We start from the raw sequence: 70,168 nt of genomic DNA, 5'->3' as shown, positions 1-70,168 counted from the left end.
ACAAGTGGCCAACAGTTCATCTGCCCAGTCGGTCAATCCACAGGTGCTGCGCACCAGGCACCATGTGAGGCATGGGATACCTAGGGAGCAAGACAAAGAGTCCCTGCCCCAGGAGTTGGAGTTTTGTTTGGGAGAGGGATTTGTGTTGGGGGAAATAAGTACATTAAATGAACTGTTATGCAAATAACGACTTAATTGTTCACTGAGAGGAACAGAGCCCTAATTAATCAAGAGGAACTTTTTTTTTTTTTTAAAGGCCTGGCTCAGTGGCACATACCCCTCCGGAGGCTGAGGCAGGAGGACCCCAAGTTTGAGGCCAGCCTCAGCAACCTTGTCTCAAAATTAGAGAAAAAAATAAACAAACAAAGGGTTAGCCTAATGGTAGAGCATCCTTGTGTTCAATCCCCACTACCAAATCATGCCAAAACTCAGTGGCTTCAAACACAATCATTTAATCACGTCTCTTGTTTCTTTTGTGGGTCAGGAACTCGGGGGCTGGCAGTTCTGGTTGGGGGTCTCTTGTGAGGTTGGATCTAAGATGTGAGCTGGGCTGTGGTCACGGAAGGGTCCACGGGGCTGGGAGTTCCACTCTGGTTGGCTGCCCTACTCGCCATTGGAGCTGGCGGTTTTCTGAGCTGGGCACTGCTGCAGTCTCCTCATGTCATTGAGACTGATTCTCCCAAAGCTTTTTAGGATTGGTCTCAGAAGCCGGCTACGTCCTCCTGGCCACCCGGTGCCAGTCCTAACCTGGTATGGGAGGAGATGACACCAGGGCAAGAGCCCTGAGAGACCCGGCCAACGGGGGGGCATTTTGAGGATGACCCTCTCTGGACAGCTGGTTCCTGTCCCCCATCCTGGAACCACTGATTCTGCAGGGATCGCAGATCAAAATCCCTTCCCCCTCCCTAAAATGGCCAGGTCACTGGACTATGCTCCTCAGTGCTCCTCTTTGCTGCAGTCACCTCCCGGCCCCAGGATCTGATTCCTCTTTCCTGAAGACCCTAGTTCCAGGCTCACCATTCTCCCTAGTACCACCCCTCCCTTCTTTTTTTAAACTAAAATGATTCTTTTCCCACTTTTTTTTTTTATTGGCGCACTATAGTTGCACATGATGACGGGACTCGTCGCTGTATATTTGCACAAGCGACAATATGACAATATGATTTTCTACCTGACTCCTGATCCTTTCAGCACTCGCAAAATCGCCCCTCCCAGCTCTGGGGCTGAAGAATGGGTAAGTCACTCCCCGCACGGGCACACTGTTTTGCACTGGTTCTGTTTTGCCTCCGTCCCCAAATAATTAACCCATAATAAGGGAAACCTCCAAGAACAACAGCGCTCCTGGCCTCCTGGTCAGTAATCTCTCTGAGGTTTACAGGAACCAGGATTGCCTGGAGTGCCTGGTGACCTAGGGACAGCACTGAAGCCACGTCAAGAGAGCTGATTACTGTAAGAATTCATGACCATTCTGGTGCCTGCCTGGCGGGACTAAAATTAGATTCCCAGAAACCCTCAGTGAGCCTGCCACCTGCAACCCCCACCCCCACTCCTGGCAAAGACCCCTGGCAAGAGGGAACATGGGCCACTGCCCTCTGGAGTCCAGCTTGCTGTCTTGTTGACAGTGAAGCTCTGTCTTATCCCATCACTTGGTCGCTGGAGTTAATGGCTTGGTCCGGTGGCAGCAAAACCAGACTTTCTACTATTCTGGTTCCTCTGAAGATCCTGACCTCTTCCCGCCTTCCAGGCTCATTCCTCCTGTGATACCCTTGACCTTGCCATTATTAAGAACTTCATCTCCTTCAAAATATCAGTCTGTGTCAGGCACGGTGGTGGTGCACGCCTATAATCCCAGCAGTTTGGGAGGCTGAGACTGGAGGATCATGAGTTTAAAGCCAGCTTCAGCAATGGTGAGGCGCTAAGCAAATCAGTGAGACACTGTCTCCAAATAAAATACAAAAGATATAGGGTTGGGGATGTGACTCAGTGGCTGAGTGCCCCTGAGTTCAATCCCTGGTATCCCCCCCTCCAAAAAAATAATCAGTTTAAAGCATCCCATGGGGTTCTAGAATAGGATTCTAGAACTTCATTTCCAATCATTCTTTGACCTGGGCTTTCAACCCCTTGTCTCTTTTACCTTTTGTTTTTCTCATATTTCCCTTTTTAGTTCAAATCTATTTGTATACCCCGGTATCAGTGTCCTGCTGCTGCTGTAACAAATATCCACAAACTAATGGCTTAAAACAACACAAATTACTTTTCTTACAGTTCTGGAGGTCAGAGGTTCAAAGTGTGTCTCATGGGGCTTGCCTAAAGCTGCTAGCAGGGATGGGTTTCTCCTTGGAGGAGCTCAGGAAGAATCTGTTTCCATGCCTTCTGCAGTTTCCAGGGGTCCCCTTGGTTCTTGGCTCATGGTCTCCTCCCCACAGAGCGGAGTCTTTCTCATGCTGCCATTTTCCTGGTCTCTTTTCTCTGCCTCCTTCCTCTTCCATTGAGAAGGCCCCTATGATGAAATGTGGCCCACTCAGACAAGCAGGGTGGTTCCTCCCCCATCTCCTGGTCAACTCACTACCTCTCTCTGCCACCTCGATTCTAAATCTTTTTACTGTGTAACCTAGCATCCTCAGAGATTCCAGGGAATGGGAATCCATGGACACCTTAGAGGGGCAATTATTCTACGTTCCACGAGCCCTTTGAATGCTTGCTTCACTCCTCTCTGTTTATTTTACCAGCCTGAGCAAAATCCCAAATCTCCCAGAATCCTTCCGTGCACCTATTCCAAGTGTGCACTTGAGCTGCTGGACATGGTGGAGGGAGAGAGAAACCACCTCTTGCTTTCAATTCTTGATGGCTCATCTGAGGGGCTGGGGGTGGGGGCTGCCAGGAACTATACTATTGCACGGGTCCATTCATTCACGCGCCCTCCCTCCAGGATGCGACTGTACACCGCCTCCTCCATCCTCAAACCCCCACACTTCCTTTCCTGTCCTCATTCTCAGCTGTGGCTCGTGCTTCCTACTTCCCCAAGGAAAGTGGAGCAATCGGAAGAGCACTTCCCCTGCTCGGCTCCACGGCGCCCACCTGCATCTGTGCTTAGGTGCCTCCCGTCTGCCAGGCGCCCGCCTGGCACAGCCCTCCCCGGGCTCAGGAAGCCCTTCCCCATTCACTGCCTGCAGAGAGCACCTGCACTGGCTTCTCCCTCATCTATTTCCCTCTCTCCTCCCTTTTGGATCACTTTTCCCCATCGGCATGCAAACCTGCTATAATTTCTTTCATCCTACAAATGAGAACGACGCAAATCCCTCTCTCATTATATTATATCCCCTTACCAGCCAATGCCCTATTTCTCTGCTTTACTTTGCAGTAAAACTTGAAAAAATGCTCTCTGCTCGTTGGACCTAGTTCCTTCTCCCTCTCTCTCTTGGATCTGCTCATGTGTGGCTTTGGCTTCCATCTGAGCGACTGTTTCTCGAGGTTACCAACAGTCACCATGCTGCTAAATCCAGTGGTCAGTTCTCGTCCTATTGACCCCTTGGAGGCCTGGGGTACAGATAGATGACCACTCCTTCCTCCTGAGCACACTTCTCTATCTCCTCTCCCAGTCCCCTGTCTCCCAGTGGCTGCTCCATCTCAGGATCCTTAATTGGTTGCTTCTCTCCTTGACCTCCGTGTTGGAGAGTCCGCACTCCCTTGGTGAGCTCACCAGGCGTTAGCTTGAAATACAGCCTTATAAGGTAAGAACCCCCAAAGCGTATAGTCACCTCACTTCTTGCTGTCTGCTCTGAGGCCAGGCACCTTCCCACCTAAGGGTCTTCAAGCTGACTGGTCCCTTGGCCAGGAATGTTCTTCAGACACCTCCAGGTCTCCCTTCCGCCCTCCTTCACACCTTTGCTCAAATGCCACCTTCTCTGAGCAGCCTGCTGGCCATCCCATTTAAATTGCCCCCCCCCCCCCGTGCCAGCTCCCTCTGCCCTAGGCTCAGCCATGGCTCTCCACACCCTTCTCTTATCTGTTTCCTGTTGTCCCTGTAACAAAGTGTCTTAACACAACGCAATGTATCATCTTAAAGTGTTGGCAATCAGAAGTCTAAAATAAGACTTGGGGTGTAGCTCAGTGGTGGAGCGCTTGCCTAGCCTGTGTATGTCCCGGGATTCACGTGACCCTTTCCCCTACCCCCCAAAATGTCTGAAATAGAACCAAGAGTGTGCTTCTCCTGGGGCAGTGTCTGTTTCCTTGTCTTTCCCAGCATCTAGAGGCTGCCCACATCCCTGATCTGTCTGTACTCCAGGCTCTGTCCTATCCTCCACCTGGAGTTTGAATAAACTCAAAACCAAACTGCAGTGATAGTAAACTGAGCCCTCTGTCACCAGGCCAAGAATGTCCCTCTTCAAAGCCCGCAGTGGGACATCCCCTCTCTCTGACCTCATTCGTCCTTCTCATTGAAGACCTTTGTGGTTGGTCATGCCAAGCCTATCTGGAGAATCCAGGATGGCATCCTTGTCTAGATCCCTCCCATAACCACATCTGCAAATCACTTTTGCCACTCAAGATAAAGTATTCACATCATCCACAGGGATCAGGCTGTGGGCATTTTTGCAGGGGGGAGGGAGGACAGCCATTATTATCTGGCCTATCACAACCATCCATAAACCCTATTTTGCTTCGTTTTTTAAAAAATGTATTTTTAGCTGTAGATGGACACAATATCTTTATTTTATGTATTTATTTATTTGGTGCTGAGGAGGAAAAACTAGGGCCTCACACATGTGAGGCAAGTGCTCTACCACTGAGCTCCAACCTCAGCCCCTTATTTTACTTTTTTTCCCCCCTTTGGTCTTGGGGATTGAACTCGGGGGCACTTACCACATCTCAGCCCTATTTTGCATTTTGTTTAGTTGCTAAGCGTCTCACCATTGCTGAGACTGGCTTTGAAGTGGTGATCCTCCTATTTCAGCCTCCCGTGACTCTGGGCTTGTGCCAGCCTCTATTTTAATTCTAAGGACAGGATGCAGACTCCCTCAGGGAGGATTTTGTCTCTGTCTCTGGCTAATAGTAGTAGATGCTCAATACATATTTGTTTGAATGAGCAGCTGGTGTTCTGGCTGTGTCTGTGTTGGCCTGCTCTTGATACAGGTGCCCCCAGCACCTGGACTTGAAAAGCACCTGCCCCCTATATGCTGGGCAGTGTTGCCAGTGCCTGATGAGCTGCAAGAGGGCCACTGCGCCACCCTCAACCCCTGCAGGCTGACTGGGGCTGCGTTCCCCTCCTGCAGCCATTTTTTCATAAGCTGCTTCAGAACAATTGGATTGAATTCTGTGATGTTTCTTTAGTCCCAGGGTGGAAGGCTTGGTCCCGCCCCTCCACTCCAGGAGATGTCTAGAAAGAGCATGGACGCCTTTGGATATCAACCAGAGAGTCATCTTTATTGGAAGGGGCGGCAGGGGGGGGGGGAACAAAACCTAAACCAGTATTTTGTTACCATGGTAACTACCCCCCCCAAAGATGACTGTCACTGGGATTCCCGTGCTCATGGCAACCGCCATTCTGCATAGTTTTGAGAGAAAATCTGTCTTGCCTTCTTCCTGCCTTTGAGGGGGTGGGTGGGTGCGGTGGCTTTGGCGAGGTTGGCAACACCAGGTTTCCCTTAGAATTGATGGCCCCGAGGTTTTGGCCATGGTGGGGTTAGAGGCTGGAGCGCTCTGCCAGTGTGAAAGCAGCCCTCTGCTACAAGGTGGCAGCCCATGCCTTTGCCCCCTGGCAGGGCACGAGGTAGGTCTTCTGTTCCTCTCTTGGATACTGCCCAAACCCCTGGACACTTGCTTGGGTTCTGCCAGGGATACGCACAGGAACAGGGAGGGAGACCCACCACGACCTGTGTGCTGAGGTTCTGACAGGTGTCCCACGTGTCTACTCTCTTCCTGGGCTCACTGATCATCCGCTCATTCCCCGCAGTGAACAGACACCTAGTGCTCTGCCCAGCACCGTGCTGGGCCGTAGGAGCTAACGGGACAGGCAGGATGCAAGCCTCCCCCTCCGCCCTGGGCCTCAGGGAGGAGGTAAACAGACACGGAAATTGCATTGAAAGCAAGGGGCGCCCTGCTAAGGCTCCGGAAGGAAGAGCTACTAACTCTGGTGAAAAGTAGGTGGGGGTGGAAACCAAAGAGTCCAGTCTTGTTTTGGACGCTTTTATGGAAAAGATTGGCCAAAGTATATTCCTCCCAGGAAGACTTGAGAAAAGGGCTCCATCAAGTTTCTCGAAGGCATCTTCTACTCCACGGCCTCAACTGAAGAGGTACATTCTTGGGGGATGCAGGGTAATCTCAGCGCCTCCAGAGGCTGAGGCAGGAGGATCGCAAATTCAAAGCCAGCTCAGGCAACTCAGGGAGGTGCTAAGCAATTTAGCAAGACCCTGTCTCAAAATAAAAAAATTAAAAGGGTTGGGGATGCTGTTCAGTGGTTAAGCACTCCTGGATTCAATCCCTGGTACCAAAAAAAAAAAAAAAAAAGTGTGTTCTCCCTGATTTTCTGAAATCAGGACATCTTATCACCAGTGTATATACTTAACAAAGTGTCTCTTTCTCTGTCCCTAATTAAATTGATGGTGTGTCTGTCTTATAATCAGCAATAACTTAGAATCAAAGATACATGGGATTTACCCATATTTATTCTCCATATTCATTTGTAACTAACCCTGGGACCACATAGGCTCTTTTTTGGGCTCCTGCTCACATTTCCTTCCTGAAGAAGTATAGCCTTTCCAGTCAAAAGACAGGAATTGGTTCCAGTTAGAAGGATTTTGAGGATTTCTCTGCATTTGGTAGAGTTTCAATGTGTGTTTAATAAGAGTTGCATATTCTGGAGACAACTGCCTGATTTAGCATCCCGGAGCCATCTGGTCCTCTCTGAGCCTCTGCATCCTCATCAGTAAGATCATAATATCCCCTGCCTTCAATTCATCCATTCAACAAATATGTACTAAGCATCTACTTTGTGTCAGGCACTATTAAAGAACTGAGGATGTGGCATGAGGCCAAAATTCACAAAACCCCTGCCCTCACGGGCTTACCTTACTGGAGAAGACTAGTAATAAAAATGTGGGTTTATTTATTTATTTATTTTTGGTATGGAGGATTGAACTTAGGGGCACTTGACCACTCAGCCACATCCCCAGCCCTATTTTGTATTTTATTTAGATACAGCATCTCACTGAATTGCTAAGCACCTCGCTTTGGAGGAGGCTGGCTTTGAACTCTCGATCCTCCTGCCTCAGCCTCCCAAGCCACTGGGATTACAGGCACGTGCCACTGCGCCCGGCTCGGATTTTTCAAATACAGTAGTATTTAGATAGTAGTAAGTGCTCTGGAGAAAAATAAGGAAGCAAAGTGGACAAATAAGGACAGCTAGTGCAGAGGAGTTGGGATTAGTAGTTGAGATGAAGTTCATTTGGGAACAACAGTGGCAAAATAATAATAATAATAATAATAATAATTTCACTGTAATAAATGTGGGAGGTCAAAGGTGGCTTCACAGCCTCTGGGGAAGCAGGTTTCTTTTCTCCTGTTGCTCTGCCATCCTTAACACCTAGCAACTACCTCCTGGTCCAAGCTGGCTGTTGAAGCTCCAGTTGTCTTGACTACATTCTAGGCAGCAGGAAGAAAGAAAGAAATGAAGGAAGTTGTGACTCTCCCTCTAAAACATTCCCTGGTTCACTTTCATACTTTCCTCTCCTTCTCTTTGGCCAGAATTTAGTCACATGGTTAAATCTTCGTAGGGAGGGGAAATATAGTTTTTATGTGCCCACACCAAAATTGGAGATTTTATTATTAGGAAAAAAGGCATAGAACAAATACTGGGGTACAAGTACCTGTCTCTGCCACAGATTATCACAAAGATATGCTGCATAGGGAAGGATTTGGCACAGAAGCACTCAACAGTTATTAGCTATATTTGACACAAAGTTTTCTCAATGCGGATGTTTTTGCGAGTTATTTGTACCTGGTAAACATTGAGCAAATGGGAAAACAGAGACTCAAAGGTAGCTAATTGGTGGCCACAGACTGGGAGGAGCAGATCCTCACCTTTGGGCCTTAGGTGGGTCTGCCTGGAAAAGAGCAGGGGGTGAGGATGGGGGTGAGGGGTGTGAGATGACAGAGGAGCCCTTGAGGTCTTGGGTTCCATGGCCCAAGTGATGCCATCGTGGGTGGCAATGGAGCGTGCGCTCAGCATCCTCTCCAGTAGGTGGGCTCCTTGTCTCTTTTCCAGGATCACCCGCGGTGTAGTGGCTTCTCAGAGCAGTTTCTCTTACTCTGACACATCTCCACTCAAGAAATCCTTGCAGCATACAGAACAGAAGCCAATTTCCACATTTCCTGGCGTTTGATGCAAATTTGTTAAAATAATGAATTAGCAGACCCCCACGGGGTTGGGGGGGGGGGCTGGAGATGTGGCCTAGTGGTAAAGGCTCTTGCCTAGCATGTGTGAGGCCCTGAATTCAATCCCCAGCACCCCCCGAAAGGGAAAAAAAAGACCTCGATAGCTGGTCACAGTGGTTCATGCCTATAATCCCAGTGGCTTGGGGGCAGGGGCGGATTGAGGCAGGAGGATTGAAAGTTCAAAGCCAGCGTCAGCAACTTAGTGAGGCCTTAAGCAACTTAGTAAGACCCTGTCTCTAAATAAAATATAAAAAGGGCTGGGCATGTGGCCAGTAGTTAAGTGCCCCTGGGTTCAATCCTTAGTACAAAAACAAAACAAAAATAAATAAATAAATACCTTCATGATCTGGCTCTAATTTATCTTTTTAGTCTCTGCCTGCCCCTGGGTAGAATCTAATCTTCTGACACTAGTTTCCTTTTAAAGAAACCTCAGGTTCTCAAACTGTTACTTAAGAACAATTGTTTCCACATCCATTGCACACACGAGACTTTGGTGCTAATTCTGTCTTAAAATTCAAGAAGGAGAGGGTGGGGTTGTGGCTCAGTGGTAGAGCGCTTGCCTAGCATGTGTGAGGCACTGGGTTCAATTCTTGGCACCACATATAAATAAATGAATAAAATAAAGATCCATCAACATCTTAAAATAATAATAATAAAAAAATCCAAGAAGGAAAAAGAGGTCTCTACAAGGAATAATGAAGCACTATAGGGATTACCCAGTAGTGTCTTTTTTTGTGTGTACAGGGATGCTCTACCACTCAGCTACACCCCCAGCCCTTTTTTATTTTGAGACAGGGTCTCACTAAGTTACTTAGGACCTTGCTAAGTTGCTCAAGCTGGCTTTGAACTTGTGATCTTCCTGCCTCAGCCTCCCCAGTCGCTGGGATTACAGGCCTGTGCCACCAACGCTGGCTCAAGTAAAAAATCTTAACAAAGATTTAGGTAGAATCTTCCATCAATTTGAATCTAAAGGGTCAGACTGTGGCACTGTAAACCAGTGGAGCCCGGACTGGAGGTGCATCTGGAAAAAGGGCCCTGGAGGTGGCAGGACGTCTTGTAGTGATGCTCAGAACCAGCACAGAGATCTACCTGTATTGTTAGGCACAGCAAGGACCTTCCATGGCCCAAGGAATCAAGTTTCAGTAGGGGTATGGTTTTTGTTCTCCCCTAGTGCTGGGGAGGAACCCAGAACCCAGGGCTCTGCCACTGAGCTACACCCCCAGCAAAGGGTTTTAGGTAAACTTGATCTTGTAGGCATTCCTGCAGTTGGTTTTGAAGAAGACAAAGAAAATTAAATTTGCCCCCAATAAATGCATTATTATTTTGAATATGACAGCAGCTAATCCCCTATGATCCCAAAGCTGTGACCGAACTGAGACACATTTTTTTTAAATCGAAATAAAACTGTCCTAACAGCCATATTAAAAATAGCTTCAATAGAAAAATAAGAGAGGGCTAGTTTTAGACTTAAGATACAAAGAGGCTTTTTGATCTGACCCTCAGTCCCCTCTTCTGGTCTTAGTCTCCAGCCCCTGGGCCACAGACAGAGGTTGAGGACCCGGCAAGCTTATTAGCCCACCTCTTGGCCACGGTGATTGGTCCAGACTTGAGCATGTGACCCAGGAAAGCCAATGGATGCCTTTCCCCCAGTCCCCGCCCACCTCCAGTTCTGCTTGCAACATGAAAAGCTTAACCTGGTGCCGTTGGCAACTGTGATCTGATTGGTAAAGAGAGAGGCACTTAACGATGTAGGAAGGCCAGAGCAACAGGCAGGAAAAAGAGGAGAGAGAGGGAGGAGAAAGGAAGAAGAAAAGGAAGAAAAAACACTCCTTTGAGTCCTGGGTCCTCGTGCATTGGAGGCGGGCTTCGATGCTGCCTCTTCTGGGTGGACTGTTGAGCCACGGAGGATGGCACCTCCTTAAATTTTGTGCCCTGGGCTCTTCACTATCCTCCCTTTAGCCTTGACCCTAAATCGAGTTTCAGTGACTTTTAACACGTGCATTCTTGGATAATATTTGCATTTTTTAAAAAAATATTTTATCTTAGTTGTGGTTGAACACCATACCTTTATTTTTACGTGGTGCTGAGGATCGAACCCAGGGCTCCCACGTGTTAGAGGAACGCTCCACCGCTGAGCCACAACTCCAGCCCCCAGCTCTATTTGCATTTTGTAATTGCAGGTTTAAAACTGTATTAGTTGATCTAAGTGGGCGTGTGCGCCTGTAATCCCAGCAGCTCGGGAGGCCAAGGCAGGAGGATCCCCAGTTGAAAGCCAGCCTCAGCAACTCAGCAAGGTCCTAAGTAACTTAATAAGAGGATATCTCAAAATAAAAATATACAAAGGGGCCAGGTGCGGTGGCCCACGCCTGCAATCCCAGTAGCTCTGGAGGCTGAGGCTGGCGGATCGCGAGTTCAAAGCCAGCCTCAGCAAATTAGTGAAGTCCTAAGCAACTCGGTGAGACTCTGTCTCTAAATAAAATATAAAAAAGGGCTGGGGGAGGGGGGTTGTGGTTTAGTGGTGAAGTGCCCCTGGATTCAATCCCAGGTACCCAGTAATAATAATAATAATAATAATAATAATAATAATAATAATATAAATAAATAAAAAGGGTTGGAGATGTAGTTCAGTGATTAAGTACTCCTGCCTTGGATCCCTGGTACAAAAAAACCGAAACAAAACAAAAAACTACATTAGTTGATCCACACCAGCAAATGAATCTAAATGTTAGGAGCCTTTCCTTGAAGAACACAGACAACTGGATCAGATCTGTGGGTTTCTAGGCTAAGAAAGGAAACAGGCCCAGTTCACACGCCAACATCTGTTGTGGCTACAACACAAGCTCTTCTTTAGAAAGTGTGGTTTGTGTTGGTTGTCACTGAGTCACACATATGTCATTGTAGCCTTCTCCGGGCTCCAGTTGCTGCCTCATCTTAGGGTTGGTGGGATGAATGCCAAGAACTCCATTCTCCTTGATACCAGCACCTAGAACAGTACTGGTCCCATAGAAGGCACTTGATAAATGTATATTGAATTGAACCAAACAACACCCCTGATTTCTGACCTTTGTCTGAAGCATATTTAAGAGTGCTGGTGTTACCTATTCTTGGCTAGTTGGCGTTTTCCCTCTCCTGGTCTCAGGGATGGTTATGTGGCCTGTAGCTGTCCATGAGACTCAACTCCCAGGACATTAGGAAGTCCCAAAATATCAGGAAAAAGAAATTCTCTTACATTGGGGTTGCATGGTCAAGGCCCCAGCTCCACTTCTTTCTGGTTCTCTTGGCTTTGCCCTCCTCTGTGTACTGGTCTTGGTGACAGCAAGATGGCTTCAATAGTTGTCACATATTCAGAATTCAGACACACTGGCCTGAGGCAGGAAAGGGACTCTCTCTTCTAGCCTATATGTCTTAGGACTTCCCTGAAGCTCCTCGACTGACTTCCCCTCCCATTGGACACTCTGAGCCACATGCCCCTTGCTAAACCATCCCTGGCAATGGGGCCTGACCATCCCATCTGCTGGGGCCCGGTCCAGGTTCTGGCTCATTGTACTATGGGGTCCTGCAGAGCACCCTAAATTTATCCCTTTCTCTCCAGGACCTGTGGTCTGCTTTCTCTTCAGGTTCCATTCCATACCACAAGACGGCTTCCCCCCATCTTGAGGAATAGCTCTTAGCTTGACCTGGCCCTTTGCAGCCACCATACTATTTCCTTACTTCCTCTGTCAGAGTTAGGTGGGTGCTTGGTTGGCAGTACGCAAAGGAAGGTACCTGAGGTGTGCAGACGGGCTCTTTGTCCAGTCTTCCTCAGGATGGACCGAGGCTCTGAATGGCAGGACCCAGACGAAGGAGCTGAAGTGTCAGAGATCCAAGATGGTTGAGCACAGATTCCTCCTGAGGTAGTGAGTTCTTCGCCAAGGGCAGTGTTCCAGCAGAGGCAGCGGTACTCTCTCTGAGTCAGTGTAGAAGGACTTCATCTGCTGGGGGTGAGTTTTAATTAAGTTCTCATCATTTATTCAACAGATACTTATTGAGCACCTACTATAGAGGTTCCTAGTGAAACACTGACAATTAACAACAGATACAAGGGCTGGGTGCAGGAGTGGGCACCTGCAGTCCAGCTCCCAGGAGACAGGAGGGTGGCTTAAACCCAGGAGTCTGAGGTCAACCTGGACAACATAGCAAGGCCCTGTCTCTAAATAAGTAGAAATTTAAAACAACCCAAATAGATACAGTCCCTGGGCCCATTCAGCTTAGAGTTTAACAGAAGAGATGAATCCTAAATGAAGAATAATATATATATATATATCATATTTTATATACTTATATATAATATAAATATTTACATATATAATATAAATAAAACTAAGGATTGAACCAGAGGCGCTTTACCACTGAGCTACATTCCCAACACTTTTTTTTTTTTTTTTTTGGTTCCGGGGATTGAACTCGGGGGCACTTGACCACTGAGCCACATCCCCAGCCCTATTTTGTATTTTATTTAAAGATAGGGTCTCACTGGGTTCCTTAGGATCTAGGTAAGTCATTGAGGCCGGCCTTAAACTTGCGATCCTCCTTATCTCAGCCTCCTGTGCTGCTGGAATTATAGGTGTGTGCAGCCACACCCGGCAGTATAGTGGTTTATACATAATTACAATGTATAGCAGGACCCCAAAGTCCTTTCTAATCAAAGGCTGATAATTCTGTATGTGAGAAGCTTGCCAGTGACTGGCACATAGTAGGTGTTCAGCAAATATTCCTGCTGTTGTCATTGCCTAACCAGAGCAGCCTGTGGTGACATTTCCCCCTCTGACATTTATCTTATTGTCCTTGCGTCACTCATTTGCCATTTAGCCATGTAGCTTTATTTTATTATTAAACTTTTGATTGGTTCCTAACTACAGTAATTTTTTTTCCTGAGAAATTCTACAATCGTAAACAAACGATGTCGAACAGATTCATCTGGTTGAAAAAACAAGAGTCACTCAAATCCATCAACTTCTCTGCCTCCATTTCAGAGACCAAGGATACAAATGAGAAGCAGAAGCAGAATCCCTGGGCTGCAGGCAGCACTTCGCCAACGTCAGCTTCTCTGGGCTCGCCCCGTCCTAGCTGAGGAAGCGAAGGCTCGCGGGGTTGAAGAGGTCTGTCTGGCGCACAGATGGGAGAAGGTGGTTCTCCAGTTCTCCAGGCAGCTGGGCTAGAACTGGACTGGACTCCTGGCTGAAAGTAGGGGGACATCACCTACTGCCTGAGAATCAGGCAGGCGTGACCTGGCTATGACCTGGTGAGTGAGCAGTAGTCCTAATCTCGGACTCAGGGCACCGATCCCATCCTGTCCTAATTCACCTGCGCTCTTCCCACGAGAGGCTGGAGGTGAACGTAGTAGGAGGTATGGTCCCAGTGCCTGCTGGCAAGTAGCAAGCTGAGGCTTGATGGGCCCTTAAATCTCTGGGCCTTCCTTGCCCTCCCTTCTGCATCTTCCCCAGGCCCCGGGACCTTCCTCTCTTGCTTTGCCTTCTGCATCTTGTGCTCTTGACGCCTCCCTGTGGCTAAAAATGTCAATTGCAGCAATGATCCAACAATGTTCTCAGAAATCCTCGGGGTAGTGGAATGCAGACATAAAGCACCCTTAGAGATTATTTTACAAGGAATTTATGTTTTTCCCAGGGGTGGACTGATCTGTGAGCCTAGGTTAGAATCCAGGAATCCTAGCTTCCAGATCATTTCCCCAAATGGACTGTCATTGACCAAATATTTGAATAATAGTGAGGGGTGTGATTCATGGAAGGAAACACCAAGTTTGTTTTTCTGGGTATTGGGGATTGAACTCTGGAGCGCTTAATCACTGAGCAACATCCCCAGCCTTTTTTATTTTTTATTTTTGAGACAGGGTCTTGCTAAGTTATTTAGGGCCTGCTAAATTCCTAAGGCTGGCCTCAGACTTGTGATCCTCCTGCATGAGCCTCCTGAGCTGCTGGGATTACAGGTGTGCACAACCATGACTGGTGCCAAAATAAAGCTAAATAACTAAAACTAAATGAAAGTCAGTTCTGGAGAAAGAAGGAGTCAGTTAAATCCTGCTACTCCACCTGGCTGAGTCTCAGTTTCTGCATCTATAAAATGGGGTTGGGAATAGTCCAGAACTCGTTTTCAGGAATGAAGTGGAAAAGTCATGAAATGTCACACAGTGCCGGGCCCTCTGAATGCAAAAATTAACTGAATGATGCATCATAGACCTGTAAGGTCAGGCAAGGCGGCAACCAAGAGATTGATTTAAAAAAATTTAAAAAGGCCGCTGAATGAGGCTTTATTGAGACTCACTCCCAGATGGAACTCGATCAGACCAACAGAGTGGACAGGAGGAGGTCTGAGGAGAAACCCTGTGGGGGCTCGACCCGACTGGGATTTTGGGGGCTTAGGCAGGAAGGGAAGGGCTTGGGACAGGAAAAGTGTCTTTAGAGTCCCTTGTCCCGCTGGAGTTGGTCAGGGGAACTGGCTGAAATCCAGGATTGATCAGGAGATCCCGCTGATTGACAGGCGCTTGATTGATCTTCTTTCATGCCTGTGGGGCTGCTTGGTGCTTTGTTCCTAAGTCACCGCCATGGACATGACAAGACCTAAATGTCAAACCTGAACCTAAAATTTTTAGAAGAAAACATAGGAGAAAATCTTGGTGACTTTAATTTAGGCGAAGATTTCTTTGGTGCCAAATCAAAAGCATGTTTTCTTCCATAGAAGAAAACAATGGATGAGTTGGACTTCATAAAAACTAATAACTTATGTTCCTTTTTTGGTGAGGGGGGGGGTGCAGTATCAGGGATAGAACTCAGGGGCACTCAACCACTGAGCCACATCCCCAGCCCCATTTTGTATTTTATTTACAGACAGGATCTCACTGAGTTGCTTAGGGCCTCGCTGTTGCTGAGGCTGGCTTTGAACTTGTGATCCTCCTATCTCAGCCTCCCAAGCTGCTGGGATGACAGGCCTGTGCCATCGGGCCTAGCAAGAACTTATGTTCTTGAAAAGACAATCTAGATAATGGAAAGTCAAGCCACAGACTTGAAGAAAATATTGGCGGATCATATATTTGTTAAAGGACTTGTATCCAAAATTCATAAAGAACGGCCAATAAATGGCCTGGGCTTGTGGCTCAGTGGTAGAGTGCTCACCCAGCACATGCGAGACCCTGGGTTTCATCCTCAGCACCACTTATAAATAAATAAAATAAACATATCATGTCCAACTACAACTAAAAATAAATATTAAAAAAAATAACTGTCAGTAATCAGAAAACAAACCAATAAAAAATGGGCAAAAAAAAAAAAAGCTGGGCATGGTGGTGTGCACCTGTAGTCCTGGCTACGTGGGAGGCTGAGGCAGGAGGATTGCTTGAGCCCAGGAGCAGCATCACAAGACTCCCATCTCGGGAAGGAAAAAACGGGTGAATCTGAGCACATACTTAATCCACAAAGTTATCTGGGTGGCACATAGCACATAGAAGGTGCTCAGCATCATGAGTCTTCAGAAAAATGCAAATTAAAACCGGGAGAAATGCCACTACACAGCTGTAACATGTTTAAAATCAAAAGGCTGATCATGCCAAACGTTAAGATGTGGAATTTTGGTAGGTAAACTCTCATATATTGTCGGAAATGTAAAATGGCACAGTCCTTTTGGGAACTGTTTGGCAGTTTCTTAAAAATTAAACCTGTGATCCCAGCAGCTTGGGAGGCTGAGGCAGGAGGATCACAAGTTCAAAGCCAGCCTCAGCAACTTAGACCCTAAACAACTTGGGGAGACCCATCTCAAAAAATAAAAAAGGGCTGGAGGTGTGGCTCGGGTGTGGGCTCAATGTCTGGTACAAAACAACAACGACAACAAAACAAACAAAGAAAAATACCTTAAGCCTATCTATATATACCATATGATCTAGCCACTCCAGTCCTAGGAATTGATTCAAGAAAACTAAAAGCACATGATCAGCCAGAGACTGGTGCATGGTTGCATGAATGTTCATAGCAACTTTATTTGTAGCAGTTAAAATCTATAAAACAAATTGGATATACAATGAAATACTATTTGGCAATGAAGAGGGGATGGACTGTTACTGATACATGCGACAACAAGACAAATCTCAAAGTAATTATCCTGAGTGAAATTGTTCTATTCCAAGCTAGAGAAGAGAGCGTAAGCTGTCTGGTTCCGTGTATGTCAACTTTTAGAAAATGCAAACTCATCCAAAGAGACAGAAAGCAGGTTGGTGGTTGCCTGGGGATGGGCCGGGGTGGGGGAGTGGGGGGTGATGGGTATGTTCGCTGTCTTGATTGTGGTGATGGTTTCACAGGCGCAGACCTGCATCTTGTGTTCTTGGCGCTTCCCTGTGGCCAAAAGTGACAACTGCAGCAATTGAGGAATTCTATGGTAAAGCAGGGACCCTTCTCCTGTAGTCTGTGGAGCTGGTGAGGCCACCCCATCACTCAGGGACCAGGTTTTCCTTTTTGGTGGTGTTAGGGGTTGAACCCAGGCAAGCGCCCCACCACCGACCTACATCCCCAGACCAGGGGCCAATTTTCTTTTTACAACATCTTCTTCCATCATTTTTGCTGGAACCTTTGGCCAGTCTATGGCAAATAGACCCTAACTGGGTCCAAAGGAGATGGAGAAGGCAAACCCACTGGGAGTGACACCCCCGCCCCCCATGCTTCAAAGCCTACATTCTTCTAGAGCTTCTGACAGCAGCATTTTCACAGATGGATGGCAGATCAACTGACCAACAGGTAACTTGATTCCCTCCTCTTTTGGCTTTTCACAAACTGCCTTGAAAACAATCTTTTGTGTGTTTGCCCCACCTTTTTAAATTGTACCCCAATACATTTCCTTTTTGACATGGCTGTTAGGTAGCTCATGGTCAAGGCTGGGATCCAATTGCATGACGAAGTCATCTAGATGCCTATCTACTTGGTAATTTCCTGCTTCTTTTAGCTGTTTTTTTTTTTTTTGCTTTTTTTCTTTATAGCTGTGTTTTAAAAATAAAATTTAAAAATATATCTGTTTTATGGCATGTTCCATTTTATGAAGTTTTGTTAGATTTTTTTTTTTTTTAATTTTCACAAACAGGTAAGGTTTAAGTAGTTACAAAAAGAAAAAAAGTCAGCCTGGCGTAGTGGTATACGCCCGTAATCCCAGCAGTTTGGGAGGCTGAGGCAGGAGGAGCGCAAGTTCAAAGCCAACCTCAGCAACTTAGCAAGGCCCTGAACAACTCAATGAAACCCTGTTTCTAAATATAATACAAAAAAAGACCAGGGATGTGTCTCAGTAGTTAAGTGCCCCTAGGTTCAATCCCTGGTATCAGGGGAGAAAAAGAAAGAAAGTAAGAAAGTCGGTGCATGGTTCCCTCTGCAAGGTCAGAGAGCATATCCTGCACATTGTCCCTATGTCCCACTGTGTATCTGGGAGAGAACATTGCATGGGATAAATGCTCATTTAAAAGGACCACAATTGTAGCTCAGGGGTAGAGCACTTGCCTGGCATGTGTGAGGCCCTGAGTTAGATCCTCAGCACCACATAAAAATAAATGCATAAAAAAATATGTTCAGTCTGGGCCAGTAGCTCAGTGGTATAATTACCTGGCATTTGCAAGGCCCTGAGTTCAATCCCAAGAACTACAGAAAAATATTTTGGCTATATTAGATAATTCTTGATGATTATATAGGTGCTATCCCAAGGGAAAGTTCTGTATGGAAACTGGATGCTATTTTTGACAACTTTTCTACTTCCTGTTTCTGGTGGCACCTGTCTGGCAATGTCTGGGTAGGTAGAAGATTCCTGCCTTCATATCTGTTTGGTCCCTCGACCCTGGTGAATGCCTAAGAGGTCTATGCTCCATGACTTGCAGGGAATTTTTGTTGCTCCAAGGGGAAATGTGAGTTTAGGTCTGAGGTGACATGCTTCTGGTGGTGGTATTGTCCTTACTGGCCTCTTTCCTAGCTCAGCTCCCCACTGCTCAAAGCTCTGACTGGTGGCTTAGGAACTTACCTCACTTTCTCCAGACAAGCTCATCTTTAACTTGTGACTCAGTGAGAACCGCCATTCAAAGCTGGGAGTGGTTCCCTGGGGACATCTGGCTACAGCTGAAATTGCCCATCTCTCACTGTTCCTAACAAGGCCCACAGGTTATAAATTTCAAACTGTCCCAGTAGGATGTGCTCAGCATGGCTAATGAAGGATTTCAGCCTTTGGCCAAAAATGGCAGAGTTACTTGAAATCAAAGTGTCTCATTTAAGAGTAATGATTCTTTTAACAAGGAGCCTGGAGAATAAAACTAGATGGCCTAAGATAAAACAAGAATCCTTGATCTATTTGCAGTGGAGACACTTTCCCAGTTTTCAATGTTATGACCTCTTTTTTGTTTTTCCCTTGCTGTGATCCAAGGATGCAGGAATTTTGATTATTTAAAAAAAAAAAAGCGATTAGATCATGCTCTTGCTCATCCTTAAGATTTATTGGATTGCATCCCCAAAATGATGAAATTTAAAGTTTTGGTTGGCATTGAGGGACCTGTAGGATCTGGCTTCAACCCTCCTTTTCAATTACATGCTCCTGGCCCCCACCAATATTATGGGTCAGGCTATATGGGCAATGAGCAAACAGACTCCGTTTGGCCCCAAGACTCCATGACATGTAAGAAATGCTTCTCCCCTGGGAAAGCTTCTCCTGCCTCTGCACCCATCAACAGTTGCTTAGCATAGCATGTTTCGCAATTCAAAATGACAATTCTTATACAATGTAAAATCATTCTCTTTTTGGTGCCCATTTTATTGGGCAATGTACCCTATCAGAGAATATTGTCTAGATATTAGAACCATTCTTTAACTTGTACTCAACTAGGGTCGTTTTGACCCACTTTCCCTTCTGCTTCTGATTTTAGATCGCATGATGTTTGTTTATGGTCTTGAATCATAGCAACAGCCACTTATGATTAATGTGCTGACATGCTTTACTTATGCTATAAAAAATGTACTCAAACCCCTGGAGGGGGTTGAAGGGTGTAGACTTGTGGCCTCCCCCTTGGCCCGCCAGCTGGTGGATCCAGATGGCCAGCTGGTGAATAAAGTTTCTGTCTCCTGTTTTATGATTTATTACAATCTTGCCATAACACCTACCCTGGCCACCTTGGCAGCTTTGCACTTTTGCTACTCTTTTCCTCTGCCTGAAAGTCTTTCCTATACCCTCCCTGGCCTGCCACACCACCTTCATTATGTTTATAGAATTCAAATCCCTTCCCTGTTGAGAATAGATAACAACACCCCTACTGCATACACCACTGGTGGCACTTTGCTCGCCTTAATTCCACTGGGCCTGGGTCAAAACGTATCTGCCTCTGATCCTATCTGCCTCTCCACCAGGCCCTAAACAGCTAGAGAAGGACCTGGATGAATAAGGCCCAGAGCCTTGCCTGCAGGAGGTCCTCTGAAATGATTGGTTGTGGAGTGACTGACTTGTGTTAAGTTTTATTAATTCAAAATAGACCATATATTTGTACTCTAAAGGTACAGAAACACAAAGGCTGGGGTTGTGGCTCAGTGGTAGCGTGCTTGCCTAGCATGCATGAGGCACTAGGTTTGATTCTCAGCACCACATAACATACAAATAAAATAAAGATCCATCAATAAAGAATATTTTTAAAAGATACAAAAACAATACCTCTGTTCTCTAACCACCCAGTTTCCTCCTATGAACAGAATACCAGTTTCTTGTGAATCCTTCCTTAGACATGCAAATATCAATGTTCTTTTTCAAACATTTATTTAACCACTTTACTGATGACATTTAGATTGTTTTCATTCTTTTGTTATTAAAAACAATGTTGAGATGTAATCTTGATTTGGACCAACAGGTACATCCCCATATCTTCCATAATTTAAAGCATAAGCTTTTAGGAAATAGCTCAATGAATACGTTATTTACAGATTGATGTTTTGGATAAGATTTTGGGCATCTCTGATTGTTTTAGAAAGGAGATGCCTTAGAGATCAGAAAAGTCTCAAGTCTCTGAATGCGGGGCTGGGCACAGGGGTGAGGGTGGGGGTGGTGCACGCCTGTAAGATTTGGGAGGTTTAGGCAGGAGAACCAGGAGTTCAAAGCCAGCCTCAGCAACTTAGTGAGCCTGTCTCAAAATATACAAAAGGGCTGGGGATGTAGCTCAGTGGTTGAGCGCCCCTGGGTTCAATCCCCAACACCAATAATAATTATAATAAATCCCTTAATAACCACCTGGATTTGAAGCCCATTTGTCAGCCACATGACTGAGGAAGTCGTTTCACCTGAGTCTCATCTGTAATCTGCATTGCAGCCGTGTTGTGGGGATTAAATTTTGTCGCAGTTCCAGACACATAATAGGCACCCAATAAACGGAGCTGTAATTATTTATTGTTTAATAATTTAATCACTATTTAATTTAACATGCTCTTATGCGGTGAGAGCGGATCACGGGGCTATTTGATCTGCCGTCTTGAAGCGGAGGAAAGGAGAATTCCTCGTTAGCTCGCGTTAGCAGTACGGCTTTGGGCACTTCCGCTAACAGCTCTGGCCTGTTTTCCCGTCTAAGGACAGAATGCAATCCAGCTCGCAAGGTGTTTGTCCCAAAGCTTAAACGCAAACACTCCCAAGTGCTTAACGCACGATTCTCTTCCTTCTTCCCAATCTAATGGCGGAAACATCGAACAACCCATCAACCCACCCAGTCACCCCTGAAAACCAGAGCGATCGAGGCCTCTGGCGGGCGCGCCAGTCGTGGCCGTGCTCTGCGCGTCGCAGGGAAACGGCCTCTGAGCGGCAAAAGTCTCTTGACCTCGCAAAGCCTCTCCAGGCGCCGGGGTGCGGAGGTCGGTTTCCCACGATGCCTCCGCAGCTCAGCGGTCGCCCTGGCAAACCCGCCTTCCGGCCCCCTTTGCCCCGCCTCCACTTCCGGCTCTGATGTACGTCATCGCCGTGCGACCGACTGGAGTTTCCGGAAAAGGCCGTCCGGAAAGTACCGTGTGGGGGTGCGGTCCCGAGTGCGGGAGGTGGGGCGCGGGGTTCACGGTCTGTTCTCGGTGTCGCCGGCTGCGCCCCGACTCAGCGCCGCCATGGAGAGCGGAGGGCGGCCCTCGCTGGGCCAGTTCATCCTCCTGGGCACGAGCTCCGTCGTCACCGCCGTCCTGTACTCTGTGTACCGGCAGAAGGCCCGGGTCGCCCAAGAGCTCAAGGTCAGTGCTCGGGCCGGCCTGGCCTCAGCCGGGCGTGTCTGCCCGCGGCCGTGGGGACCCACAACTCACCTTGGCCACCCCACAGTGGGAAGCTTGCAGAAGAGGAAGCCGGCGCCGGGACGGTGTTCCCCAGCCCAGCCGGCGGAGCAGGGGTGCGAAGTCGGGTCTGAGACAACGGCCGCTCCGCCCCTTAGCCTTAAGCCCCTCTCGTTACTCAGGACGACTCTTCTTTAACTGTGTTCTGAAACTGTTTCTCGAACCGTGCGCCAGGCAGTGAGTAGCAAAGACTAGTCTCTGTCCTCGTGAAGATTCCATGCTGGTACAGCGGGACAGACGGTAAACAGGTGGTGTAGCCCGGGAGACGTGTTGTGGACTAAGGCAGGAAAGGGGGCTTGCTATTTTAGACAAGGTGACATTTGAGCAGAATACAAGGAGGAGATAGGGACAGCAGTTCAGACCCGGGAACTGCAAGTACCGAGACCCATTTATTTAACAAACTCCTTGCTTCAACAAATTTTCCCTTTTTATATTATACTTATTTTTTTCAACTCATTTTTTGAACAGCATTTTACAGTTTACACAGCATTGTTTTCATTTTTTCTGCATAGTAGTTTTCTGAGGTAGATGAAATGACAACCCCCCCCCCACCGCCCCGCCATTGTAAATTGGGAAATTGAGATTCAGAGGATAGGTCACATAGCTATTTACCTTGGAACTTAGGTCTTTTGAGTCCTAGGGTAGGATTATTTTTTTCCCCCGATTGACCACATTATTTTAATGGAACTGTCAGGGTGGTCCACAGAGGTGTACCTCTAGGTCAGAGACAGGGTTTTTCCTTCTAGGTTCTGTTTGAGAATGGTAGTTGCTCAATAAATGTTAGTGGATTTGTTTTGTTTGAAATTTCACGATTCAACTACTAAAGATTTAATTTGTATGAAGGGCAGATTTCCAAATATAAGTTCTTTTTTTTTTTTTTTTTTTAAAGAGTGAGAGAGAGAGAGTGAGAGAGAGAGAGAGAGAGAGAGAATTTTTTTTTAATATTTATTTTTTAGTTCTCGGCAGACACAACATCTTTGTTTGTATGTGGTGCTGAGGATCGAACCCGGGCCGCACGCATGCCAGGCGAGCGTGCTACCGCTTGAGCCACATCCCCAGCCCATAAGTTCTTTATCACCAGATTGTTTTCATTAAGAGTTTAGAAACAAATGTGGGAAATCCCTGCAGGTAAAAAGTTTAGGAATCTAGAATGAACCAGTTTGTGAGGTAATTGGATTTGCTGTGCAAATGACATCCTGGTGAGGTTCCAGCTGCCCTGTTGTTCATCTAATTAAATAAACAAGTTACTGCTAAGTCTGTTGGCTCTAAGTGTAGCTGATACTTCACTTTCTGATTTCAAAACCAATTTGGCTTCAAGTTGGCTGGGGGTGAGGATCTTGAATGAACTCTCCAGGTGATCTTAAAAGCTTTGCTAATTAGTTTCTTTATAAGGATGAAATAGCCCCTCCTGGAAAAAGAATTGAGACTCCTGATATGTTAGATTCTCTTTTCTGGGTTGGATTAAGAAACTTCCAGAGTAGGGTTTGTTGTACCCTTGGTGTTTCTCATAGTGATAGGAGTGCATAATTATTGTATACGCCCATCTGCCCACCCCTGGGCTGGATTCTTCCACTCCTTGAAATTCACCTAATCCACATAAAAAAATGCTATGAGATTATGTTTCCCTCATCTTTAACAGTTTTGGAAACTGAGATTCAGATCAGTTGAGTTCCCCAGAGTTACTGGGGATGAGGTTGATCAACACAATGTCTTTCTGAACTTATTCACCACCCTTCTGTCCTTTAAAAATTCTTTTTTTCTCTCTCTCTCTTCTTTTTTTTTGTACCAGGGATTGAACCCAGAGTCACTTGGCCACTGAGCCACATCCCCAGCCCTTTTTTATGTTTTATTTTGAGACAGGGTCTCTTTGAGTTGCTTACAATCTCACTAAGTTGCTGAGGCTGGCTTTGAACTCTCAATCCTCCTGCCTTAGCCTTCCAAGATGCTGGGATTACAGGTGTGCACCATCACCATGCTGGGCTCTGCCCTTTAAAATTCTAATTGTCCATTGTGATGGATTTTTTTTTTCTTTCTCTCTCTCTCTCTCTCTCTCTTTAACTAACTGTAAAGTAGACGGGTCGCTACAACTTCCTTTTTCCAAAAGTTTGATAATTATCTTGGCTGGGCTGGGGGTGTGGCTCAGTGTAGAGTACTTGCCTAGCACCTTGGTTTCCTTTCTGAAATTGCAGGTAATAATGCCTACTCTATGGGGACAACACCAGCATTAATAGGTTTATGCATTTGAAGTGCTTAGCATAGTGCCTAGTACAATGGTGTATCTAAATACTTTAATCATTGATTTATTTGTCAAATATATATCAGGTACTTGCTGTGTGTCAGGCGCTATTCTCAGCAGCAGGAGAGACTCCATTCTAGTACAGCTTGACCAACAAAAGCGCATGATCAGATGATATGACACAGTGACAAAGAAATGTTTTAGAGTAAGGCAGGAGAAGGGAGCACCAGGGATGGGAGAACTGGGGGTTGTTGGCGGAAGACAGCAACAGAAGTAACAGCAGGCTTGTTTGTGAGAGGGAAGAAAGACAAATTAAAAAGTAGCAGACCACTGTTGGGCACCAGTTAACAGAGACTTGCCTGAAGAAAGCAAAGGCACTTCTTTATTATAACAGAGTGCAGGGCATCCATTCACAGAGGCACGGTGGTAATTAACACCTACCATTTTTTGAGCCTCTACTATGTGCTTTATACAACAGCACTGTGTTGTCAAGAAGAGATTAAATGTGTTCAAATTAAAAGGGGCATTGGTTTTGGTTAAATAGAAAAAAATGTATGTGGCACCCTCAGTCTGCAGTGACTAAAGAGCAGAAGCCCTGCTCCTAGCCTGTTTTACATGTTGAAACTCTGGGACAGTTTTTGGAGTCGAATTATCTGTAGTATTCTTTCTGCTCAGCTTTTTTTACTCTCAACATGAAAAAAACAAAAGATCTTTTTTTGCCCTTAAGTTTGGTTGACTATGTTAGTATTCAATGGCCAATTTAATTTTTGTGTGTGTGTATGTGTGTTTAGGGAGCTAAGAAAATCCACTTGGGTGAAGATTTAAAGAGTATTCTTTCAGAAGCTCCAGGAAAATGTGTGCCTTATGCTGTTATTGAAGGTATGTTTGTTTAATGGTAAATGGAAAACAACTTCCTTCTTCCAAAAGTTTGATAATTATCTTGGCTGGGCTGGGGGTGTGGCTCAGTGTAGAGTACTTGCCTAGCACCCACAAGGCCCTGGATTCAATCCCTACTACTGCAAAAACAAAAAGATTGTCTTGGCTGACATTAAGTGCCTTTTATGGTGTTGGGGTTCATTGTCTGAATGTACTTTGGGGTTAGAAAGATCTGAGTGATTGCCCTGTGACCTTGAGAAAAATTTTCAAACCTTTTTTGATCTCATTATAGTAGAGATTATTTATCTGTAAACTAATTCCTACTTTGTAGAGTTGTTGTGAGACTTAAATGATGTGACCCAGATAAGGTGCTCAGCATAGTGCTCCTAAGATGTACCTTAGGGTGGTACAATACAAATGTATTCACTTTGGTTAATTAAGAGACCGAAACCACATTCTGAATCACCTGAAAGAGAGGGCAGAACAGTTCTTCAGAAATGAAATGATTTGTTTCTGTTTAGGAGCTGTGCGATCTGTTAAAGAAACGCTGAACAGTCAGTCTGTTGAGAACTGCAAGGGGGTAATCCAGCGACTGACACTTCAGGAGCACAAGATGGTGTGGAATCGAACAACCCACCTTTGGTATGTGTCCTTTCTACACCAATTGAAAACCGTAGCTGGTCTGTCCATAGGCTGGGGTTCTGGTACCCCCATCTTTAACAGTTTTGATCTGAGATTGCTGTCTTCAGCATCTCCTGAGTAGGTTGAAAACCAGCCTGTGATGCTGGCGATACCACTGTGTGTTCCATGGACCTCTGTCAGAGCCCATAGGCAGCTTATTACAATGCAGATTCTTGGGCCCACATCCTGGCCTACCAAACCAGAATTTTCAGGTTAGAAGGGACCTGGAATCTGTTGATTCTTAAGCACTCTAAAGTTTGAGGACCACTGATTTATAGATTAATGACTTCAGTGTTAAAATAATTTTGTGCCCTAACATGGAGTACCAATTCTCCATCTGATTCTAGCAACTTTTGTCTCAGATGTCTATCTGACAGTGGCAAAGGGACCTCTGCTGGTACTTTCTGCCCACTGACCCCACCTGAGGACCTAGGCACTGCAGCCTCACATCATGAGGTCAGAGAGTAGTGATTGCTGTTGCAGTCCTAGTTAGAGTGAATTCTGTCCTGCTGCCACTTAGGTGATCTCCCACTGCCTAGATATCTGGCTCTTGGTTTCATCTTTAGTCCTCTTATTCTTTTAGGAATGACTGTTCAAAGATCATTCACCAGAGGACCAACACTGTGCCCTTTGATCTGGTGCCTCATGAGGATGGCGTGGCCATGGCTGTACGAGTGCTGAAGCCCCTGGACTCTGTGGACCTGGGCCTGGAGACTGTGTACGAGAAGTTCCACCCCTCCGTCCAGTCCTTCACCGATGTCATTGGCCACTACATCAGTGGAGAACGGCCCAAAGGCATCCAAGAGACTGAAGAGATGCTGAAGGTGGGGGCCACCCTGACAGGGGTTGGTGAACTCGTCCTAGACAACAACTCCGTGCGCCTGCAGCCCCCCAAGCAAGGCATGCAGTACTACCTAAGCAGCCAGGACTTTGACAGCCTGCTGCAAAGGCAAGAGTCAAGCGTCAGACTCTGGAAGGTTCTGGCCCTGGTGTTTGGCTTCACCACGTGTGTCACCCTCTTCTTTATTCTCCGGAAACAGTATCTGCAGAGGCAGGAGCGCCTGCGCGTAGAGCAGCTGCAGGAGGAATTCCGGGAACACGAGGCCCAGCTGCTGAGTCAAGCTTCGCCCGAGGACCGAGAGAGTCTGAAGAGTGCCTGTGTCGTGTGTCTGAGCAGCTTCAAGTCCTGCGTCTTCCTGGAGTGTGGGCATGTCTGTTCCTGTCGTGAGTGCTACCGTGCCTTGCCAGAGCCCAAGAGGTGCCCCATCTGTCGGCGGGAGATCACCCGGGTGATTCCCCTGTACAACAGCTAGCGGTTCTGCAGCGCCTGGCTGCACTTGGAAGCCGCCCTCCCCGAGTGGGGATTCATTCTTGAGGCCTTTCGAAGAGCAGCCATAGGGGTAGCTCTGCCTCCGGGTGTGACTGAGTGGAGTCTCTCCAGACCCACACCTCCACCAGCAGAGAGCCTTTCTGACCTCCCCAGAGCATCTAGAGGGGCCCCACCCTTGGTGGGTGCCAAGGCCTGGTATTTTTTCCTAGGAACCTGCTGGGGGTGTGTATGTGTATGATAAAGCATCCTGTCACCTCAGCACCAAAGCCACTGATCTTTTCTGGTGACTCTTGGTTGCTGCAGACCTCGGAGAGGAAAGGCTGAGCCCCGGGCCTTCCAGAGCCATACCTGCAGAGACTGCCCTCGCTTTCTTCCTTTTGCTTCCACTGGGGATAAGGTCTTTCTTCAAATTGTCAGGCTGGGCAGGTCACTTGTGTCTTTCCCCTCACCTGCTTGCCTCCCAAATGTGTGCACACATGTGGACAGGGCAGGAGGGGGTGAGGTCAGCACATCTGCTTCTGCCTACACAGTGGGACACGGATCAGCAGACGCCAAGAGGTGTCTCTCCTTTGCTCTGACAGCCCTGTTGGTATCTTCACTGACCAAGGGCGGGACACAGAGCGCAGACCTCTAGCCCTGATGTGGAGCTGCTGCAGCTGGGCAGGCCTGGGTAGCTCTGGATTGCCTGACAAAGGGTGAGCCCAAAAGGCCTCTGCTGAAGGAAGCAGCGAGGGCATAGCCCTCCTGGCCCCCAGCTCTTGCAGCTTCTTTGTGGCAGCTTCTTTGCTTGCTTTTGTCTAGGAAAAGTAGCCAGCCGGCACCCTGAGCTCTGGGCCTCTGAAGCCCGCCCCTCGACCCCTCGCCTGGGGCCGGGGCACAATCCCAGCACCGTGTTCCCTGTTACCCTCCACTCCTCACGCCCCTGTGCTGAGCCTGTGAGTGCAGGAGAAGTTGGGGAGTGTCCTTCCTGCCTCTGAGTGGCCAAGAATCGTGCACACAGCTCTTATTTCCCTTCTGTGTCCTTGAACATTCATCCCCTGCTCCTCCTCTGTGTGGGGGGAGGGGTGCTCTCAGGGGGCTGACACTAGTGATAAGCAGTATCCCATGTGAACAGCACAAATTAAACATTGCGGCCTTGTGTTTGCCTGTTATTTGTTAATGAGTTAAATGGCTAAGCCGAGGCCTCCCAGGATGGAGCTGATCCCTGCTGGGACAGAATGAAAACTGGGGACTTCAAGGCTTCTTTGGCTGTGAGGTGGTCTAGGTTCCGCCAGCTGAGGTGCAGCTCAGCAGTGGAGAAACCCTGATGCTTGCCACCACGGGAGGAGTCTGGTGAGCCCAAAGGACCCTCCTGGACAGCCAGCCCATGGTCAGGCATCCCTGGCCTGGCTAACAGCCATCTTTGAAGTCTGTCTGGATGTCCTGAACATCAGAGCACTGAGGATTCTCCTGGGAGCATTGGCCGGGGTGGGGCCTCGGGGGACAGAAGGGCAAACAGTGGGCACAGCTATGTGCCTGGTGTTACACCATGCACCACTTCAAACTTCAGTTGCAAAGTGAGTTCCCCGTCAGGCAGCTCTCAGGCTGAGTCCTCGGCTTCCCTGTATAGATGAGAAATTGGCCCCGAGGGGGGAAGTTCATGGGGGTGAGGACATAAGAGCTGTCATGTGATGGATCCCAATCTGAACTATTGTTTGCTGCCCACCAGCAGCAGGCCCAACAGATTCCTCTGTCAACGGGACACTATGAGATACTGGCTCCCAGAGTTGGTAGAGCAGGGTGCCCATACTGGAGGAAGACTGGGCATTGGAGGTCCCTGCTTCATCCTGGCTTGTCTGGGACTGAAATGGGCACACTCCCTGCTGTGGCCTTCTGTGGCAGTTTCTATCTTGCTTTAGGAGCCTCATCTCCAGAAGGGTCCAGTGGCCTTAGATCTGTGTGGGACAGGGAATGATGGGAGGAAGGAAGTAGAAAGTTAGTATTAAGTGGGATCTTTGTGAGTGATGTCTTCCTGTCTGCCGTGTGCTCAGTCACTTTGCTCCTGGGCAGCAGTGGTGGGCAGGAATCATCTTAAGTGATTACTGCTGGTGCTCAGAACGTCTGGGAGCTGCTTTATGCATTAATGCTTGCTGTCCTACACAGTGGATGTTGTCACTTCTGTTTCATAAATGAGGACAGGCTTGGTGGAGTTACATCTTGCCTGTGGCCACATAATCACAAACCAGGCAATGTTAGGCTCTTTAAGGGTATTGTTTCTAATACAGCAAACCAGCAAGGGAGGTCAAGGCTACCACTGCCTGAAGACAAAGCCCCCAACTTTTGATTACATTAGGTTGGGACTGCATCAGGTTTTCCATGAGGCAGCTGGGTGGGATCCTCCTCACCCATAGGGGATTATTTCCAGGACCTCTGCAGATGCCATAATCCATAGGTGCTCAAATTCCTCATAAAATGGCCTAAAATTATAACTTGTATAGTTCCTCCCTACACTTTGTTTTTGTGTGTTTTTGAGGTGCTGGGGATGGAACCCAGGCCTCCCATATGCTAGGCAAGTGCTCTACCACTGAGCTACACCTGCCCCTCAACACTTCAAATTGTCTCTAGATCACTACTACGAGGTAAATGCTGTGTTGGTATACTATTGTGTATAATATTGATGAGGGGTAAATGTCTACATGTTGTATAGATGCAGTTCCCCACACCCCAAAATACTTTGGATTTCAGCTGATTACAAGTGCAAAACCCACAGATTTGGAGAACCAACTGCATTTATTATCATAAGCAGCATTTTACATACTAGTCAGCACCTTGAGCATTCCAGCAGATCCTAGTAGAGAGGGTTGGCAGGCAGTCTTCAGAAGCCTAATTCTTCCAGAATTCTAATGAAAATTCAAGAAGCAAACACCTTGACAAATCAGGCCATCCTTGGATGCCCTTTAGTCTGGTCCCAGGATTTGAAGAGGCCAGTTGGGTGATAGAGCTGAGGCTGGTGAACCTGCAGGGCTTCTGGAATGCCGAGGGTGTCACTCATGGATATTTATTCATCTAACATTTGTATTTTGTGTCTGGGGATGTAAAATGCATAAGGCCCAGTCCTTGACTGCATAGGGCTCAGATTTGTGCTTCAGAGCATCTTAATTACTTGCAAGTCTTCTAGGGATAAGGGCTCAGTTCTTTGGAATGCTTGTGGTTCACAGAATATTATAGCTGGAAATTTTCTCTCAGCTGCTTTTGGTTACTGTAAGAGAAAAATCTGAGACTGAGTCATTTACAATAAACAGATTTCTCTCTTGAGGTTCTGGAGCCTGGGAAGTCCAAGAGCAAACACCAGCATCTGGCAAGGGCTTTCTTGCTGCATCACAACATGGCAGAGGGCGTCACATGGTGAGGAAGCCCAAGAGAGACCAAAAAAAAAAAAAAAATAGAACTCATCCTTTTAATAGGATTCCACTCCCAAGACAACTAACCCACTCTTTCCATAATGGCCTTAATCCACTCTGTGGCCTAACCACCTCTTTATGGTCCAAGGGCAATTAAATTTTAATGAGTTTGGAAGGGGTCAGTCAATCCATAGAGGGTCTTTGAGATTGGCCAGGTTGCAGCAGATCTCTGACCCTTAGAAATAAACCAATGAAGGGCAGTGTGTCATTGCAGGAGAGCCCACGAGAGGAAAAGCATGCCCCTCCAAATCCAGGGTGATTTATTTAAGCCACCAACCTGACCATGTCCCTCATAACAAGAACCTGAGCTCCTTGCCACCTACAGAATCAAGGTGTGGCTCTGTCACGCAAAGCTCTGCATGACCCAGCTCTGGCCAGTGCTCCAAGCCTGTCCACATCCCTCTTGGTCTCACACTTGTGACTTCAGCAACACTGATCCTTGAGTTCCCAGCACTTGCCATGCTCTTCCTGCCTTTGCTCATGCTGATCCTGCTCTGTAGTTAAGGCCTTCCTTCACCATCTGAGTCGATCTACCCTTTAAACTGGCTTGAGGTTTCGCCTCCAGAAAAGCTTCCCTGACCCTTCCCCTCTGGACTGGTTGGATGTCCCTCTTTTGAGATTCCAATTTTTTTTTTTTTTTTTTTTGCAGTACTTGGGATTGAACCAGGGGCCCTCTACCACTGAGCTGCATCACCAGTTCTTTACATTTATGTATTTATTATTATTATTGGTACTGGAGGTTGAACCCAGGGATGCTTAACTATGGAGCCACATCGCCAGCCCCTTTTTTGTATTTTATTTAGAGACAGGGTCTTGCTAAGTTGCTTAGCATCTCACTAAGTTGCTAAAGCTGGTTTTGAACTTGAAATCCCCCTGCCTCAGCCTCCCTAGCTGCTGGTATTACAGGCATGCGCCACTGCATCCGGCTGTTGTCTTTTTTTAAAAATTTTTTTAATATTTATTTTTTAGTTTTCGGCGGACACAACATCTTTGTTTGTATGTGGTGCTGAGGATCGAACCCGGGCCGCACGCATGCCAGGCGAGAGCGCTCTACCGCTTGAGCCACATCCCTAGCCCTTTTTTTTTTTTTTTGGTAAATAATGTTTTTAGGACACTATTTATTTATTTTTATGTGGTTCTGAAGATTAAATCTGGTTCCTCACATGTGCCGAGGCAGGCACTCACTGAGCTACAGCCCTAACCCCGGCTTTTTTTTTTTTTTTTCTTTCTTTTTATTACTTTGAGACAGCCTCTTGCTAAGTTGCCCAGGCGGAACTGAGCTTGTTTGGGATCCTCCTGCTTCAGCTTCCTCAGTGGCTGGGATACCGGGTGTGCCCCAGCATGCCAGGCCCAAAATACATTCTTGTTTCTCTCTCTCTCTCTCTTTTTTAATGTTTATTTTTTAGTTGTGCTTGGACACAATACCCTTATTTCACTTATTTTTATGTGGTGCTGAGGATTGAACCCAGGGTCTCGCAGTGCGAGGCGAGTGCTCTACCACTGAGCCCCAGCCCAGCCCCACATTCTTGTTTCTCTGTTCCTGCTCTTAACCATATTGTACAGATCTCAGGCAGGGGCTGTATTTTTTCATTTCCTTCTCCAGCTTTGGTTGTCAGTATGCACTACTTAGGGTGGACATCAGGGCTGGCTCCTTGCTAGGGACTGGATGAGTGCTGTGTGTGATTGCATTCTCACGTGTGTGTGTGTGTTTGTATTATCCATATTTTAAATAAAAGGAAGTTGAGGCCCAGAGAGATTGAGCATGCTAGGGATAGGATTGAAACTCAGGCAGCCCAACCCTGGAGTCTGACCTCTTAACCCTGAATGTCCATGGGATGGAGGAGTAAACCAGAGTGAGACAGTAGGTGTGAAGGAAACAATCCTGGAAGGCTGCCTGGAGGAGTTAGCTCTCAGACTGAAGATGACAGCCGTGACTTGGTTGTAATGAGTAAGGGGAGGGTCTCTTTTAAGGCCTGGGTGCCAAGAGGGATGAATTGTGTAGGGAGAACATTATGTCCAGTGACCTGTCTAGAGCTTTAGGACTCCATACAGGAGAGTTAGGACAACGTCATTGGATGGTGATAAATCGTCGGAACTGGGAACCCAAAGATTGGCTTTTTTTTTCCCCCCAGGGATTGAACTCAGGGGCATTAACCACTGAACCATCTCCCCAGCCCCTTTATTATATTTTATTTAGAGACAGGGTCTTGCTGAGTTCCTAAGGCCTCGATAAGTTGCTGAGGCTGGCTTTGAACTCATGATCCTCTTGTGTCAGCCTCCCAAGCTGCTGAGATTATAGGCATGGGCTACCGCTTCCGGCTTGCTGTGTGATCTTGATGCAGTGATTTGACTCTCTGGGCCTTTGTTCTGTCTCTAAAAGGAGCAAGTTGGATTAGAAGCTCTCCAAGGTTCCAGACGGCTCAGATATTTTGCATGTCCACAAGATGGAAAGCAAATGAGGGACCTGGAAGGGCGTTTTGAAGCCCTCCTGTGGGGCTGTGGGGCTGAGAGATGAGACGTGACTCCCTCCTGGCTAGCTGTGCCACGGCCTGTGTTCTCAGAAAGCTGAGCTGGGGCGCACAGCACATTTTCTCTCTAATTAGAGAGTGTGAAGTTATCCATTTTGAATGAGATAAGTTTCCATGCATGATGTCCCCAACTGCTCCCTGAAGTGCTCATTAGTCACTTCCCTGCAGCTGCCTTATTGTTTTCCAGATGCCACCGAGGGACTTGGCATTTCCCTTCCCTGAGATGGGGCAGGCGCTGCTCAGAGGGGCTGAGGAGGCCCCAGGTCCTTTGCTCTTCATCCCTGTCCCTGCCTGAGTCATCACCTAACATTGGGGGCCTCAAAGCCGAAGGTGTCTGCTTTGGGAAATGGCTTTGGAGGGCCACCGCTGAACTGGACAAACACTGATTGAAAACTTAACTGTGCCAGGCACTTTGCATCTGGAATCTGAATGCTCCCTAGACCTGGGGGTACAAATGAGGTCATCCTAGTGTTAATGTCCAAATTACCATAATCGCAGCCTGGCCCCCTCAGAGCCTCCGCTCAGTATTTAAGGTGCCCAGTAGGGTAGTGCTTCCTACTGGCAATAGCTTGCTCCTGGGCTGCCTTTCTTCCTATCTTCCCCAGCCCCAGGGTGTGCAGTGGGACCCCTCCTATATGGCAGTCTCTTCCACGACCGCCAGGTGGCACTGTGACCCTGCAGTTGAGGCAGCCGGACAACTTGGAGGAGAAACAGGTTGTGCAAAGGGAGGCCTGTGGACCAGGCCTGAGAAGTCTAGGGAGGATGCTGGGCCGCTGGTCCCAGGACCAGTGTGACTCAGCCTGGGAAGGCTGAAGCAGAAATCCTCTCTCCACTCTCCCCCTTCCTCTGCCCAGCTCATCAAGGAACTGATTGCAGCTGTGAAAGTTTTGACACACCCAGAAAATTCCAAGGGGGGAAATTTCCCATATTTCTTTCTCTATAATTTTCCAGGCATTCAGGTCTTCAAATACATTAACCATGATTTCTTTAAACAAAAAACGAGATATGCATAATGCATTGCACGTTCTTAAAATACGCAAATGACTTCACACTGGGAAAGGAGGAGGTTTGGAAAAAACTGTATGACAGAGATTTTAGATTTATTTTCTTCTGTGAGAAATTCTGCTTCTCCCTGACGGGTTCTTTCCTGGCTCATCTCCCTCGGTCCTGTCCTGGCCTGTTGCTGTTTCTCTCCTGCTTCGAGCGTCCCCCTCTGGTCTCACTTCCTCTTCCCTGGCCCTCTGTGTCCCATCCCTCCGTGGGTTGGTAGTTCTGCTCCTTTTCTGCTGTCTCTTGCCTCTGAGCACGTGGACAGGTTTCTTCTTCTGTGTGGCTGTCTTCCTCTTGGAGGTTCCTCAGCTCTGATTCTGTGAGAGTGTCTCAAGCCACAGCTACTTTGACTGTGCTCCACCTTCCTCTCAGCCCAGATGGCCCCCTGCTGCCATCCCCTGCTCAGTCTAGGTTTGGGCCCAGTGGGGCCTCTGTGCCTGTGTGGAGAGTATCCCTAGGCCTCTGCTCTCCCTATTCCACAGGAAGTTCTCTTTCTAGGAAGAAGAGACCCTCTGTCCACCCCTGCAGGCCCTATGGGCTACCTGGAGGGACTCCCCGCATGAAACTCTTCCCTGCCCTTACTCTAATGACTCTGTCTGCATATCTTCTGAGATACACCCTAATTTTATAGCTCAAAAAGAGCAGTGACTACCTCAAGGTCACTTAGGTGATGCAGATAGTGGGGCATGGAGCTGGGATTGGACTCAGGTCTCCTAGTTGACCTTCACTTGACTTGTGCTTCTCCAGATACAGGAGCAGGGAACTGTGTTGATTGTTGAGAGAGTTGGCTGTGGTGCTGGTGGCTCTGTCCCCAGATGGGCAGCTCATCTTCCTCTTCTGGGACTCACCTTTCCCACCACACAAAAGAGATATCCTTGCTTTGCCTTGCCACCCTGTGGGGTTATCATGGGCATCAATTTCACATCCATGGGATGGGAAAGTGCTTAATGAATAAATAAATTTAAATAAAGTGTTTGAAAAATAAATTGAAAGGTCTGGAGCTGAGCATGACCAGCCTCCTTGGTGGGATCTGGGCTCAGCAGGTTGTGGCCACATCTCTGATCAGACCCTAGTGGGTCTGAGCCCAGATTTCTGGCGTCTCCTTGGTTGGTCCTGCTGCCTCTGGGCTTGAGGTATAAAAAGCTGTTCTCTTCGCCGGGCACAGAGGCACGATCCTGTAATCTGAGCAGTTTGGGAGGCTGAGGCAGGAGGATCATGAGGCCACAGCGAGGGGCCAAGTAACTCAATGAGACCCTGTCAATAAATAAAATACAAAATAGGGCTGGGGATGGGGCTCAGTGGTTGAGTGGCCCTGGGTTCAATCCCTGGTACCCCTGCCCCAAAAGCTTTTGGGTTGTCACAGGACAGGATCCAGCCTTATCCAGATTGGGAGGACCTTGGGTTTCCTGGAAATTGTACGCACAACAGTGTTCTCTGTCTTGGGAAAGAGAATGGTCTCCTTCATTGATTCCCTCCTGGGGAGTCCTTGGCCTGTGACAGGTCTGGGCTATCTAATCTACATCCCCTGGGCAGTGACACCCAACAGTGGAGAGAGTGGCCTCTGGGATGGGACCGGCTGCCTCTCATCCATCAGCTATGTGACTTTGGGCTGCCACTCAGCTTTTCTGGCCTGAAAGCCCTTGTCTGTAGCATAGAGGCCACAATCAGCCCCAGCAACTCCCATCAGCCAGGCTGGGGCTGGGGATTATGGGTAATTTCTCCTCAGAGTTCCCAAACCCAAGCTGTTGACATGGAATGATGGGGGAGGGCACAGGCAGGTGGCAGAATTGCCCTCCACCCCCCCCCCCCCGCCAGTGAATGGGGACCTCACTCCCATCATGGTGACATTTGGTTCCTACACTCCCCTGACTGACTGTTGTCTGCCTGAGAGCGCATGGGACCTAAGTTTTGTGGGCATAATAAAAACTTTAAAATGACTATGATCTTTTCATTTTAAAGAAGAACACAAAATCCATTGTTGAACCAAAATCTCTTTGATATTGCCACTGGTGGTGCGTGGCCGGGATTCCCTCCCCGCTTGTGACTCTGAGTATAAGGAGCGACAAGGCGGTAGGAAAGGATGAGGTGGTAGGAATCGAGACTGTAACAGGGGAGACCTGGGTTCTGCCCTTCCCCTCCTGGGCCTCCGTTTCTCCACTGTAATGTGAGGGGGTCAGGCTAGATGGACTCTAGAAGTGGTTTACAAACTGAGCCTGCAAAGTTTTGGCCATTCTTTGGGGGACCCACTGGGGGTAGGAGGCCCAAATGGTAGGAACCGAAGCTCCAGTAGCTCCAGTGGATTCCCTTTTATTTTCCATTCAAAAATTTAAAAAGGGCCTATGATTGGACAAATGGCGACAGCAAAGCTGACTGAACTGGGAGTGGCTGGGCCTGGCACAGGGGCCACTGCAGATGCTCTCTGAATGCTCCTGCATCTAGATCCAAGCCCCTCGCTCAGCCAAGGTGTTTACTCCTCGTTCCCCGTGTGCAGTAGTGACATTGGCAGAGGCTCTGCCTTTCCAGGAAGGTGGGGAACTGGCTGCCACCAGAGTTCCAGTGACTATGGCTTGCAGTGGCCATTCCTGCTGGGTGGCCGCTTAGCCTCTCTGGAGGTGACCGGCTGGCCACTGACGTGGACTTCATCTTATCCTTCCCCCGCATCATCTAGGGCCTGAGCCAGTCCTGGCAAGGCTTGGCACTCCCAGCTCTATCCCTACAGGGGCCTAGTCCTGGCCTGCCCATGGATGCCCTGCAGGGCTGTCCAATGGGTCTTATCACTGATGCTGCTACCTGTGCCTCAGTCTCCTCATCTTGACAGGAGGGATGGGATGGGAACAGAGGGAACCTCTATTTCATGCTGGGCCTTGCTGGGCTGGCCTTCCCCAGTACCCCACAGTTGTAGCCTAGGGCTCAGAGAGCAGTAGGGGCTTCATTTGCAGTGTTTCAATCCTTGAATGTCTGTACTGAAAGGGCCAAGCCTGAGGAGATGGTTCAGGCTTGTGATTTTTAATTCCAGAGTCCTGCAATTAAATTTTCTGTGAAGGAGTTTTAGGTGAATTTCAAAGGGAAAGCTGAGAGGTAGGGAGGGCTCTGTGACCCCCACCTTTGTGTATCTACTTTAAATTTAGGAGACTTGAAAAAAAAGATGGGATCTTTCCTATTTTATGATGTAAAGTCAGAGGACTGAAGAGAAGAGGCAGTTTATTAAAAGCCACAAAGAGAGTCAGTGGCTAATAATAATAACAATACTTATGGAGGACGTACTATGTGCCAGGCATGATGTATGTTTGAACTTTTTTAGCATAAACCACTGAGTAGGATGATTATATCCTCAATTGACAAGTGAGGAAACTGAGGCACCGAGAAGTGAAAGATCACAGAGCAGGGATTTGAACTTGACCACCTCTGGGAACTCTTCACCTTGGTCTACTGCTCCTGACTGTGCACTACTGGGTTCCTTGCTGGGCACCAGGGAAGGCAGCCTTTCTTGGTCCTTTCCTTCTCCTGGATCTGGCATCTTCAACACAGGCCTTGGCATCTGGGGTGGGGAGAGACAGTAGGAATGGAATCCCAGGATGGACGGATGTACTCTGAAGATGGAAGTAATGGAAGATTGAGTGAGGCCTTTGTAATAAAGACAGCTGGGAGGAGTAGAAGTAGAGAGATGCCATTCTGACTCTTTTCCTTGTGAAATTTCTATGTGACCTTGCAGAGATCACCTAACCTCCAGCTACCTCATCTGTTAAATGGGCCAGAGACTCCCATTTCTGAAGGTTGATTATTCAGGAGATAACAGTCAAGGAGACCTTTTCAGTTTGTCAAGGGCCACATGTTCAGGCGGGGTGTGTGTCATGACAGAGTGGGTACTGAATTGGGTGAGATGCTGCCACCTCTGACCTTGTTTGGACAAAGCAAGGTGAAGTTAAGAACAGCTGGGATTTATAACTGGCTTCTTGCTCTTACCTGCTCTGTGTGCCTGGATTCTTGGACCTCTCTGTGTCTTTTGGCCATGGTACATGCTCAGTGTGTAAATTGCTTCCCACTGTTCAGCAGCAAGGAAGGAGCCAGATGAGTGGGTGGTCTAGCTTTACATGCTGCCGCCATTGCAGGGAGTTCCCTCCCAGCACCTGAAATCACAGCTGGAAGAGTGGCTTCTCCTGGCTCCATCGCTAGCTTCTGACCTTGGGTAAGTCACTTACCCTCTTTCTGCTACATCAGTTAAACAGGGATGCAATGTTTCCTCTTTGTACCTTGAGAGGTATTTTATTTTGAGAAGCAAGGTGGAGAATGGCTGTAAAGATGCTTTGGGGGAAAAACAGCCTAATACAAATGTAAGAGCTTCTTGTGACTTTATCATCCTGCTTGCTATGCTCTTGCTTTCTCTTCCAGCATTTGGCCTTGAAGCCAACCTGGAAGCAGATGCTTGGTAGAGCCTTAATGAATGGAGACAGGTCGCTGTGCAGCAGAGCAGAGGTGACCTGGAGACCTGCTGCTCCTGCCATGGACAAGTCATGGGATTTGGGGCTAGCCCCAACCCTCTTGGCTTCTGCTCCCCACATGAAAATTACAGGGTTGGGCTAGGTAATCTCTAGGGATCCTCCCCCTCAGATGGCTCTGAAATGACAAGGAGTGAAGTGCTACTGCTCTTTCTCACCCATTAAGTGATTTCTAAGTGTTTATTGCTCGTCCACTCTCAGCCAGCCTCATTTCACTTTCCCCCTTATTACTGCCGGGAAGGGCAAGGCACCTCAGGCAGCTAGCTAGCCAGGCGTGTGCCCCATCTTACAGCTGAGGCTGTGGAATTTCAGAGAGGATAGATGATTTGCCCCAAGTCTCACAATTAGCAAATGTCAGGGCTGGGATTCAAACACAGGTCATGGGTCAAACCCAAAGGTCGTGCTTATCCCATCTGCCACATTGCCTGGCTTCCCTCTCCTCCCCAGGAGCTCTGGCCTCTGGAAGCCAGCCAGTCCTTTAACAGGGTTTGGCTCCTTTCAGGTTGTCTTTACTCCACAGACCATTAAACGGCCACCCACTTTTCCCTCCAGTCCGGTCCCACCAGAGTTCTAACTGTGGAGGGGAGAGTGAGGCTGACGGTGCTCTTTCACGGTCAACCTCTTGCAGTTTGAGCCAGGTGAGAGTTCACCTGGCGACCTGGATGTGTTTCTAGCAGGTTGCGTGACCTTGGGCTGGTTGCCCCTCTACAAGATTAGGCCGGTTCTGCTGAGCAGTGCCGGTCTCTGGGGGGAGAGCAGGTGCTGCTGGCTCCGGGCGAGGATAATGAGCGCTCCTCACGCACCTTGCTCCCTCAGAGTTACCATCTGCTTGGCAGATGCGCCTCCCAGGCCTCTGGGGTTGCCCCACTCTCCCCCATGGGATAGAGGAGCCTACTCCTCGGCTCAGGCCATAGTCTCTTGCCAGGGTTCATGGTTGTTGCTGGAAAGGAGGTCCCCGGGGGCAGAGTAAGGCAGGCCCGGGACGTCCCCGGCGGAGAAAGGAGGCGCCGAAAGTCGGGCAACCCGGGCAAGCCCGGCGTAATGAGGCGCTCCCCTCTCCTGCCGGAGGCGGGGCTGCCTTCCCTCCCCCTCCTCCCACCCGAGGCCCCGCGGGAGCCCGGCGTCGCGGGGCAGGGTGGGGGGAGCAGGGCCTTCAGGGCCTACGCAGTGGACCCGGGGCCGGGGGTGAAGTTCTAGCCGCTGAGGGGTGAAGGTCTGCAGTGGGGCTCAAGTGTGGTAGGGGACCAGGACGAGGGAGGCTCTGTCCGTGTGTCGCCCCGGTGCTCTCGGATCTTTTGCCCTGGCCTCTGGCCTCCAGGGAGGTCAGTATCCGATCCGCGTCCTTCCCCGCCTGTGCATCGCGGGTCCTCTCCCCGCAGCTGCCCTCGGGAGGCAGAGCTCGGGCTGGCGTGGCTCGGAGCCGGCGCGCACCGGCTCGGGGCCGGGTAAACACCCGGCGGGAGGGGCGCGGGCCGGGGCGGGGCGCACCGGGCCCGCCGCGCGGGCGGGACAGCGGGTGCTGGGGGCGGGGGCAGGAAGCCAGCGCGGCCCGGGCCGGCCAGCGCGGCCCCGTGACGTCGCTCGGCTTCCAGGGATCTCTCCCCCGGCCCGCGGGTCCCCTCCTCCCCGCCCTCCTCCCGCGCCTCGCTCGGCGCGGCGGCCGGCATTTCTGGTTCGCAGCTCGCTGGCTGGCTCCGCGGCCCCTGCCTCCTTCTCCCGCTCTCCTCCCTCTTTCCCTCTCCGACCCTCTCTTTCCCTCCCGCTCCCTCTCCTCCCCGGTCTCTTCCCTCTGCCTTTCCGCTCTAGATCTAGCCCCCCCCCCGTTTTCTCTTTCTCTCCTTCCTCTCCCCCCCTCTCTCTGTCTCCCTCTTTTGCTTCCCCTGCCTTCCTTTCTCTCTCTCTGTTTTTCTCCGTCTCCCTCTTGGTTTCTCTCCCCCTCCCTCCCTCCGGGTTTCCTCCCCCCGCCCTCCCTCCTCCCCTGCTCCCCTCCCCCTCCGCCCCTCGCAGCCCCGCGGCTTGCAGCTCCCCAGTCAGCCTCTCGGATCCAGCGCCGCCGCCCGCACCAGCCGCAGGACCGGCCCGCCCGGCTCCCCGGGTGCGCCCTCCTGGGTCCCGCGCCCTCCGGGCTCGCAGGGACACCCTCCTCCCTCCCGGCTCGCGGCCCCGCCCGGCCGGCCCCCGCCCAGCGCCCCAGAGCGCCGAGGATGTGAGTCCTGCTCTCCTCGGCCGGAGCAGCAGCCACTCGCGCGCGGAGCCCGAGCGCAGCGCAGCGCAGCTGCGGGCGCTCGTTGGGTCGCTCGCGCCGGCTGCGCGCTCTTGCCCTAGCGGTGTCCCCCAGCCTCTCGCCGGCGCCGCCGCCGCCGCAGCCCGCGGGCCGACCCCGGCCGGCCGCCCCCGGCCCCAGCGCCGCTGACCCTGTCCGCCGCGGGCGGGGACGCGGGCGGAGGAGGTGCCGCCGCGGAGCCCCCGGACGCGACCATGTCGGAGGTGCTGCCCTACGGCGACGAGAAGCTGAGCCCCTACGGCGACGGCGGCGACGTGGGCCAGATCTTCTCGTGCCGCCTGCAGGACACCAACAACTTCTTCGGCGCCGGGCAGAACAAGCGGCCGCCCAAGCTGGGCCAGATCGGCCGGAGCAAGCGGGGTGAGTTCTCAGTCCCTTCCCCGACACCTCCTTCCTTCTTCCGGCGCTGCGGCCTGGCGGAGGCTTGCAGGGGTCTCCCGAACACCAGAGCCTGTTCGAACCGGATGGAATCCCCTCCCGCAGAATTGGGGGATCCCGCACTGCGGGTCGGGTTGGGGCAGACCAAGGGTAGGCGTCCCCCTCAGTTGGATCCCGAGTAGGGTCCACCGGGGGCGTGGCGGCCTTTAGCTGCGGCGGAGGCCGAAGGGTTATACCCGCTCCCCACCCGCGTCAAAGTTTGCTTTTTTATTTCTCACCCCCCTTCTTTTGCGCAGTGGAGTCGCAGCTGCGCTCGCTGTACTGTCCTGGGGGAAGGTCCCAGGGTCCCCCAAGGAACGGCGTGGGAAACCGCGTAGGGGAGGCTCCCACTCCTGCCGCGGTGGCTAGGGGCACTCGGGTCGCACGGGCTTTCGTGTTAGTTGGTAAAGGGAGCTGGTGGGGAGTTGCACGGCTCGGCGCTCGGCTCGGGAGCTGGAGAAACCCCAGTGAGACCGAGACGCCGGGAGGTTCCGAGAGGAACTCCAGAGACGCGGGGACAGGAGGTTGCCCGACGGCTGTCAGGAGAGACTGAGACGTAGCGGTGGACGGGAGCGGGTACGCGGGAGAAGGAGGTCGGCTGAGAGCCGGGGACAAAGCTCTGGGGGCAGCTGCAGCGGGAGAGCCGGAGCCTGGGACGCAGGTCTCGGGAGGACGGGGAAGCAGTGTAACAATGAGCGTGAGCGGCACCCCTGACGTAGAGACCCCAGATCTCAAGAGGCGACCGTCGCGCCGAGGGACTGAGAAAGCCTCGGCTAGGTCGAGATGGTGAGAGAGGCAGAGCCCCGGGCAGGCGGCGAAGGAAGACTGTCCTTTGCAGCCACCCGGAGAGTCAAGGGCTGGAGGCCGCCGGCCCAGGCCAGGACCGAACCCTCCGCCAGCTCTCTCGCGGTGGGAACCGGCCCTGGCGTCCCCTCCTGGCTCTTCCGCACCTCCGCACTCAGCCTTGGCCACGCGCTCTGCGCTGGGGACATCCGCGGGGGGCTCAGAGCCTCGGAGACCCGGGGCTCCCACTCCTCTCCCTTCTCTGCGAAGGAGCCTCCTTTCTCAATAAAATGCACCGGGTGGGGGAAGGACGCGGCCAGAGCGCTCGCTGGCTGCAGCCGGCTGCTGCGTTCGCGACCTCTCGGCTTCCTTTTTTGCACCATTCAGCTGGCACCCAGCATGGGGGGGGGGGTAGCGCAGTTTAGAGCCTGGCTGTAAAGGGTCCCTAGGCAGCCTCCGAGGAGGAGGGGGCTGTCTCACCCGGCAGTGAGCCCTCCTCCCTCTCCCTCTCCCCCCTCCCTACTTGGCGGCACACGAAACATCTAAGACCCCTGGCAGGGCCCAAGCGTGCTCACCTCTCTTTTCCCCCCCTTTTTTGCAGTTGTTATTGAAGATGATAGGATTGATGACGTGCTGAAAAATATGACCGACAAGGCACCTCCGGGTGTCTAACTCCCCCAAAGACAATGAGTTAAGGGAAAGAATAAGAACCGCGGAGGGAGCAGTTATTGGCAAAAAGCATGAAAAAGAGAAAGCACTTTGCAATTTATTACTAGCTTGCTACCCACGATGAAATCAACAACCTGTCCTGTCAGGCCGGCCTGGAGACAGATGAGGCGTGTGGAGGAGGAGGAGGAGGAGGAGGAGGAGGAGGAGGAGGAGGAGGAGGAGGAGAAGGCGGCTCTGGGCTCCTCTGCAAAAATAAAAATAAAATACATAAAATTAAAAAAATTAAATCACTATATACACATATAAAGAAATAAAAAAGAAGTCTCAGTTGCAGCTATTTGTCAAATTAATATCTATTTCTTTTTCTATACCGTGAATATTGCGCAATTATAGATCTGGATTTTGAACCACTTAACGAAGCGGCAACACCGGATGAGGTGTTGGTATTCTTCGCTGATTTGGCTGTTCCCAATGTTTACATTATTTAATCTTGCAAAAATGATTCTGTGCACTTGGATGTGAAATGCTGTCTAGTTTTATTTTTTTATGTTGTTAACTTTGGATGTACAAAAAAATCAGAAAATGATCTCTGTAGATACTGTTTTATTTTGGTCATCTTTTGAAGTTATCAGGAATGTGTTTAAAACAAGAAGATAACTTTTCTAAGGAATGATACATAGAAAGGATCCTTGTCTTATTTTAAAATGAATTGTAAAGCTTGTGTTTCTTTGTTGCTGCAAGCTATTTGCCCAAGTTAATGCAAATGGACACATTTTATATGTCAGAAAAAAAAAAAAAAAAAAAAAACAACAACACGAAAAACAAAGAAAAAAATGCTTGAGCTTTTTCTAACCTCCCCGCTGCAGTCTGTTGTTTGAGCCGCCTGTTTTTTTCTCTAATATTGTGTCAGTTTATTCTCTCTAATGGACTGTAAAAAAAAAAAAAATGTAATCACAAGAGTGCCAAATATCTTGAAATGCCAAAAGGCATTTTGTTTCCTTCCTTTTCCCTGTGCTCTGAGTCCACATAAAGGAATGCTTGGAGTCTTCTGTTATTTATAGGGATTCTCTAAGGCACAGCAGCTGCCTGTTTTGCATGGTATTTGCAAAAATGCCTCTTGCGTGAGGAATCTTTTACCATTTTTTGTTTGCAACTTTGGACCTCAAGAGGTTTCCCCTCCCTTTCTTTCCTGGTTCCTTATTTTCTTAAATTGGATATTCTGTATGTTGCACCTTGAACCAGCACACAGGGCTATTTCTCCAATGTACAATAAAATTACCGTTCCTGTGTCTCTCTCCTCTCTTTCCTCCACTTTGGTTCTGAGGGACTTGCTGTCAATTTGCTGGTTGCAGTCAGGAAGGAAAGGATGGTGGTTTTGGCTTGTGAGGCAAAAACACATTGTGGGGGGTCCTCTGGGGGGCACTGTGGGTAGCCTCCTGTGGGAGGGAAGATGGGCTGAATGGGCAAGTCCTTACCCAAAGGACAAGTTCACTCCATTTTAAATTTGCAGGCTGAATTCTCTGCTTCCCCGAGGCCTCTGCCATCCTTGGATGGTGAGGAGAGGATGGCTGGGAGGCTGGCAGGCAGGCAGCCTTGTTTAGTGACAGACTCATTCAGATCCCAGCTCTATGAACTTGAACACGCTCTCAAATCTTCAAGTCTCAGTTGCCTAATCTGTCAAGTGGGGATAAGTCAGCACCAACTTCATAGGATGGAGGGGAGCAGGAACGACACTCAGCATGCAGAAGTATTCAGTGTTGGGTCAATCTATGTCCACTTAACGTGTCACTGAGGGCCACCTGTCCTCCAAGGCAGGGCTGAGGATGAGCTTAGCTCTTTCTCTGCACCTTCACCTTCCAGAGCTCCTTGGTCCTTGCATGAGGATGAGCCCAGTCACCCCTTCCCGAGGCTTGTTACGAAAACATCCCAGCCTCTCAGGGGCAGTTCACGGTTGTGGGTCAGGCCTCTGGAGCAAGAGGCTTTGGGAAGAAAGGCCAGGAGATTTTTCTCCTGGCTGTTTCACATCCAGAAACCCCAGTGCAGGGAGCTTTTAATGTGTTTGTTATGAAACTGTCAGCCGAGGAGTCACAACACAGCTCACAGTGACAGGAGCCTCAGTGTGACTCAGACATCAGGTAACAGTCCCCAGGAGGGGGTGAGAAGAAGGGGCTGCAGGGGCCCATGGGGGAGGGTGATGTCTCATTCCCCTTCTCAGGCAGTGGAGGCCCCCCGGCCTCAGCTTCCAGCCCAGGGTTCCTCTGAGCTGTGGTTAAGAGGACACCCGGGAAGCTGGAGCTGGCAGGCCAGCGGGGTGACTGGTTGGGAATGCCAGCTTGGTTTCCCCAGCCACATGACCCTCCTCTTGACCCTGGCTCTCTTCCCTGCTGACCCTGGGCACCTCCAATGCCTTGGAGCTGAGGGTCTTTAGGTACTAAGGAGCATACCGATCCTCTGCTCTTTCCCCCTGGAAGTCCCAGGGGTGCTGCCTGGAGAGTTAGGGGCAGGGCCAACCTTCAGTTTGGACATCGGTTGTCCAGCAGGGGCAGGAGCCACATGAGAAGATTCAAAAAACAGTTTCGGTCCATGCCCAGGTTGCTGCCCCTGACCACCTGATTCAAGCACAGTGCAATTACTGAGTTCTTTCCCACACCACAGCCCCAGCAACCCTGGAAACCCAGAGGGACTCACCGCCTTCAGCAGGTTAAAAAGTTGAGGCCCCAGAGGGGCTAAAAGGACCACACAGCCTCCACCTGAATTTTCCTGTATATCAGGCTCCCACCAGCGGCATGAAGAGGCACTATTATTACTCTGTTTATACAGTGGGAGGCAGGGCTCAGAAAGGGTAAGTAACTAGTGTGAGGTGACTCAGTGCAATGCAGAGGAAGCACTGGAATGCAGAGCCATCTGACCCCAAACCCAGGCTCAGACCCAGCTGCAACCATGTCCTTCAGCCCTTAGAGGTCCTTTTGTTGGTTGTTGTCTAGAAGCCCTGGCCATCTCTGTCATTCTATACAACAGAGGAGTGTGTCGGGGTGGGCTGGGGTGGGGGCAAGTCTTGGATATGGTCAGTTATGCCTGGAGCTGCCCTCTGCTGGGAAGGGGGCAGCTCGGGAGCCCTGGGCCATGGCTGCAGGTCCATTTTAATAAGTGATATATTAAACAGGACCTGCTAGAGGCTGCCCCATCAGTGACCACAGGTCCCCTGCCTGGGAAGACAGAGTCTACCTTTCTCTGTGTCTCTATTCAGCCAAAGGGAATATAAATCTTTTAAACAGACTGTAACATCGTGTGAACATTTGTTGGGAAGGCACTTTAGGGACTGGACAGATATCAAATTATACCAAGCACAGGACATATTTGAAATATCTGAATAGGTAGCAATCAATATGGAAAAGGCTATTAAAAGAGCAAGATGGGGGAGGGGATCTCTAAACACCCAAGCCTCCTCTGGAGCACCCAGGGCTGCATGCTGCTAAGAAGCAAACATCTCCCTGGATTCTGCTTCCATGGTCTGTCCAGGGTGCTGGCCTGAAGGAATATCAAGAAGCACTTCTAAGGTGGAAATGGGCAAACTGAGTTTTAAAACAAAGAGACTTAAAAATGACAATTGTCTGCAGGCTGCAGACAAAGGAACGAGCATGGGGTGCCTCTTGGAGAGCAGGGCCTGGGCGAAGGCTCTGGTCTAGGGGAAGGGGACAGATGTTGAGGGGGCAGTGCGTGGATTTGGGGCTAATATAACTTGGATTTAAAACCTCTACCCTATACTTTCTAGTTGTGACTCGGGAGTATTTCTTAAGCTCTCGGGGTCTCTGTTTCTTCTACAAAATGGAGTTGATGATCCTCACGATGGGAGCAGCTTGCACCTCCTCCACCTGAGGTCAGGTGCACAGTAAATGGTGGCCACCAATGTGAACAATGAGAAGCGCCTGCTGTGTGATATCGTCCCGTCCCTGGGGTGCCTTCCCCCGGCGGCACAGCACCTAGGACCTGGCAAACAGTTCTGACTCCAAGAAGCTTCTTTGCAGATAGTTTTTGGCTTCTGGACTGAGGGACAGTGGTGGCCCTTTGAGGTTGGAAGGTGGGAGTTTGGATGAGGACATAGGGAATGTTTGGGAGGGCCAGTCTGCCTCTCATTATCTCCACACTCCTAAGGAAATCCCTCTGCTTGCTCTCCAAAGGCAGTGTCCAGGAACGTGGCCTGCCCTCTTCCCACCAGACTGCGGAACTCTTTCCCTGTGGATGGAGAGTGGGAGGGAAGCTCTTCCTGGCCTGGCAAGGGCTGAGCTTGGCTTTCTGCTTGGATCCCTTCCTTCCACCGACCTCTTCCAGTTTCATTCATTTGACAAACATGGATTGAGCACCTGCTGTGTGCCTGACACCACAATAGTGAACAAAATGCCCCCCCCCGGGGGGGGGGGGGCTTGAAAATGATCCTATTTCTTATGGAAGTGGAGATTGAGATCTGGGGGTTTGGACACCCCCAAAATCAGCAGCTCAGATTCTTAGTGCTGGCAAAAAGAAGGAACCAAAAGTCTTGGGGACTGCCTGAAATGCAAACCTGTGATCCATTTAAAACCTTGTTATTCTAGAATGGGTTTAGGTGTACAGAAAAGCTGTGGAGATTTGCCGTGCACGGCCGACCCAGTTTCTTTTGTTGTTTACAATCGTGGCACATTGTCATGATTAAGGAGTCACCATGGGCACATTCCTATGAACCCCACTGTCTATTCAGATTTTAGTAGCTTGTACCTATTGTCCTTCCTTGCGGGGGATTCTACCTAAAATACCACACAGCATCTGTCACCAGGCCTGAGGCTCCTCTGGGCCGTGTCGATTTCTCAGACTTGCCTTGTTTTAGGGGGACACTTGAGAGGCATTTTACGTCCTCCACTCTGGTTTGTCTGATGCTTTTCTCAAGGTTCACCTGGGGTTTGGGGTTTGGGGTTTGGGGAGGAAGACCATGGCGGGGACAGGCCATTCTCAGCACATCATATCAGGAGCACACGCTACAGACATGACTCATCACAGACGATGCTCCCTTTTACCAGCCAGCCTGGAGTGGTGCTTGTCAGATTTCTGTATTGCTAAGTGACTCTTCTTGCTCCCTTTCCATACAGTGCTCTTAGAAGGAAATCATTATGCTAAGCCCACACTTAAGAAGCAGGGAATTCTGCTCCTCCTCCTTCAGGGAGAAATACCTCCATAAATTATTTGGGATTCTTCTGCACAGGCGATTGGAGTGACCCATTTTTCAGTGGTTCGATCTTTGCCCCTGTGTGGAGCAAACTCCCTGTGGTTTAGATGTAATCATGCATTGGGGGGAAGAGGGTGGGGTAGGGGGGATGGGGGGTGAACAGGACCTAAACATCCACAAAGCCCAAGGTACTGCCTGGTGACAGATAGATGGAGCCTTACCGAGAGAGAAAGAGAGAGAGAGAGAGAGAGAGAGAGAGAGAGAGAGATTAAAAAATTAATAAAAGCAACTTCCTGTGGGGGAACTGTCACCCTGGTTAGAAACTGTGCAGAATTTTTTCCTTGGAAACCTTCAGGCAGCTGCTCTGGTTTATAAAATCTGCCTATTGGAGGGAAGGGGGGGAGACTGTCATTATTCCAGCAACAGAGATTCTCTCAAACTGTCGGCAAAAACAAATCCCCAGTGACAGGGTCACCGAGGAAACCTGGCAACTGGGCTGGAGCTTGTGGGGTATCCCTTGGGACAGAGATCCTGTGTCCGAAGCCCCTCCCCAGAGGGACCAAGAGTCCCAGAAATCCAGCCCCTGAGCCTCTCCCACCCCCACCTCGCTAGCGCTGGCCCATCCGTGCGCCTCAGGTCTGGGGTGAGGATTTGGCCCACCTTGCTGGCCTCACATTGGAGGGATTTGTCCCCAAGCCCGGGGAAGTAGACTCCCCTGGAGCCCAGAGAATGGTCTTTGACCCAGAAACAGCTGTTTCGAGGACAAAGGGTCACCGAGGGGGAGGGAAGTCAGGGAGGACGGGATGAGGGAGGAGGGGAACCCGGGAAACGTGCCATGGGAAATCCTACCAGAAAGGCCCTGGGACGGGGTGCGACTGGGGGCGGGGCGGGGCGGGGCCGGGCAGCGGCGAGGGTAGGACACGGTCGGGGGAGCGGGTGTCCCGTCAGCGGGCCGACGGCCGAGCGCTCCAGGCACTTGCTTTGGGAGGGTGTTTGGTAGAAGACGCAGAGTAATTGATTAATTAAATCCATATTCATTCACCAACTCTCTGGCGGGCGTGGAGGGGCGGTCCGTGCGCTTGGCCCTGGGGGACCCGGCGGCTACCCGCGAGGCCTCTTCCGGTTCAGGGACCTCACTGCCTGGCCGGTGACCTTTCAATGACTATGAACTTGAAGAGGGGCGGGGGGGGGGCGGGGGGCCCCACAGGAAGCGTAGGCAACCCTTGGGGAAACCCCAATAGCAGGCCGCCAGCATCCACCCTGGGCCACTGCGTTCCAGCCCCAGGTCGGCCAGCGGCAGGCGGTGTGACCCGCGGCACCCGCAGGTCTCCGGGACTCGGTTTCTCAGCGGGGACAGTTTGCACCGGCCCTGGCTACAGACCAGTAACGGTCTGCACTTTGGGCGTTTAGATCATTGACTTTGCACACAACCCTATAACGCAGTTACACGATTGTCACCCCAGCTAAGGGACACTGAGGCTCAGAGCGGCAAGGTCACCTGCCTGCGGCTGTCCCACAGCTGCAAAGTGCGGGGGCTGGGATTCCGTGGTCCCAGTCGCTCCCATATAAGGCGGGGTCACGGCCGATGCTTCCCTGCGCGCCCGGCAGCCCAAGCCCCCGGTGCAGGGACCGGAGTCGGAGAGCGTCCTCCCGCGGGGGAGGGGAGGCGGCCGAGCCGGCTGCCCGTGAACCCTGGACCAGGCCAGCTGGTTGCCATGGAGACCGCTGGGCGGAGGCGGCCGACAGCCGGGTTGCCCCGCGGGGCAGTTCCGGGGAGCTGGCTCCCTCCCTGGGAGGGCGTGGCACCCGGGCGACACCTGGGGCTGCGTTTTCCTGGCAGCCGGAGCCGCCAGAGTTCTGCCGTCAGAACCCGGAAGACCACAGTCCCCTGCAGCCGTCTGAGCCTCCTCACCTGAACTCAATCCCCCACGCACGGCGCTATCTCAGTTCATCCGCGTGAATTATTTACTGTGTCTGGCGGCCTCCCGCCCGCGGGCCTCCCTCCGCCCTCCCTGCCCCCGCGGCGTCTTCACATCCTGGTTCTCTGTCCCCTGTTTCCTCACTATTCAAGAAGTTCCAGTGACAGGCCCTAGGGGAACCTAAGGGAAGGTGCTATCCCCACTCTCCAGCCTTCACCTGGAATCCTGGTCCTTGAAGCAGAGAGCACTGAGGTGGGAGCTAGGGGCACTGCTCCTCTGCTTAGGTCCCCTATGACCCTCAGCTTCCTCCTCTGTGAGGGTACTGATTAAATCCCACCAGGTATCAGGGAGGTGTGGTGGGTATATGCGCACAATATTATCATTACGTGTGTTTTAATTTTTACTGTGTGCCCCGGTGATAATTGTTCTGCATGTTTTCTAATTTAATTCTCTCAGCAATTGTATCAATCAGGGCCACTCTAGATTATCCCCATTTCACAGAGGAATGAAACTGAGGCCCAGAGGGGACAAGTAACCTGTTCTTAGGAAGGAGCAGAAGTAGAAACTGAACCCAAGTCTAGCTCTCAGGTCGTTTTTTTGTTTTTATTTTGTTCTTTAAATTATTTTTTATTTTTTTAGTTATCAATGGACCTTTATTTTATTTATTTATATGCAGTGCTGAGAATTGAACCTAGTGCCTCACACGTGCTGGGCAAGTACTCTACCACTGAGCCACAACCCCAGTCCCACGGGTGTTTTTAATCCACTTGTCTGGGTGGTGTTACCTCCTTAGCCTCCCTAGGTACCTGAGGCCACTTGGACACCAGTCACATCCGTGACAGGCAAATGCATAAAGACCCAGCCCTGAGTGCCTGGCCCTGTGCTGGGTGCTGAGTCTGTCCCAGCCCTGCGCTCAAGTTCTTCAGTCTGTAGTTGGGGGGTGGGACCCCAGGAGGAGGAGAGGACGGATGTGCCCGGAACTAGTTACACAGATGGAGAGACCCTGTTGTGATGAGGGCTGGGCATGGACTATGTGTTCTGGGGAGGGAGCCGGTGGGATTTCAGCCCACCTTGGAGGGGAGTGAGGGGGGCCCTCTTGGTGTAGACGCGACCAAGTAGGGACAGAGATGAGCAAGCTTGGGTTTGCTTGAGAAAGGTGGGTCCTCTGGGGAGTAGTGGGAACAAGGTATTTCAGGGGGTATTTGGGTTGGAGAGAAGAAGGCTGGGGTCAGACCATGGGGGGTTCTTGAAATAGGAGTGCAAGGGTCCATTTGGAGCAGTGTCTGATCCTCCAGGGGACTTTGGCAAGGTCTGGAGTCATTTCCGGTTTTCGCACCGTGTGGGAGGGGTAGAGCCCTTGGCTTCTTGTGTGCAGAGGCCCGGATGATGACGGATGACGATAGGAACCATCCTCCAGTGCAGACACTTTGACTTTTGCACTTTGGCACCACTCCCACGGTGGACGGTCCAGCCCACGGTGTACTCAGGCTAAGAAATCCTGTTTCAGGGTCTGGTGATGGTGAGATTTGAAATGACTTACAACCTCTCACGCCTCGGCCCCTCCTCTCTAAAATGAGCTGATTATAACAGCTAAAGCTGAAGGAATCTGCCACCTGTTCATACTCACTGAGTGTAGTTAAAATACCCCACATCTACCATCTCGCAGGCTCCTGACTGCCCAGGGAAGAACACTACACCACAGCTCAACATCTGCCGGCTGTGTGAATGGCCAGGCCCTGTGCTGAGCTTTTCTATAGATTAGTTTATTCTGTGCTCTTGATGACTCTGTGAGGCAGGCACTGTTGTATTCCCCAGTTAATAGGTGGGGAAACAGAAGCACAAGATGATGCTCCCTGAGGACAATCTGTCTTGTTTGTTGCCATCTCTAGAACAGCATCTAAATATTTGTTAAGAAGAAAAATAAGAATCCCTCCATGAGCTTCACTGATCTCCTGAAATTATGAAGAAATGAAGGCACAGAAAGGTTGAGGGTCTTGTCTGGAATCACACAGCAGGAACTTCCCTCTTGCTTTCTGGCTGAGGTCTTGGGAAAGCCCCTGGGCAGATTCTCTGGGCAGCTGGAGCCTGACTGTGCTCCTACCACTGGCAGAGGGGCTGAGGGCTGTGGGGGCATTTCTGAGATTCCAGAGGGTGTGCCAGGCTGGGTTCTTCCTGGGATCCGTCTGAGCTGGAAAGGATTGCATCTTGGTGTCTGACCACCCTGGGAGCTCAGGGTGCTTCGTGCCTGGGATTGGACTCGTCCACTCCCGTGATGACTCCCGTGATGAATGTGGAGAGATTTCAGATATAACCCAACCCTAGTCCTGACCTCAGGGAACACAGTGGCCAGGTGTTCCGGGCTCCCTGGATTCCTGTGCTCTCCATCAAAAGAATCAGACACAGCCACAACTGCGATGGGAACAGGACCCTGCGGTGGGACTTTGGTTGGAGCAGAAGAGAGACGTGGCATTGAGCTAGAATGTGTCTAGCTGGCTCTGGACAATGATCGGAGCCAGCTCTCCTTCCTGGGTAAGGTCTGCAGGTGGGGACCAATGTCTAGGGATTTTAAGTGGCTTTGGGCATGTTTTCTAAGGTGTCCTCTTTGCAGGTCCTGGGCACACGTTTCAACCTGAAGGGCAGTGGTTACTCTGTGGCTAATGCCACACCTCTCCCTGGAGAATCATCTCGGCCCGTGCTAAGGGCTCAGCAGTGCCCAGAGGACGCGTGGCGGGAGGTTGGTGTGGAAGAGAACACAAATCATGGGAATAACAAGTGAAGGGGCCTGGGAATGGGCTATTTTCGTGGCTCCTCAGCAGTTTGTCCTTTATGTTGTTTGTCCTTGGAGAGTCATGGCAAGGGCATCCTGTCCTTTGTGATGTCCCAGGTTTCCGAGGCTGATGGTGCATCTGAGAGTGAGCGAGCGACGGCCGAGGCAGAGGCACGTGCCCTGCTCTGCAGAGCTGACTAGCCATGACCTAGGGGTCCCTGGCTATCACAGGGCACGGGGAGGGCCAGCATGGTCTAAGGCAGTCATGGCAGCGTCTGTGCAGTCCACATGCTACCTGCTTTGGGGACGCTTCTCAGCAAGGCCCCCCAGCAGAGGTTGTGTCTCTGTTGTCACCCTATCGAGGGTTAGAGATATGGCCTTGGGTCTGCGATTCCCACGGGGAGGCTGAGGACCAGCGATTCTTCCTGGTCTCTTGGACACCTCTGTTAACCTGAGCCCTCAGCCCACAGCCCGCGAATGACCAGGGTTATCATTCTGCTGTGAAATGGAGTCATGACCCCCAGCCTCGGAGGATGGCTGGAAAGATGGAAGTGATAAGGGAACCCCCATCCCTCATAGTGCTCAGGAAATAGCAAGTTATTTCCTGGAATTCCCCGGGGATCCATCTTCAAGTCTGAGCTTTGGGCCAAGCCTGGGATAAGGGTGTCATGGAGGGTAGTAGAGGGGGGATCCAAGGTAGGCAGAGCCTTGCAGGGGGCTTCTAAGGACTGCCATCAGTGCTGAGGGTCCCTTCCTATCATGCTGGGCCACCTTTGGGCTGTAAAAGGGGTGTTGTGACACCATGCTCCAGGGGAGGGCATGGTGTGGCATGTGTTCCCATTCTCTAAACAGGGATGACTAACAGGTTAGAAAGGAGATGGCGCATGGTCTGCACCGCCAGCCTCATTTCCCTCCACTTCTCCCTGGGCCCACACCCCCTGACCGCACCGTTCTTTCCAGAAGGTGGCACTTTGACCTCTGCCCTTTGGCATGTGTGCTTTATGTCCTTCTCTCCGCCTCCTGCTCTTCCCTTGCAGGCATCAGCCCGGACAGCACCTCCTCCAGGAAGGTGCCTGATGCCTCCCCCTGTCCAGCACTCATCCCTGGGTGTCCATGCTGGTCTGTCCTCTGCCATCAGGCCATGTTGCCCCCAGGGCAGCTGTGGAGCTCCCTCTCTTGTTTGTCTCCATATCCCCAGGGCTTCCCACAAACGCCAGGCTCCTAGCAGTCCCCGCAGGGAACGCAGCTGTGATGTGTTAGAATAACAACAGCCCCTTGCCTGCGTGGTTTTCCAGTTCCCAAAGCCACTGGAAGCACCTCTCACCTGATCCCCACAGGAAGCTTGCTGTGGAGGTGGGGAGGGTTAGGAGTGCTGCCAGGTGGGCGGGGCCTGCTGCCCACCTTCTCTCGCTCTGCAGTTGTAGCTGTATCTGTGATATATTTGGTTCCGAGTGGGAGTCTCCTCAGAGCTGATTCCAGGCGCTCTGTCTCAGGGGGTGGCCGGGAGAAGGCCAGGATTTGTTGCTTTCAAGGCTCAGTGAGGAGCTGGGCCCGTTTTGCACGGTGGTCCTGATGGTGTGCGTTCCCAGGAGGGCAAACCGCAGAGGCTGGTGGCTCTTCTCAGTGAGGGTTCACTCACCGCTGTGCTGAGGAAAACTCAGGGAAAAAATATCCCAAATATTCCAAACAGGGGAATGACTGAGTCAACTGTCGTCTGTCCTCTTGGAATAGCCGGCGACCCTTTAAAATCATGTTTCAGGGGCTGTTGTTCAGCAGCAGCGCGTTTACCTAGCGCGCAGGAGGCCCTGGGTTTGGTCCAAAATAATGGTTCAGCAGCTCCTGCCATAACACGGGAAAGCACATTTGTCATATAGGGAAAAAAGGAATATATAAGTTGTACCTATGATAGAAGGGACAGTGGTCTAAAACCTAGCCCTGTTACTTGCTGACCTTGAACTCAGGCAGGCTGATCTCTCTGTGCCTCAGTTTCCTCATCTGTAAGATAAGAGTCCTACTTCAGGAGGGTTAAATGAGTTAATTCTTGTCAAGAACTTAAAATAATGCCTTGCATATATCCTTAAGGTTTTGGTGTTATTATTAGGGATTATTATCATCTCAGCTATGTCAAATATGTACAAGAAAAAAATAAAAAGATGGAAAAAATGTTAAGGGTGTTTTCTCTGGGATGCAGTTTAATGGATGGTTTTCACTTTCTTTCTCCACTTCCTCGAATTCTCTGAATATTTTATTTGCGGTGCTAGGGTTGGACCCCGGGCCTTGCTCATGCTAGGCGAGCGTCCACCACTGAGCTACAGCCTCAGCCCTCTCTAAACATCTTACAGTGAGAATATGTTAGTTTTATCCTCATGAAAGACTAAACTTTATTTCCCCCAAATAACAATAGTGAGAAGACAGACTCAAGAGCACTTTCACTTGGGACACAAGTGGGGTGGCCACAGGGAATCACCTCCATAATTAACACCTGTGAGTGAGAACACACCTATGTCAATAGTTTGCTTGACTGAAATGGCAGCTCCCAGGTAATCTTTCTCCAAATAGATAAGGCTGTGCCTTCCATCTCTCATCTGTTTTTTTTTTTTATAATTTTATATGATGCCTATTGTTAACAAACAGCCAAGCTGTTTAAACACTCACAACCATAAACTGTCACCACCCGATGACAGTGACAATTCCCCAGGCAGCGCACATCAGAAATGAAACTGAATCATTCTGACCACTGCTGTCATTGTCACACTCTCCCTCTACCCAGAGAGACAGGGGCATTCACAGGGAAAGAACTGCCCACTGCTGCGTGAGCTGATATGGGATCTGTCCCTCATCTGGCCAGGCTGGCAGCCTGCCAGAGAACACCACACCAGCCAGCTGGCCAGCAAAAGACTCTGCCAAGCACACAGTAGGTGTGCAATAACTCCTTACGAAGTTCAATTGGAATTTCGTCATTCCCAGTGAATGCACGCCATCTGCCACCTGGTTGTATGGTATGATGAGGTGCCACTCGGGGAGGCCACAGGATGTTCCTCCTGCTAAGGAGCAAAAGCCAGCAGATCTTTTCAGGCCTTTCTACTGGGACTTTTATGAGTTCTGGACTTTGGGGATAATGGTCCTGTGCTAAGAGCCAAGTATATGATGCATGGCATTTTTAGTCTAAAGGTGACGCCAGCTAGCCATTGAGATGATATGATTATGTTAAGATTTACATTCATATGGATATTGGACTCCTGCTGTTCACCTAGGCCGGCTACGGGACTCCTGGAGAGTTCCCATTGGTTGGGGAAGTACAGTAGGAGGGAGTTCCGGGGGAGGAGCTCTCTCTGCGGGTCCGGGAGGAGGCCGCGTGGGTGGAAAAAATCTTCCCGGCCGGTACCGGACATTGGCGGCAGTTTTCAAAAAATAAACTTTGTTCCTGCTTGAGTGGCTCGTGATTTTGTGCCCAGCCAGACTGCGGCAGTCCTGTGCCAGGGGTCCATGCTAGACCTTGAGTTAATTTTTTTCTTAATCTGTCTTGGGATGTGGGTTTATTTATTTATTTTTAATTTTTTTTCTTAGTTGTAATTATTTTATTTATTTATTTTTATGTGGTGCTGAGGATCGAACCCAGTACCTTGCACGTGCGAGGCGAGCACTCTGCCTCTGAGCCACAAACCCAGCCCCGGGATGTGGGTTTAAATGACCACGATATCCATCATTGCCGAGACCGTACCACCTCTCACCTCCCCATCTGTACACTACAGTTTTTCACCCGTCCACCCATCCCTGTGTCCATCCTTCCTCTGACCCTCTGTCCATGCATCCACTCATCCCATCTGTAGGGAAGCAGTATAATGGTAGGTAGGGAATGAGAGCCTTGGAGCCCAAATCCCTGGTTTTGAGTCGGTTGTGGTCTGAGAGGGAGACAGGTGACCCCACGCTGAACTCACAGTGCAAGTCCAGGTGCTGTGGACACAGGGAGGAGGGGTTGACACCCAGCTGGAGTCTCCCAGGAGTTCAGGAGGGCTCTCATTGAAGGCTTCATCACCATCGTTATCACCCCTGAGATTTCTTTTTCCAGGAATGGGGCTGTGGGCCATTGACAAGGTGAGTCTGTAAGCCTTCCCCAGTGCCTGCATGCTTCTTTGTCCCCGGCACTCTGACCCTTCTTCCTCTGGTCCCTGTGCTCTACTTTGCTGTCTTCCCTGGCCCTTCTCCATTCTCCCTCCCCTCTTTATTCCTACCCTGTGTCTGTCAAATGCACCTGTCTCCAGAGGCCTGTTGTTGGTAACTGACAACTTAGTAGACTGGTAACTCGGCTGTGCAAATGGGTTAGTGTCATCAATATGTACAGTGACACCCCTTTCCTGGTCTCATTTACATATCATTGTGTTAGTCAGCTTTTCGTCACTGTGACAAAACACCTGAGAAAAATCAAGAGGAAAGATTAACGTTGGTCCAGGCTTTCAGTCCATGGCCACATGGCTCCAGTACTGTGGGCCCGTGGTGAGGCAGAACATCATGGCGGGGAGCACATAGCGGAGCAGAGCTGCTCCTCTCATGGGGGCCAGGAAAGCAGAAAGACAGAGAGATCAAGGAAGGGGTGGGGACAATACATATCCTTCCAGGCACACTCCAGTGACACACTAGGCCCCACTTCCTACAGTTTCCCTCACCTCCTAATAGTTCATTCAATTATGAAGCCATCGGTGGGTTAGTCCAGGGATGAGGTCAGGGCCCTCAAGATCCCATCAGTCCCCCAAAGCCCTGCCCCTGAACATGGCTGCTCCGAGGACTCAGCCTTCAACATGAACCTCTGGAGAACATTCCAGATTCAAACCATAACACCATCAGGTACCTGGTAAGTGCATTTACTGTGCACTAGGAAGCCACCTACTGCGAATACTGACCCTGTAATATTCAGTGCCATTTGTGTGCAGTTACGTATTTTAAGCACAAACTGTGTGCATTGTGAATTTCAACCGAGTCTGAGTTTCAACTTAAGGCCACGTGTAGGCTTGGGGCCTAGCTCAGGGGTAGAGCACTTGCCTGTGTGTGTGAGGTCCTGGGTTTGATCCCCGGTGTGTGTGCATGTGTGTCCCCGGACGTGTGGATCTAAGGCAGCCTCTTGGAGGGACAGTGAGGGTGTGGGAAGGTCGCAGTCAGACAGGCCTGGGTTCCAGTCTTACCAAGCCTCTCGATAACTCTGTGTCCTTGGGTGAGTCATTGAACATCTCTGAACCTGTTTCCTTAAGTCAGATGGAGCTGGGATGCTCACCTGCTGGGTGGCTGAGAGTCCTTTAAGGAACTTTCTGTGCTGGGCAGATGCCACCCCTCTCAGAGGAGGAGCCCAGGTAACTGGGGACATTTGGAGTGGGCGAGATCCCTGTGGTTGCAGCCCTGGGCTGTCTGTGACATGTATTCTAGGGGAGTGGCATATTGCCACAGTGTGGCCCAAGACGAATTGGCATCTGACTGTCCTCCCCTGGGTCCAATTATCAAGGACCTTGCAGGATGTTTTACAAGACTTCACCCACGCTGATGTCCCCCAGGGTCTCTATGGCTATTGCTGGGTGACCCCTTACTTCCTCCCCGGAGGATTCATGTCATCCACCTCTCGGATCTCAGTGTCCCTGGCTTGAAGGCATGCTTTGGCCTCTTGCCAAGAGCCCCGACCCCCTTTCTTAGATTTTGAATCTGCAAAAAAGATGGTTCTCCCGCTGTGAGATTCCTGGAGAGGCCGTGCCCTGCACTCACGGGTTCACTCACGTCTTCCTTGGGGCAAACCTCATCAAGTCCTGCCATTTACTGAGCCCTGGAGGTACAGCAGGGTGTCACTGGTGACCAGTGCTGTGGTTCCAGACTCTCCCCTCCCCTTCCCAATGGTCTGTGGTCACATCCTCAATAGGCTTAGGCTCAGCAGTGGGGGCTGGGGACTGTAACTGGTAATCGAGAGCATTAAACAGTGAAGAACACACACTGCGATGCTTGTGTGTCCAAAAATTGTGTTAAATGTCACAACTCTCTCAGACCACTGGAGATGGGGGGCTCAGGAAAGTTGTTGGAGCCCAGGAAGTTGTTTCTGACCCAGACTGAGCCTGGATTTGAGGTTATGGCTTTGCAGGCGGTGGGTCAAGTGGTAGGGGCGGGCACTATCACCTGGTTGGGGTTGGAAGGAGAAGCCAAGGGGAGAGGAGAAGGGAGGAGGGCGCCTGGGGTGGGTGCTCAGGGAGAGTCCTGGAGGCCAGAGGAGGTGTGTTCAGACAGATGGGGGATGAGAACTTGAGTGAGGACCTGCAGTCAACAGTCAGGAGACCCAGGGCCCATGTCCAGCTGGACGCTGGTGACTTTGGGCATGGCCTCCTCTCTGACCAGGAACCAGAGCACAGGGAATTAGCTAGAAGGAGGCTGGGCAGGAGAGGCGGGACCTCAGCCAGTCTCTGAGAGGCAGCCGAGGGGGCTGGGGATGGAAGGAGGGGCTCTCCCTGGTGCGGCGCGTGTTTGGGGGAGTACAGAGTCCACGCTGAGTGTGTGGAGCTGCACACACACAGGACTTGGGACAGGGAAGCGGGAGATCTGGGAGGATGGAGGAGCTGCCGGCCCAGGTGCGGCCCCTCACCCCCAAGATGGACCTCAGATGAGGGCAGCGGTGCTCCCTGCTCCACCCTGAGCAGCGAACTGAAAACCCAGAGCAGCTGCTGCTCTGCTCCCACCTTCCAAATCTCACGCAAATGTCTCTGCTCCCCACGCCACCCCGGCACCACCCAGGGAAGGGTATTTTGGGAACCTCGTTCCAGTTGCTTGGCTGTTCTGTGCTAGTTAGGTCGATCCTGTGCAAAGCGAGCCCGGGATGAAGTGGGATGACGTGCGCCGTCCACGGTGACAGATGGGCTTTCGCTTTAGCTCCGGTGGCCGAGGGAAGCCCCTGTGAGGAAGGAGCATTTGCAACAAGACCCGGGGAAGAGAGCTGATGGGTCCCAGTGTCAGGGTGCTGGGCCCTGGAGGCAGGGGGAGAGGTGCGAGGAGGCCTGGGTGGCAGCGGGAGCCGCGGCCGGTGGAACCTCTCTGGCTGCCAGGGGTGGCGGGCGTGATTGTGGTTGTCGTTGGGAGTGTGTGTGGGCAGTGGTGTGGCCTGTTAAGTTTGACCATAGCTCACCTGGGCTGCTGGGTGACAAGGGACTGTGGGGGGGGGGAGCGGAGGCAGGGAGCCCAGATCCAGGGAGGGCCCTCTTCATTGATCCTTTTTTTTTTTTTTTTAAAGAGAGAGAGAGAGAGAGAATTTTTAAAAAAATATTTATATTTTAGTTTTCGGCTGACACAACATCTCTGTTTCTATGTGGTGCTGAGGATCGAACCCGGGCCGCACGCATGCCAGGCGAGCGCGCTACCGCTTGAGCCACATCCCCAGCCCCTTCATTGATCTTAAGAAGGGCCAATGACAGGGACATATGATGGCCAATGAGAGGCCAGTGTGAGGGCTGTGAGGAGAGGTGACTGGATTTTGTACCTACTTTGGGCCAGAGATTGGGCTGAGGGGGTTTGTGTGATGGAGGGGGGACAGGTGTAAAGTCCTCAAAAACAGCACACAGTATGCTCAGCTCCTTCCCTAGGTGGCCCTGGCCCTCAATGGCCGTGAGAACCCACTCCCTGGAGCCCCTCCTGTCCCCTCTCTATCCTCCACTCCTCTACTTGGGGCTCCTGTCAGCCTGGTGCCCCCAGGGTCCTGTGCCTTTAAGATGGGGTGAGAAAGGGCCCCTGAGATCCATCTCCTCAGTGTCCTGCCAAAGTGAAAGGCGAGAGAGGAGGATAAAAGCAAGAACCAGCCTGGGGGACAGAGTCGACTTTCCTCCACCCACCCCGCAAGTTCCCCTCTGGCTCTGCGAAGCCTCAGAAGAGTTCTCTCCCAGCATATGAGTAATAACCCGGCCAGGCGCTGTCCTGGAGCAGAGGGAGGAGACCAACGATTCTGTGTTTGATTAGAATTTATTTCCAACCTGCAGCCTCCCCGTGCCAGCCTCCCACGCTTGCCGCCCCTGAACAACTTGGCAGCCAGAGAGCGAGGCAGGAGGAGCGGAGGGGAGACGGGAGGGCAGGCAGCAGGAGGAGAGGGGTCTGCGGTGCCTCAAGTGACCCTTGACGATAGGGATGGGGAGAAGAGATGCATCTTCCACAGGCTGCCCAGAGGGAGAGCCCGTGGGGCTGCAGGTGGATTTGCTGGGGTCAGGAAAGGGGGATTGACTGGAGCAGCCCAGCAGGCACGGCTTAGAGTTTGCTGTGTGATTTTGTGTAGCTCCTGTACCCTCTCTGGGTCTCAGTTTCCTCCTCTGGCTTTGACTAGTTTTTAAGGACCCTTAGAAGCTCTGATTTGAGGACGACTTGTCCTCTCTGTGTGGGAGCAGGTTTAGTTCTCTCTGATTGGGTTGGGAGGTTCTTTGGACATCAGATTGGGGAACAATGTGGGGACAGAAGGGAGGAGACCAGGGCGAGACTGGAGTATGCAGACTTTGGGTCAAGGGCTCTCTCCTTTTTGGGAAATGGCTCTGGATGCCTCTCCCTCATTTGTTCACTCATTCACTACTTATCAATCCCAGGCTGCATGCCCAGCGCTGCAAGGTTGTGGTCCTAGCTGTCACAATATTCCCAAGGTGTTGGAAGAGGGGCAAGCACAAGGTTCTGGGGACACCAAGGAAAGACCCCTGAACTGGGCATTCCCCAAGAATCTGATGTTTAAGCTGGCACCCAACGGGTGAGCTGGAGGAGGTCAGGGAGGGAGATGGAGGGAGGAAGCACCCGGAAGAGAGAAGGGTCTCTGCAGAGGTGCAGAGTGGGAGCCATCAGGGCATGTGGGGGGTTGAAATGTGCCAGGGTGACGGAAAGGAGGCCCAGGGTGGGAGGTGAGGCGGGGGCTTCAAGTTTCATTCCTCGGAGCCTTCCATATTCCACAAGCAGCATCTCTGTAGGAAGCATCTGGTCAAGAACATTCCAGGCCTGTGGGTGTCTCCATGACACTCAGATGTTAAACACCCTATTCCCTGGAGCTCCCTTCTTCTCACCCTGGAAGAGGACGTGGCCATGGCTGGAATGAGTGTGAGGGGGAACCAGATTCCTCTAGCATGGATCTGGGGCCTCAGTGGCACCAGCATCAGAGAAACAGAGAAACAGATTTGGCTCTAGAACAAAATCTAGAGCTGGGTCTGGGTCTGGCTGCCCTAATGGGAACTCCTGCCCATGGAGCTGATGTGTGGCCATCTCTCAGTCCCCTCGAGGAAGGATGATTGGGACGGATGGACATTCGCCTTGCAGTGAAGAGGGATGAGCACAGGCAGAGCTGGCTTCCCGAGCTGGCTCTGCCAGGCACTCGCTGGGCGTCCTCGGGAAGGTCAATTAACCTCCCCAGACTTCAGTATCCTTGTTTAAAAGAGCGTTAACAGCATCTACTTCTGGAGGTGGTTTTGAGGGCTAAGCGAGATGGTGATGATAATGATGAAGATGGTGATGGTAGTGACCATGATGGTGGAGATGGTGGTGACGATGGTGAGGGTAACAGCTGACAGGCATGGAATCCTGGGAACCCTTCTGGGCACTGTCAGATCTCCTGTTCAGGACGGAGGCGCTCACCTTGCAGCTTCCTGGCCTGCTGAGAGCCTCCCCGGAATTGCCTTCAGCCTAAGCCAGGGCCACACCCCTTCCCTGGGTGTCACCCACCGACCCAAGGGTGGTGGATCCTGCCCCTGAGCTCCAGTCTGAGCCATAGCAGAGCAGGTCCACATCTCCCTCTGCTCAGTCCTGTCCCCATCGCCTCTCAGGTGTTTTCCCAACAGGCTTCCCTGCTGAGCCTCCTGCGTCCATCTCAGGAGGAATCCAACCCAGGACAGCCCTTTCCCGGCCCTGTCTCCTGTGGTCCTCCTAACAGCCCTTTGAAGGGGACACCACAGTTAAACCATTTACACACATGCAAACTGAGGGGTACAGAGATTAAACCTCTGTTGCAGCCCCCCGGGGAGGAAGTTGCAGGACTTGGATTGGAACACAGGGCACCTGGCTCCAGAACCCTGCTCTCAGCCGCCATCGGGAGCCCGGCCAGCACTGGGCAGGCGGCAAGGGGCAGGAGGTAGTAAACATCCCTTCCTGCCCTTCTGCTGTGGCTGAGGGTAACTCTGGGCCATTGCCACCTGCTCTGAGGCCCCGTGTTCCCCGATTGTGCCAGCAGCCAGGATAGTAGCAGCACCAGCAGTGCCTCCAGCCCCACGTGGAAAACAACACCTCCCGCGGCCGCCCGCCCCCTCCCCAGCTGCCGATGTAACACTGTGGTTCTGTGCCAGGGCGGAGCTCTGCCTGCTGCGCCTCCCGCGGACCATGCAGCTGCAAAAACTGCTGGGGGAAGAGATTTGCCACCTGATCTCCCCTCACCCTGAGATCTGAGACCTTGAAAGGCCAGAGACCCTGCAGCACCCAGGTGCTGGCCAGGCCTGGGGTGTGGCAAGCAGTCCTGAGCGCGAGTCTCCATATCTCCATATCTCCATGACTCAGGATTCCAGGGATGGGCAGTGGACCCCTAAGGTCCCTTCCAGAGCTGCTGTTGTGAAGTTCACGTCCATGCAGATGCCCCACAGGGCTTTTGAGTCTCCCTCCCGCACACCCTCTGGATGGCCAGAAAGGCATGGCCTTATTCACAGGGTCAGAGCTTTGCATGTATGGTCATGACATTGCACCAGGGCTGGCAGGACCATCTTCCCATGTCACATAATAAACGAGGCATAGAGAACGGAAGGGACATGCCTCAAGTTATTCAGTCTTTGAAAAACTCTTGAGATCTCCCCACTTTTAATCTACAGATGAAAATGTGTATGCTGTGGACTATCAGCATTAAGAGAGGGCTTCGAAACCATCCCGTCCTGTTCATTTGCTTGACAGATAAGGAACGGGGAGGCCTGGAGTCCCCCTCTTTCCCCCAAGTTGTACAACCCCCAGCAGCGGAGCTGGGGCCAGGGCTCTGTCTGGGCTTCATTCAATTACTCTTGGTTGAGTGTTTTTCAAATTTCATGCCCTCAATAGTTCCCAGTTAAGATTAAAACTTAAACCACTACTGAGGAGGTCAATGCTGCAATAACCTTAGGGACAATTGGTTCCCTGCCTCTGATTTCCTGTTCAGGGGATGGGGATGGAGCTGTCACGGAGGCAGCATGGCAGTCTGGGGTGTACACGCTGGAGACTGCATTTATTTTCCCATCGGTAGCACAAGCAGCCCAGGGAGGGAGGGTGAGGGACAAAGAGATGTGTGTATTCTGGCAAATTTGGGGAATTAACTCTGAGGTTGTTCCAAGGAGAAAATGATGTTTTGAATCAGGAGTTATTATCCCTCTGAGCTCACTGCCTTTTAAAGAATACCTTGTTTACTTAACGGTTCTGCTTACAGATTTATTTATACCTGGCTCACTTACAAAAAGAACCTGAAGTGGCTAATTATTCAATTAGATTGTGAGCTCCTCCAGGGCAGGAAATGCCTTCATTAGCTCTGCTCCTCTGAAAGGCTAACTCCTGCCCACCCCTGCCCACCCCTGCCCCGGGGCCTCCCAGGCTGCATTCTCCCGGTCATTTTGCATTTTAAGAATGTTTCTGTCTTTGTTCTCCAACTTTGAGCTCAGTGGGTGGGATCAGGGGCTACCTATAATTACATCTCAGTGTCTCATCCATTCACCTGTCTGTCCATTCATTCAGTCATCTACCCATCAACAAATCAAATATCCATCCATCCTAACATCCATCCATCCGTATATCTGTCCGGCCAACTATTCATCTGTCTCTACAATCATCCATTCCCACATCTATCCACATCCATCAACCATCTATCTAGTCCTTCAAAACCCCAGAGAGTTGCACAACTACAGCTAAATGGAATAGACGACAAGGAGTTGTCCTTTGGCCTGGGCCACTTTGTTCCAAGCACTGCACCAACTTGCAGAGAGTTTTCTTGATGAAGCTGGGCCAGGCCCTGGGCATCTCCAGCCATCTGGGCTCCCTCCTACCCCATGCTCTTTACCCTGATAGTGATGAGCTACTTCCTGTCCTCCCCACGGGGCTGGAGTTCTTTGGGGCCAGCACCTTTCCTCATTTACCTCTTTAGGAACCTAAGAATCCTTATAAAGTGGATGAAGGAAAATGTCAACCCCCACACAAATACTGCAATAGCTCAGGGGTTGGAATCAGGGGGCCGGGGGAGTCAGCTTGACTTGAGCCTTGAGAGATGGAGCGACAAACTTTGACTGAGCAGGGGACTGTTTCCTGGGTACTGTTCTAAGCACTTTGTGTGTACTAATTGAATTCTTTCTATGAGGTAGGTACCATTATTACCCTCATTTTACAGATGATGGAATAGAGGCAGAGGCGCCTGCCAAGGTGCACAGTTGTAAGAGGTGGAGCTGGGATTACCCCACTACTGCTTCTGCTCGTTGCCCTGGGAACGGGTACAGGACCACAGGGTAAGAGGGTGTATTCCAGGCTCAGGCAACTGGCAAGCCAAAACTATCCCTGAGGGTAAGTATGAGTGACCCCAGTTCTTGAAGGGTACCTGTTGGGTGGGGATGTGTTTTTGGGTGAGTCCTGAGAGTGAGAGGTGGGGGTGGGAAGGAGGACCAGGTGGGGGTGGGGAGCAGCTATTTGGAGATATGTGGCTGGGAAGAGGAGAGACTGAATCCTGGTGGTGGAGGCCACCAAGGTTCTCTGGAGGTGACTTGACCAGAGGCTAATGAACTAGAAAGCTCCTAGAACTGGGAGCAACTTAAAAGAATGTCTCAAGAAAGTTCTAAGAGGCCTGGAGAAAGTGGAGCCACCCGGGCCAGGGTGTCCAGGAATCAGGATGCATCTGCTAAAGCAAAATCCTCACACTAAGGTGGGGCCACGGGCACCTGTCAGCTCCATGCATTTGCCATTTGCAGCCTGGGGGTTCCTCTGGCTCTAGGTGTTCAGCGCTGAATCCTGAATGAAGGCTCAGCTCCTTGCACTAAGGAGAACTAGGGTTTCTACAATGTTTCCCCCTTCGTCTCTTTTTCTCTGAGATAAGTTCTCTCTGTATTGACCAGGTTGGCCTCTAACTCCCGATCCTCCTGCCTCAGCCTCCTGAGTAGCTAACAGGCCTGTGCTCTCACGCCGTCTTCTGCAATGTTTTAAGTGAAAAGGTCCCTTTATTCATTCCAGCGCCTGACCAGGGCAAGACGGCATTGTTTCCATGTCCTTTTTACAGATTAGAAACTGGCTGCATGAATGAGGAGAATGACTTGCTGAAGGCCAAACAGCTAGAGAGGGGCCCAGGAAAGGAGGAGGGAATGAGAACTAGGTCTATTTGAGTCTGGCTTCCATTCCTCGGCTTCCACTTTTGAGGAAGGGTATTTTATCCCGAGAACTGGAGCACCTGACGCGTCGCGGGGACTCCATAAATGGTTGCCGAGTGGACACAGGAGAGTGGAATTAGGAAGAGGTAGGGCAGAAAGGTTCTTGAAGCCTTTGGCTAGATTACTGAACCAACCCTCCTCACAGCTGAGCTGACAAGAGGCTGGTCCTCCCCATTTCGCAGGGAGGGGAAGGACTGAGAGGAATTGGGTCCCGCAGCAAGTGAGCAGCGCAGGGAGGACTCACGCAGGTACTGGACCTCCCATGGCCACTGGATGGTCACTACCCACACAGACACACAGACAGACACACACACACATGCCCACTGCACACACAAGTGGACACACACACACACACAAATACACAGACACTCACCCAGCAATGGAGGTCTTCAGAGAAGATTCCCTGATGCCCTGGTTAGTGTGTCCCCATGGGAAAATCCTGGGGAGACTTCTTTTGTCTCCTGGCTGGTTCCAAACTAGTCCTTCCAGAGAATGCAAACTACTGGGTTTTCTGGAGAAGACCCCCCCAGCCCCTTCTAGTTTTGGGGAGAGGATGATGGGAAATCCACCTGGGAAGGGGCCGGAGGAAGCCAAGAGCGAGGAGATGGCTGGAGCAGGAAGGTCCCACGGGACTCGATTGTTTTTTTCCTAGTTCTTAGTTCTTCCTAAAAAAAAAAAAAGGGTGCAGGCTAGCAGGCTATGTCCCCCCTAGTTGGCTGGGCTTTGGGGCTTTCTGGTGGCTCAGGATGATCAGCCCCTTTTCTATGCACCAGCCCCACCTTCTAAGGTTCACCTCCACGTGGGAGTTAGTGCCCCTCTCTGTGCAGGAGGAAAGGACCTTGGTTTGTAGTCAGACCCGGTTTCAAGTGAAGCTCAACCCCTTCCTGACTGTGTAATCTTGAGCAGCTCCCATTGCCTCTCTGGGCCTCAGTTTCCTCATCTGTAAAATGGGGAGAGTGGTGCCCCCTCCTAGGTGTGGGCAGGATCAACCAGACCGATTTCTCTAAAGCATGAAGCACTGAGGCTGGTAGGGAGCAGATGTTCAGATAAACTGTTCCCTCTCCCTCCTCCCACTGAGTCCTCTTTCCTCACTGCTGTGACACACACTGGGGTCCTGATCAGAGCCTCGGGTCCTGGCACATAGTAGGTGATCAATCATGGGAGTTAAATGAATCTTTCCAGAATCCAGAGCTGCTCCCAGAACTCTTCCAGAAGAGCAAGCTCCTGTGCTTGGTGTTGGAAACCTCTACGGATCAGAGCCTAGAATAGACCTAGTCCTTCCTGTAGCCGGCAGACCTGGGCAGATGGGGCTGAGCTTGTGCTTTCAGGGGCTCTGATGTGGGTTTCCCCTGATCAGGCCCATTCCTGAGTCAGGGAGTCTACAAGACCCAGGGTTGGGTCCACACGGAAGCCTCACTTTCTCTTCCAGACTATACTCTGGAGACTTGACCCCCAAATCTCTGCTCAAATGACCCTGAATTTGCTTCTAGGGTCTCCTGGGCCTCTTCCCTGGTCATCATCCTGTAGCTGGACCACAGCGTGTGCATCCATATGTCCTAGGGATGGCAAGCCGTGGTCACTTGTCAGACCTGCAGATGGTGCGGGGACACATACCTGTGCATGTGAGGGCCCTTGCAGAGGAGGTTGGAATCCGAGCTGGGAAGGGAGGGGTGGGAGGATGCTCCTTTTGTGTGGCAGTCCCTGGCCCAGCTGGTGCTAGGGGTGGGTGGAGCAACCCGGGCCCAGCCCTTCTTACAGAGAGCTGCTCAGGTGTGGCTGGGAAGAGGAGGGACTGGAGACCTCTGTGCTTTGAGGTCTTCCTCTGTCCTCTGGACCCGGAGCTTCCCTATCTGTTGGCATCACCTCTGGGTGGGGACAGGCTGCTTGTCCATGTTCTGATCTAGGGGCCAAGATGGCCAGGAATGATGTCTGGAGGTCTGAGGAGGGAGTGCCACAGCCCTCAAGGCCTGGTGCAATGGCTGGCTCTGCCTGGGAGCTGGGGTCAGGCGGCTGGAGGAAAGGGAACGGGGGAGCAGGAGAGGGGGAGCCCCAGACCCCTCACAAGGCCAGGCCTGCAGGATCCAGTACCAGGTGCAGCCCAATGAGGGACTTAGATGAGTGACAGTTCTGGGCTTTCCTCACCAGGTGATCACATCCTGTGTCCATGAGGCTGAGACTCAGCCCCAGGTGGACCCTCAGCTCTGGTGAGGGAGGTGGCTTGCTGAGGGGAGCGTGGGATCAAAAGCCTGGGCTCAGCTGGACGCGGTGGCACACGCCTGTAACCCCAGTGGCTTGGGAGGCTGAGGCAGGAGGATCGAGAGCTCAAAGCCAGCCTCAGCAAATGCAAGGTGCTGAGCAACTCAGGGAGACCCTGTCTCTAAATGAAATATAAAATAGGGCTGGGGAGGTGGCTCAGTGATTGAGGGACCCTGAGTTCAATCCCAAGTACCAAAAAAACACAAAACAAAAAAAAAACAAACAAAAAAACAAAAAACCGTGGGCTCCTCCCCTCCCCTTTGGGGTCACTTTCTTGAGAGATAATAAAAATACAAGAAAATTCATCCATTTCAAGTGTAGCTTCAGTTTTGAAAAACACACTGAAGTCTTGTTGCTGTGACTGTGACAAAAAAACTTTCTCTATTTAGGACCCTTTCTCACTCCAACCCTTCTGACACCAAATGCACGTGCTTTCTCCCTAGGGTTAGTCAGCTTTTTGTCGCTGTGACCAAATACCTGACACAAACAACTTAAAGGAGGAAGGTTTATTTCGGCTCTTGCTTCCAGAGGTTTCAGTTGATGGTCAGCTGATGCCATTGCTCTGGGCTGAAGAAGAGGAGTGATGTCATGGCAGGCGGGCCTGGTAGAGGAGAGTGGCTTGGCTCAGGGCAGCCAGGAAGTAGAGAGAAAAAGAGAAAGAGGTTAGAGGCAAGAAAGAGTCCCAGGGCACACCTCTAGTGACCCCTTCCTCCAACCATGCCCCACCTTTTCCAGTTTCCGTCACCTCCCAGTATTCCATGCGGCTGTTGTGGGTCAATCCACTGATGAGGTCAAAACCCTTGTGATCCAATCTCTTCTCCAAAGCCCACCTCTGGGTGTTGCTGCCCTGGAGACCAAGCCTTTAACCCGTGAGCTACAGAGGACGTTCCAGGTCCACCTGTAGCCCCCAAACTCATGCTCACCTCGCAACACCAAACTCGTCTCCGAGTCCCCAGCGTCTTACCAGTTCCAGCATTACTCAAAAGCTAAGTTGGGTCTCCTCGGAGACCCAAAGCAAATTCATATCTGTGAGCCCTGTAAACGCCCAAAAGCAAGATCCATGCTTCCAACATAAAACGGCAGAGTAAACATTCCCATTCAGAAGGAAAAGGATGGGGCATAGGAAAGGAGGGTGTGAACAAGGCAAGATGGACCCTAGGCAGGGAAAGCACTAAGTCCTATAGGTGCGCATCAGGCATCTGGGGCACGCGGTGGTGAGATGTGGGCCCTAAAGGGCTTTGCTGGTTGCAGTTCATGTGGCGTCTTCTTGGGCTGGTTCTGCTCACCGCCTGCGGCTTCCCTTCACAGACGCTCCACATTCTTGACATCTTTAATGTCCTGGGGTCTCCACTGGCCTCTAAGAGGCTACCCAGCAACCTCCCAACCCTGACACTCACTTCCTAGCTTCATAGGCCTGTCTTTGAACCTCATGATTCTTTTTTTTAATACTTTTATTTTATTTATTTATTTTTATGCAGTGCTGAGGATTGAACCCAGCACTACACTTCAAACCTCATACATGCAAGGCGAGTGCTCTACCACTGAGCCATAACCCCAGCCCCCTCATGATTCTTCCTTTTTCATGTCCGTTAAACCAGTATCATGTGGATGACATCAAGGTCTGCAACAGGGCTACTGGGACCACATTGGAGGAGCTTCTTTTTTTTTTTTCTGTGTATTTTTGGAGGAGCTTCTGAATGCCTGAATGGCTGAACAAAGTGGAAGGAATCCTGGGAAATCACTTCCTAGGCAACCCTATGGAAACAGGGTACACAAGGGTTCTCTTCTTCAAGCTGTCTTTCAAATGAATTTTCACTTTTATGCCCTTGTGCCTGTGGTGGGTGGGATCTTGCTGATTCCTGAGATGCCTTCAAAGTATCTTTACTAGTGATTCCAGACAAAGTACTTGGTTTCTCTTTAATGGCACTAATCTCTTCAGCAGCCACACCTTCCCTAGCCCCAACTGTTAACATGAACATTTTCTGGCCAAATGGTAAGATTTCCAAATCTTTCTTCTCTGATTTTTACTCCTGGTTATCACTATAAAAACCTGGCTAAACCCCTCCAGCAATACCCATGCCACTGCCTGAATACTG

The 70,168-nt window shown here is 50.7% G+C and overlaps 2 protein-coding genes across 2 annotated transcripts; both read left to right on the top strand.

Moving 5' to 3' along the window:
- Window positions 1-21,441: 21,441 nt before the first annotated feature.
- On the top strand, window positions 21,442-28,031 carry Mul1 (mitochondrial E3 ubiquitin protein ligase 1). The gene is made up of 4 exons (XM_027937366.2): window positions 21,442-21,674; window positions 24,798-24,885; window positions 25,404-25,524; window positions 26,147-28,031. The coding sequence occupies exons 1-4, from the start codon at window positions 21,555-21,557 to the stop codon at window positions 26,874-26,876; spliced, it is 1,059 nt and encodes a 352-aa protein (XP_027793167.2). The 5' UTR covers window positions 21,442-21,554; the 3' UTR covers window positions 26,877-28,031.
- An 11,913-nt stretch (window positions 28,032-39,944) lies between these two features.
- Camk2n1 (calcium/calmodulin dependent protein kinase II inhibitor 1) lies at window positions 39,945-43,851 on the top strand. Its single transcript, XM_027937532.2, has 2 exons — window positions 39,945-41,051; window positions 42,493-43,851. Exons 1-2 carry the CDS (start codon window positions 40,886-40,888, stop codon window positions 42,561-42,563), a joined length of 237 nt encoding a protein of 78 aa, XP_027793333.1. The 5' UTR covers window positions 39,945-40,885; the 3' UTR covers window positions 42,564-43,851.
- Window positions 43,852-70,168: the final 26,317 nt, after the last annotated feature.

Source organism: Marmota flaviventris, chromosome 10 (genome assembly GCF_047511675.1).
Source record: "Marmota flaviventris isolate mMarFla1 chromosome 10, mMarFla1.hap1, whole genome shotgun sequence".
Taxonomy (NCBI): domain Eukaryota; kingdom Metazoa; phylum Chordata; class Mammalia; order Rodentia; family Sciuridae; genus Marmota; species Marmota flaviventris.
The sequence above is the reverse complement of the archived record's forward strand: the minus strand, read 5'-3'. Positions and strand labels throughout refer to the sequence as shown.

Bases quoted from the DNA above. Each gene is read 5' to 3' on its own strand.
- Camk2n1 (XM_027937532.2), top strand. From the start codon at position 40,886: ATGTCGGAGGTGCTGCCCTACGGCGACGAGAAGCTGAGCCCCTACGGC. The intron at 41,052-42,492 runs GTGAGTTCTCAG...CCTTTTTTGCAG, and splicing joins GATCGGCCGGAGCAAGCGGG to TTGTTATTGAAGATGATAGG.
- Mul1 (XM_027937366.2), top strand. From the start codon at position 21,555: ATGGAGAGCGGAGGGCGGCCCTCGCTGGGCCAGTTCATCCTCCTGGGC. The intron at 21,675-24,797 runs GTCAGTGCTCGG...ATGTGTGTTTAG, and splicing joins GGGTCGCCCAAGAGCTCAAG to GGAGCTAAGAAAATCCACTT. The intron at 24,886-25,403 runs GTATGTTTGTTT...GTTTCTGTTTAG, and splicing joins GCCTTATGCTGTTATTGAAG to GAGCTGTGCGATCTGTTAAA.